General features: G+C 42.2%; 1 long non-coding RNA gene across 3 annotated transcripts; it reads left to right on the forward strand.

The window, feature by feature from the left end:
* The first annotated feature begins 32563 nt into the window (after positions 1-32563).
* LOC118106381 lies at positions 32564-57204 on the forward strand. Of its 3 annotated transcripts, none has more exons than XR_004695199.2 (7): positions 32564-32851; positions 33840-33905; positions 40765-40873; positions 44410-44514; positions 56726-56819; positions 56922-57053; positions 57145-57204. It is a non-coding gene; the product is annotated as an uncharacterized LOC118106381 (long non-coding RNA). The 3 variants fall into 3 exon arrangements; XR_004695198.2 differs by lacking the exon at positions 40765-40873 and adding an exon at positions 43539-43669; XR_007032618.1 differs by lacking the exon at positions 40765-40873.
* The last annotated feature ends 3744 nt before the right edge of the window (positions 57205-60948 follow it).

Below are 60948 nucleotides of genomic sequence, written 5' to 3' on the forward strand. Positions count from 1 at the left end.
TAAGAAGTACTACTCATGCCCAACAATAAGTCACCATGTTTAGATAGATACCTGACAGAATTTTATCAGCATTTCTGGCCCCTTCTTTCAACATTCTTTTTCAAAATGATCTCAGAAATTCTCAAAATCTCTCACTATATGAATACTGCTTTGATTACACTCGTACCTAAACCAAACAAAGAAAAAAATCAAAATCATTGAGAATTAGAATCTAGACTGGAATCTGTAATACCATCTCTTGTGTACCCGGATAGACTGGGTAGACATTCCTAAGAAAACATGGACATTTTGTTCAGTATAATCAATCTATAAAACCAAAACAGGTGCAAAGATGAAAGATCTGGCCATTATTCTAATCCGGGATGCACAAAAGGGTAGGATGGTCCATTTCTTTTCACCTCCTTAAATAATTTGGTTTCAGCACAAACTTGACCTGTAATCACTAATGGACAGATATCTAGAGCATTCAACCTAAATAGAGGTAAATGGTCTGTATTTATATAGCTTTTTTTTAAGTCTTGATGACCGGCATGTCCATACAGGGTGGCACTTTGGCAAGGGCACCAAAATCTGAATTGCTGAGGAACATGTCAATCACGCTGCACCTGCAGCCGCCTCTTTCACCACCTCCAGACCCCAGCTCTCAAGAGTCAGTGGTCGATTCAATTTAATTTGATTTCACACTCATACGTAGGTCCAGAGATTTTCTTTGAGAAAAAAAATCCATTGCGAGGATACTGCAGCATGTCTAAACGACTGAAATTATCTGGCTGCCAATATAGAAAGAGGCAACTATTGAAGGAGCAAGCATTACAAAAACAGAGGGGTGGTAAAATATATTGATCCCGGGGAGCAGTGTTGTTCATGAAAGGTTTCAATGAACACGTTCATATATTTTGTGAACGCTGAGCTGAACGAAATCAGTTTACATATGATGAACGTGAGGAGTGAACGCCGCTCACGTTTTTTTAAGTCATCATTGTATAGGCCATTATGTGAAACACCAGGAGCGACTGAAAATGTCTGTGTGCGTGTACTCCCAGACAGCGCACACGCACACACACACACACACACACACACACACACACACACAGGCCCTGAGGCTCTGCCCCCACTCACTCAGAGCGACACACAGTGAAATGAGAGGAGCGTTACCATGAAGCAGGTAAGTGACTTTGTTGAATAACAGTGGAAACAAAAAACTCTCTGGTCCACAGCTGCTCAATGATCAGAAGGTTGGTTTGTATCGTGCTGGAGTTTCCTGTGTCCTCCCTCCACACTCCTGCTGACCTGCTCTATCTTTAACTAATAAACACTCATCACAAGTTATTAGGACCTGATCAGTACATGAAGTTTACTTAGTGTTTGTTTGATTCGCTCAAAAGTTTATAAGGCTGCATTAAAACATTATGAAAAATGTGACTGGAGGATCTGTATTTATGATCTCACACCATCGATTAATTCATAATAAACAACTAAAGACATGATCGTAAGATTGTCATCGAACTATTACATTTTAAGTGTGAACTAGCACAACACTGATCCCGGGAGTGTTAGCAAGGATCATGAACCACCGTCTGTGACAGTAAAAACTACCTCCGCAGTACAACGAAACAAGACAGTTGCTGGTATGGTGCATTGCAAATAGAGGGGCGGTATAATTATTTGTCGCCTAGAGCGACAGAAGTGCATGCACCGGTCCTGATGACAGTGCATCTATGGGCAGCACTTTTTGTATGAGGCGCCATTTAGTTCAGACACAGTTCAGTATCTTGCCCAAGGACAAAATTCACCCAAGAGTAAACGACTTGTTTTCCATGAGCCCTGTAAATCCACCCCGTTCTCCTCTCTGAACTCAAATTTGAGCACATTTTACTGGAAAGGCAAAAGGCTCAGGATAAAAATAACCATACTCCAAAACCCAAACAATTTGGTGGACTTTATGCACAAACTACCATTACTTCCTCTCTTACCAACTGTAGTATATCCGGCACTGGACAAATAATTCCAATTCCTCATGGCTTGATATAGAACTGATCATCTGTAAGTACCTCCCAATTCAGTCTATTGCACTTATTGATTAATCAGTCAAACCCAAAGCTGCTTCCAATTTAACACCATAAAGACCACACTCACTTCTCGGTGGAAAGTTAACGATTTACTTAACCATAAAGTCCTTCCACTCTTACACCTATCTGGCATAACCCTATGTTCACAATCAACAAGGAACCAATTAACCTCCCTGCATGGAAACAGAGAAAAATAACTAGCCTTGGGAACCTTTTCAGTGACAGCTCTCTGTTGACCTTTGACCATTTCAAGCAAACATATAACTTACCCCTTCACTATCAATAGCAGTACATACAGCTGAAATTGAATGAAAATTGATATCCACAACATCTACAATTTAACTCTTCACTTGCTGCTAAAACTATGTTCACTCCAACCCTAACAACTACTTTCCCAGATTTATAAATTATTCTCTTACCATGACAATACATTTTGAATACCAATAGCCAAATGTAAATCTGACTTGGAAAACAGATCATTCATTCGACTGGCAAACGATATATAATTACACTTTCTCTATGTCATGGCACTCCAAAATTCAAAAAATTAAATACAAGGTTTTACACCAAGTACACATCACCACTCACAAGATGTTCTGCATGGGCTTTAAAGACAGTAACACTTGCACACACTGTCCCATTGCAATAGACCACCATTTCCATGCATTCTATCTCTGCTAGAACAACACTATCAATAAACAATTGGCTCAATCTGTTAACAGTCCATGCAAACCTAGAAAGGCATCAACCCTTAATGACAATCCATACCATTGCACAACACCTGGTACCCATTCCTGCATTTAATTCAGAGCTGATTCCTCTTTACACCTCCCTTACTCATATCTTGCTATGTTTGCCCTAACCCCTTCCTTTTGTAGTCTTTTGTGTAATAGATAAATACAAAAAAAGGGTAGCACCTTATTATAACTTCACACTATGAAGCATTCACTAGTTACTATTCCTTAACTAATTATTTATTGTGTGTAGTTATTATAAATTGCTCCCAAAAATAGTTATTTCAGTTGCAAAAAAGGAAATAAGGCAACAGGCCCGGATAGCATCCTAGGCCAGGTGCTGAAAGTGTGTGCTGAGCAGCTTACAGAGGTGTTTACTAAAATATTAAAGCTGTCACTACAGCACTCTCCTGTCCCAACGTGCCTCAAATCCTCCAGCATTGTTCAAAATTCCTATACAGTCCTCTGTGAAGTCCTTAAATGACTATAACCCTGTTGCGTTAACACCCGTAGGTATGAAAGCGCTTTGAGAAGCTGGTGCTCTCACACATCAAGAGCATTATGCCACCAGACCGCTCCACAGAGGATGCCATCACAACTGCTCTCGACATCGCCTTGACACACTTAGAGGACCCAAACAGTTACGTGATGCTGCTATTTGTGGACTTCACTTCTGCATTTAACACTGTCATCCCCCACAGACTGGTCAACAAACTCGACACACTGGGCCTTGGTTCTTCTCTGTGCACATGAAAAATTGATTTTCTCACAAACTTTCCATAGCATGTGAGAATTGGCAACCACAACTCCTCCACCATCATCACAAATACGGGTACCCCACAGGGCTTTGTGCTGAGCCCTATGCTCTTCACACTGTTCACACATGACTGCACCACCATCAACCACTTCAACTCGATCAAATTCGCAGACGAGCTAGATCACAGGCTTGAGGTTACCCACCTGGCTGAGTGGTGCAGGGACAACAACCTGGCCCACCTCTAAGACAAAGGAGATGATAATTGACTTCAGGAGAACAAAAGGAAAAGACCACCTCCACATACTTGGAGAAGTTGTGGAAAGCGTGGATAACCTTAACTTCCCGGGAGTCAATGTGTCAAAATAGCTGACAAGGATCTCCAACACCTCACAACTGGTCGAATAATCACAAACAAAGACTGGTTTTACTCAGGAAGCTGAGGCAAACACAGCTCCCACAGAAACTAATGGTCAACTTCTACAGGAGCATGATAGAGAGCATCCTCACCAACTGCGCCACCATGTGGTATACAGTCCTGCTCACCATTATTGGCACCCAAGAAGTTTAAGTACATAATGTGGAATATCTCCTGAAAAAAAATAATCAAGTGAATCAACTTAACTTTTTTCTATAGAGAATTTGTGTTTGATACAAAAGAGCAAATGATAAACAACAATTTAAAACAATAAACAATGGGGGATAGAAAAACTTAAAGCTTGCTGTGTCACTGATATTGGCACCCTTTACTGTAAATCAGTATGGAAACACATTATGACTCACCTGTGGTAAATCACAAATGAGAATCACCTGTGATAAATTGTCTGTGCCCATGTGACATTAATTAGCCATGAATGATGACTTCCGTGTTTTAAAAAGCCACCTGTTATTCCCTGTTCCTTTGTCACAATGGTGAAGACAAAGGAGCTGTCTGAGGACATCAGAAGGGCTATTATTAGCATACACAAGACCTCCAAAGGGTATAAGGCCATCTCCAAAGACCTTGGTATCCCTGTTTCAACAGTGCGTAATGTTATTAAAAAGTTTGCCAAGCATGGAACTGTCAAGAACCTCCCTGGACGTGGGGGGGAAGAGAAAAATTGATGAGAGAAGTCTTCGAAGGTTGGTGCGAATGGTGGAAAAAACACCACGTCAAACATCCAAAGACCTGAAGGCCAACCTGGAACAGTCTGGGGTCATGGTTTCAACAAGTACCATATGCCGCACACTAAACCAAACAGGGCTTTATGGGCGGAGGGCCAAGGAAGACACCATTGCTGAGGAAAAGACATAAAAAGGAACGACTGATCTTTGCCAAAGAGTACCTGGACAAACTGCAGTCCTTCTGGGAAAATGTTCTGTGGACAGATGAAACAAAAATAGAGCTTTTTGGCAATGCACACCAACAGTTTGTTTACAGACGGCGCAATGAAGCCTACAAGGAAAAGAACACCCTACCAACAGTTAAGCATGGTGGAGGATCCATAATGCTGTGGGGCTGCTTTGCTGCATCTGGTACTGGAGGCCTTGACCGTATCACAGGAATCATGAAATCAGAGAATTATCAAGAGATTTTAGAGCGAAATGTCCTACCCAGTGTAAGAAAACTTGGTTTGAGTCGAAGATCATGGGTCCTCCAGCAAGACAAAGACCCAAAGCACACATCCAAAAGCACGCAGGAATGGTTGAAAAGGAAAAAATGGACTGTTTTAAAATGGCCAGCAATGAGTCCTGATCTCAATCCGATTGAAAATCTTTGGGGTGAGCTGAAATCTGCTATTGGGGAAAAGAACCGTGCAAACGTTCAAGAGCTTGAACAAATTGCAAAGGCAGAGTGGGAGAAAATACCAGCTGAGAAGTGCAAGAAGCTTATAGATGGCTACAAGAAACGTTTGGAGGCTGTCATCACTGCCAAAGGGTGTGCAACCAAATATTAAAGAGGGGTGCCGTTATTGCTGCACATGATGTTTTTTCTGTTTCTTCTTTGAAATTACAATATGCAATTTGAAAACACAATTTTCTTTGTTAAATTACTTTGGACCTCCAATTAAAAGATCCTGATGATATAAATTTGGTACATTTCCATTTATTTCTGAAGATATTGTACAGGTTATGCAAAAAATGAAGGGGTGCCAATAATGGTGAGCAGGACTGTATGCCCGCTGCACACCCCCCGAGCATAGAGAGCGTGTAGTCAAAGCAGCCCAACACTTTACTGGGATGGAGCCCTCATACGTGGACATAATCTATGCTGGCCAGCAGTATTTTCAAGGACCACATACACCCCTGACACTACCTGTTTGAACAGCTGACAATGGGCAGACGGATCAGGACAATAAAATCCTTTCATCAGCAGACTGAGGAACATTTTTTATCCCAGAGCTTTGACCTCCATCACACCCGTGCCCAAACACAACAAAAACTGTCACACACACTTTCAGAGACTGCTAAGTGCACACACACACTAAGGACTGTGACTTCCATGCAGTCGTTTCAAAGACTGTGATTAACACATACACATTCAGGGCCTGATCTACTAAAGGTTTGGGTGTGTAAAAGCATGTGCAAAATTGATTTCACCTGCAAAAAAATATGCAAGCTGATCTACTAAGAGTGCGCACTGAGGATTGCGAGCAGAATAACATGCGCTCTCCTTTTAGTACGCTTGCCTTAATGAATATGCAATATCGGGCGTTTCTACCCCAATATTGGGAGGATCAGATGCAAATACACACATTTATTTCTCCACTGATTCTTGAGACATGGGACAAAACATGTCCAGCAGTTGAAATTGCTATTGGGTTTGAAAATGAAAATATTTTCAATTAACCCTTGTGTTGTCCCTGCTTCCCCCGGCTGTTGGCCCCCTCACATAGCCCACCCCATATTAGGACGCACACGTAGGGCAATAGAAAAGTGAGCAGCCCTTGCAGATGTATTTGTTACACCCGCGGCACATGGTGTGAGTTTTACAGTCCTTTTTCCTGGGGCATATCTGACACCTCTTCCTCTTACCCTCTTCGTCATCGTCGTCGTCTTCGTTGCCGTCATCGCCGTCGTCACTGTCTTCTTCTCGGTCTGCTTTTCTGTCTTCCTGTCGGTCTGCTTCTCCATCTGCTTGTCCGTCCGCTTCTCGGTCTGGCTCTTTCGCGTCCTCTTCTGGTTCAGAGGATGGTTGCTGGGAGAATAGCTGTTGGAGAACCTGTTCTCTGGTGAAACGCGCCTGACGTGACATCGTGACATGGTCAGGGAGGGTGGCACACGGAGAATGGCACACCGGCTTCTCTGTGGGTCTAATGTACCCCCCTAGATTACAATTGGAATCAGGTGTGGGTCTAAATGACCCCCCAGGAGAATCGAGAATGACAATCCATTGGTCTCAATTACCCCAGGAGAATTGGATAATGACAATCCTTGGGTCACCCTAACCCTAACCCTGACCGGCCAGGGCTTGCGGATGATCACACACACGCATGCACGCACACACGCACACACACACACACACACTCTGGGTCAATCCGACCCAGGAACAACACAAGGGTTAAAGATGTTATGAGTGATTATTAATATAATGTCTTCAACACAATTATCCCCTTTAATTTAATAATTTGTGTCTATTAAATCTATGACACTTAGTGTCTTTCTACTAAATCTAAAACAGCATGTACACAGAGAAGGGTAATTCATGTACAATAAAATGGATAAAAATAATGTAATGATTAAAAATAATTAGTTCGATCAAAAGAAAAACTTAATATCTCATATCAGAGCAAAGTTGATTTTCAATGTCACATGGGAATTTTATAAGGTTTCAAAGTTGTTTCACAACTTTTTGTCAACACCATCAGACATTCGTTAAAATGTATTAAAATCAGTCAATACAAGGGGCAGCAGTCACTTTGAATGATTCATTTTCACATTCCACCTATGCGTGGCAGACAGGGTCAAATACATTTTATAGTTTTAAAGTATTTTAAATCTGAATGTTTTTATTTCCTGTGTCACAACCATGATATGTCAACACCATCATCCATTTTCTGAGGAAATGTTTAGAATGTTTAGATCATTTTATTCTCCTGAGGTAGGTTATGTTAGCATTTAGATAAAAAGAAAATGCTGCTACATCAAGTCTGTTTTATGTCAACGCCTTCAGATTTTCTGTCTGACGGTGGTGACAGGTGAATTACATTTGAGTTGACATCCAATGGGAAAGCATGATTTTTTTTTTGGGAGTAATATGAGACAAATCCAGAAATAGATTATTAGTTATGTATAAAAACTAAATATGTGGCATCAGCATTTTCTGCATTTTTATTGCTTTTGTGAACTGATATAAACTTTATCAGGGTTTAGTTGAGGGAACATAGTGCTTACAATGGTGAAGGTACATAGACACACTCCCTCTCTAGTACAGTTTTTTTTGTTTTATTCCAGCATGACTAGGCAACATCTGTCACTGGAGGAACATAGAAGGAAGAACAGATAGTATCAAAAAAGCGGACAGAGAAAATCAGTACACAGCCTGAATTCAAAGAAGAATTTCTAAGACGGAGAGACAGAGATGGAGACGAAGAGTTAGTGAAGAAAAAATTAAGCAAACAAGGACAAAGTACTTACTGTTTCATGGCGAATCAGTAGGTGGCGCTATGACACTGAGGAAATATTGACACATAGAGCTGTTCAGGCTTGGTCTCTGATCATGAGACAGAAGTTTGGCAGTGATAGGACAATGCACACTGGAGTTATGACAACATCGTCTCCTTTGGCGAAAGATGAACCTTCGCCGCACCTCAATGTTTACACGGTTTGAGGAAATGTCACAATTCTGACCATGATCCAATGACTTGACTGAGCTCTTTTGAGCTGTATATTGTAAAGCAGCCAAGAGCAGTTCATCAAAGTATAAAACATGTCACTTCCTGTAGCCAGCAGGTGGCGCTGTGATTTTAAGTCATGATTTCTGTGTAGATGTCATCAGGCCGGGACTCTTGTCTTACATGTCTAGTTTGGACTCGATTGGATCAAATATGTCCGAGAACCTCATGTTTTGATGGAGTGTAATCAAACTCTGATGCCACGCCACGGTCACACCTTGTGATGAAATCAAATATACTGAGGTAGTTTATATCTCCATCTTGTTGAGATGACATTCCCAGAAGTTGAAGTTGATCTGATGAAAGCCCTACGACAAGTTCATCAGAGTAAAATTGTAGAAAATGGCCAAAATGGCCACCAAAGCCAAAATGGCGGGCTTCCTGTTTGGTCTAGCATATCTATCCAAGAGACTTTTTTGTTTGTCATGAAAAGACACATGTCTCTATCGAGGAATACTTCCAAGTGCAAGACGTTAAAAAAACAAGACATTTCCTGTTGCCACCAGGGGGCGCTGTGATTTTAAGTCATGATTTCTGTGTAGATGTCATCAGGCCGGGACTTTTGTCATACATGTCTAGTTTGGACTCGATTGGACCATGTATGTCCAAGATACAGAACCTCGTGTTTTGATGGCGTGTAATCAAACTTTGACGTCACACCACGGTCACACCGTGTCACGACAAATCGATCTTTGACTTATTTTTTATCTCCATCTTGTTTAGATGACACTCATCTCAATTTGAAGTTGATCTGCTGAAAGCCCTGGGACAAGTTTGTCAAAGTAAAAATGTGGAATATGGCCAAAATGGCCACTAAATGCAAAATGGCGGGCTTCCTGTTGTGTTTTTCATAATGCACTGAGAGACTTTTTTGTGCATCTGGTCATGATACACCACTGTCCTCATTTTCGTTAGGATCGGTGAAAGCTAACTGAGGGGGTTTTCCGTAGGTGGCGCTGTTGAGCCATTTTGCCACGCCCATTTCAAATTACTCCAGAATGCAATTACTTTTTTGGGCTTTGTACTTCCTGCAAACTTTGGTCGGAATTTGAGCATGTCTAGGCCCTGAAAAAGCCCAAAATGGCAAATAATAACTAGGGCTACGTTGTAGCACTAACGGGCCCGAGCACACGCATTTTGAAGCCTGTTGCGGTCGGTGGAGAGAGCGAACAATGACCAAGCGCACGTCTCTGCGTTGCATGCGTTTTGCGCACTGCAGCAAGGATAAACGCTTCACTTCCTGCGTCCGTCACGCGATGTCGATCCTTGCCTGCTAATTGCTCATTACGGTCCACGCTATCAATTGCACATCACACTGTGAAAAATGTATGTAAATCGAATGATAGTTGTAAAACAAAGCTTACTTCCTGTTGCCAGTAGGTGGCGCCATCACTATTATTACATACAGACTCATAGATCTGTTCAAGTAGGCGCTCTGATGTAGCATGAGCAATTTTGTGTCAATTGGACAATGTTACCACAACTTAATTTTCACACTGATCAGTAGGTGGCACTATGACCCTGAACTAATATAGTGTATTCTGACCCATCCACTCATGCATTCAGTTGTACCAAAGCTCATCTGGAGAAGGAATTGGGGAGGTTAATTTTAAATCGTAACTTGTACAGCCACAAGCCACTCTTCTTTGTAGGAAGTAAACAACAATAATGGTATTTTATCCCTTGGTTTCTCGAGGGGTTAGGTGATGTGGTTGAGATGGGAGTGTTCACTTGGTCAAGATGTCGTCCTCCAAGAAAATGTGATTATTATTTGACAAAAACTCTGCATTACCACAACATTTCGAACAATTATCATTACAAACACATACCACACAGGTTGTAGCTTTTAATAAAAAATTAAAAAGCAATATAAATATACTCACTGAATAATGTCCTTTAGTTAAGTTGTGAGTGATCCCAAATTATGACAAAATAACAATGGTAAAACAAGGCTTATAGGTGGATTTCAGCTGTAAATCTCTCACCCATTTTATCTTAAATAATAATTTAAGTAATTAATTACTACTAATTTAAAAAATCCTCAAAATTATTTTAATTGACAGTTGTAGTCTGACCAAACAACGATTTATGTGTATATAAATATCGGTGACCCTACACTCCACACGTGCGGTAATTCATTATTAACAAGAATTCCTCAAAATTATGCCTGGACATATTTTCTCAATGAGGGTTGTAGTCTGACCAGGAGGAGACCATTTGTGTACGAACTGAGATGTGTGCAACACTTCCTGTAACCTACCGTTTCAAAATAATAGCACCTACCACGTTTCTGTTGACTGAATCCATTAATTTGTTTTTAAAAGAGTTTTATCGTGAAATATTAGCAGGACCATTAGTTGCACGGCTTTATACTGTATAGTACTGGTATATGTTTGAGTACACAGGAGTACATTTATGCAAGGAAATACTGTAATTACACCAGAAAACTCATAAAAGGGCTGTAGTTATATTAAAGTTAAGGTAAATGACTTCAGGCGGTAGTCTCTCGCTCTCTCTCTCCCTCTCTCCCACACACACATGCACGCGATCACACACGTACATACGCACGCGATCACACACACACGTATACACACGTACGTACGTACGCACGCGATCACACACGTATACACACGTACGTACGTACGCCCGCCCGCACGCCATCACACACACGCACACACAAACTCACAATTATGGACATTTCACGCAGCCAGTTTCAACAACTGACAAGTCTCTTACCGGCAGATGGTCAAGAGAGAAATGAAAGGTCTGATCCGGCGTCAGACCAGCTCCCACGGTGGACCAGCTCTCCGGAGCCAGGTGTGTCCCTCGGACAAGACACCCCCCTCTTTATCGCTGTTCCTGCCTGTTAACGGTCCTGTCTTCTAACAAAGAAGACCGAGAAATGCAGGTGCAGATGCCGAAGCTGACGCTGTGCAGCGCGGTCAAATCCCCTGACATGTGACGACATGAAAAGCATTGACATGAAAAGCATTGACGTTAGCTTTTCACTATAGTGGCTAACTGCTGAAGCATCGCACTTAAAGCACGTAACATTTTCAAAGATAATGCCAACTTTATTCATTAGCTAAGTTATTACACCATATAACTCTAAATAATAATTCTGACACACTTAATAAAAAGAAAAGTAGGTTAATACATACCTGTGTGGACACCAGCTCCACCGCAATGACACTGGGGTGGGGCATTTGCCGACCTCCAACTTGGAAAGTTGGCTTTCCCGCGTTTCACAACAAAGACACATGAGTTATCAGAACTTTCACTCATTTGTATTAGCTCACAACGTAAAGATATATGTAGCAATAACTCACTTATTTTTGTTGGACCAACTAAATGCCATTTTTTGCTGGACTGACTTAAGTGTTGGCCTTAGATGTTAATAATTTATATTTCAAAGTTATAAAAACTTAAAATACTTCTTTAGGCCAAAAAGTTGGATTTTTAACAGTGTAGCTTCACTACACTGGCTTCAGGTTAAATTTAGAATAGAATTTAAAATTTTCCTCCTCACCTACAAGGCCCTTAATAACATGGCACCATCATACCTTAAAGAGCTCATAGTACCATATCACCCCACTATAGCACTGCGCTCCCAGAATTCAGGTTTACTTGTTTTCCATAAAGTCTCTCAGCTATCAAGCTCCTCTCCTGTGGAATCATCTCCCAGTTTCAGTTTGGGAGGCAGACACCATCTGTACATTTAAGAGTAGACTTAAAACCTTCCTTTTTGATAAAGCTTATAGTTAGAGCTGGCTCAGGTGTGTCTTGGACCTGCTCTTAATTATGCTGCTATAGGTCTAGAATGTCGGGGGACACATGACACACGGAGCTTCTCTTTCCTCCCTCATCACATTAAAGACATTAATGTCTTATCAATGCATCTTACTGACTTGACTTCTTCCCTGGAGTCCTTGTGCTTTATCGTTAGCAGATCCAGGATCGCAGCTGTGGCCACATCGTAGACCATGATGGTGGATCACGAATCAGAGATTATGATTGTATTGGCGGATCCTGTATCGTGTTGGCAGCTGATCGTGAATAGTGGTGGTGGACCATGATCAAGGTGGCAGCTGGTGGTGGCAGCTGGTGGTGGATCCTGATGGCGTCAGAGGATCATGACGATGGATTGTGGACTGTGGTGGCATCTGATTGTGGTGCTGGATCCTGATCGTGGAATATTATTAAGACTACTTGATAGACAATGTGTCTACTCAGATATTTTACCATTACTGATAATAACTCCTCAATTCATTTACTTTCCATTATGTAACAAACTGTTTATATTTTTTGGGGTAGTTTTCCTTACTCTTGTTGAGGGTTAAGGGCAGAGGATGTCACACCTTGTTTTAGCAATCTCAACAATCTTTAACTTTGTTTCACTCTGAGGAATAAATGGATTCATAGGAGTCAAGAACGACTGCAGCCTAAAGAAGAAACACGGACTGGTTTGATCACACTTCAGAGTGAAAGAGTAAAATGTGAGACAACTATGAGACAAATTGGCTATACAAATAAAATTTGATTTGATTTGACTTGAGTACAAAAAAAGACAAGACGACATTCAGGATTGACATGAGAAGGGATGACATACAAAAACTGAATACAGACAAAAAGTAAGGAATACTGGGGAGAAGTGTGTGTGTGTGTGTGTGTGTGTGTGTGTGTGTGTGTGTGTGTCTTGGATTCCTGTGTGTGTAGGTATGAGTGTGTTGGGGAGCAACAAGGGGGATTGGTTAGAATCAGAAATAAAAATAGAGAAGAAATTAAACTCTCTCTCTCTCTCGTAATGACTTGCAGACACACATACCGACACCAACTCAGCTGAGGTCTCTGATCCGTACAGTTTAAACATTGATTTGTTTGAAATGACGCCACAATATCAATACTGATCACCACATAATGAGCATTCATTCAGCTTGTCCTGACTCCGCTTGCTTTCTTCCTCTCTCGCTCACGCTGACACACAGACACACAGACACACATCCACACACACAATCAGTGTCATCAGACACATCTGTAAACTCGTACTGGGTAAAAACAACAGAATTTGTAAACTTAGGCAATGTATGGAGAGCCAGAGGAGATGGCGGGGCGCGCTTGGTTTGGCTCGAACCAGATGGCAGCACAAAGCGTGAATGAAAATAATTGACAGAGCCGTTGAAAGCTGCAAAAATGAACTTTTTTATAGCCATGTATGAAAAGACCAAAAATGAACACTGAAAGCGGATTACCTGATCACTATAACAGATTTATTTAAACAGCATTAACATAGAAACAATTCTGTCCCAAGCTTTTTGATCCATATAAAGCAGGGGTGTCCAAACTTTTTGCAAAGAGGGCCAGATTTGATAAAGTGAAGATGCCCGGGGGCCAATAGTTCCTTCTGATGTTTTTTAACCACAAAAGTTGCATGCAAATATACACTGCTATAGAACAATAAATAAATAAATAAAAATTCATAGTCACAATTATCTTTATTTTTCAAATGGTTATGTTATTCTGTATGCTATACAGACTCACTGTGCTGTACCTTGTGTACTGCAATGACGGGAAGGACACGACAGGTACTGCAGACAATGGCTGCAGCTCGTTTTATTGCCCAAAACATTTATATCTGGAGGGTCAGATAACATTGAACTGTATGGAATACAGTTTTCCACACACACACACACACACACACACACACACACACACACTGAAAACTGAAGTGACTTCAGCAACAGAAAACAGTTTATCGCCTCACAGATCTCCATCTCCAGCAGAACATGTGACCTGCTGCAGCTTCATGGTGAAACTTGAGTCATGAACTCGTTATTTCAATGCTCAAGTCAACACCCCCCCCCCCTTTAGTTTCTCAGACTCACATTCAAACCTGAACCTTAATAAAACCAGGTCCTCACAAACATAGACACTCCAGCAGCAGAACACACACCATTTCCATGAGTTAGATAAAAATATTTGCCTCATGGTCATTTTAAACAGGAATTCAAAACACTCAATTTCAGATTGATCAAGAAACCGATAACTTGCTGACACTAATGTGAAGGGTGATGTTGAGATCTGGATTTCACTAAAGAGGCCAGGTCTGGTTTGAGGGCAGTGGTTGAGATGCGTAAAATGTCACGTAAGTGGGAGTCACTCAGTCTTGACCTCAATCGGTTCTTGTTTAAGTTCATGACAGAGAATGTCTGCTCACACAAATATGTTGAGCCGAATAAGCTCAGCATTTTCTTAGCAAATGTTCGCATTTCTAGAAATCTGCCTTTATCCAGCTGCCCGTAAAAGTCAACAAGAGAAAGCTGCAGGTGTTTGGCGCGCCACTCATCGTCACACTGCAGTTCAATGAGCTCCAGCTGCAGCTGTGGAGGAGCATCATCAGGGTCCACGGAGAAGGGAGAAGAGAAAAGCAACATGTCCTTTTCAATAACTGCAAAATCCTGAAAGCGTTTGTTGAATTCCACAGAAAGAGATGCGATAGCTGTTGCATAACTCTTCATTTGCGCACCAATGTTGTCCTGTGGGAAACTTTCAATTACCTCTTTCAAAGCTGTGAAGTGCGCGGTGCAGGACTCTGTTTGGGACAAGTGTCTTTGGAAAAGTTGCAGTTTTGTTCTAAAGGCCTTGACGTGAGCGTATAGCTGGCTCACCACTGCATCTCGTCCTTGAAGATTAACATTCAGCCCATTCAGATGCTTCGTTATGTCAACCAAAAAAGCCAAATCAGCCAGCCATACAGGATCGGACAATTCTTCCATCGGCTGCCCCTTTTCACCCCAAAAAATTCTAATTTCCTCTCTGAGAGAGAAAAATCTCTGCATTGCGGACCCCTGACTTAGCCACCTCACATCGTTGTGATATATTACATCTCCATATTCAGCTTGGATGTCAAGCAAGAACTGCTGAAACTGTCGGTGGTGTAGAGCTTTAGCGCGAATAGAATTGATTGCCTTTACAACTGGTTTCATAACATGATCACATTTGAGATGTTTGGCACAGAGAGCCTGCTGGTGAATTATACAGTGGAGTTTTATAACGTTACCTCCTTCTTCGCTGACTTTATTGCGGATCAGCGTGGATAATCCACGTCGCTCACCAGCCATGGCAGGCGCACCATCGGTAATGATCCCAGAAACTTTACTCCACGGTAGTTTCATATCATCAACAGCTGAACAAAGAGAAGCAAATAGATCCGTTCCTCTGGTTTGGTCTTTAAGGCTTTGGAGGTCAAGCAGCTCCTCTGTTACGTTCATGTTGTCGTCAACTCCTCTTAAAAAAATCAAGAGCTGCGCAGTGTCGGAAGCATCGGTGCTTTCATCGCAGGCTAATGAGAAATAATCAAAAGTCACTCCCCTGTCCCTCAGTTGTCTCTGAATATCTGACGATATGTCCTCGACTCTCCGTGCCACAGTGTTACGTGCCAGGCAAACATTCATAAATTCTTGCTTCTTCTCGGGGCAAATGTTCTCCACCATTTTCATGACACAGTCCTTGATAAATGTACCTTCAGTAAAATATTTGCCATGTTTAGCTATTAACATGGCCACTTCGTAGCTTGCTTTGGTGATATTTTCCTTTGACTCACAGGCCCGCGTGAAGAATCTCTGTTGTGATGCCAGAGCAGCTTGCAGGTGCTTCACTTTTTCAGCACGGTCACTCCCAGTTAGCTTGTCATATGTTTTAGCATGTTTAGTCTGGTAGTGTCTCTTTACGTTGAAATCTTTAAACAAAGCAACCTTCTCTTCACAAATGAGACAAATACAATTGCCTCGATTTTCTGTGAAAAAGTACTGTAATTCCCATCTCTCTTGAAAGCGGCGGCCCTCAGCGTCAACTTTCCTCTTTTTCTGTGCAGTCGCCATGGTAGAAATGAGCGGAGAAGGGGGCGCAGCAAGGAAGCAGAGCCAGATGGCATTAAAGTGATGCTGCCACAATGTGGTGAAAAGAGGAATTACATTTTAAAAATGTATGATTTATTTATTCCGTTTGACAGTGCTAGCGGGCCACATTCCATTATATTTTTAGAATTATCTCTACTAGCTTTGACCAGCAAGAAAATTGCATCATGCCCAGACACAAAATATAACTATATTTTGTGTCTGGGCATAATGCAATTTTCTTTCTTTTTAAGTTCATGTCAGAGGTCTATGTGGTTATGTTATTGGAATAACATGCATCTCATACTAAGGCAGTGGTTCTCAAACTTTTTCTGTCATGCCCCACTTTGGAGGGAGAATATATTATCATGCCCCACCAGCGCCCCTGGCCCAACAAAATCAAGTCAAGATGGGCCAAGTTTAACTTGTGCATTGACATAACATACAAAGACTCACGACAACACTTTACCTTGTGAGAGCCACCGTGCTTCGCTGTGAAACAGCACTGCTGAATGTTGAGCTCCCATCTCCTCACAAAGAACAGTCACGCTTTCAGTGGTCTTGTTTTGATGAAATTTACCACGTTGACAACATCAGCCAAAACCTTGTTTAGTTCAGGACTAAGCTGTTTTGACGCTAGCGCTTCTCTGTGTATAACAGAGTGGGTCCATTGCGCATTTGGCAAGACCTGCTTGATCAGTGCCTGCAATCCCCTCCTTTTCCCTGCCATGGTCTCTACTCCATCTGTGCAAACACCTTCACAGTTCTCCCACTTCAGTCCATGTTCTGTCAGGTAACAGTCAAGAATCTTAAAGAGCTCTTCAGGTTTGGCTCTACTTTGGACGTACTTGCAAAACAGCAAATCCTCACACAGTGACTCTGATGTGACAAAGCAAACGTAAGCAATACATAAGCAGTCTTTATTGTTATCAGTAGCCTCGTCCACTTGTAGGGCGAAAGGTTTGCCTTTCAGTTTTTCGGTGAGTTCTTCTTCAAGGTCATTTTAAATCTCGCATATAAGTCTTGCAACTGTGTCATTGGAGTGGGGAATAACCTTTAGTTTTGACGTGCTGGTCTCATCAAGCATCATTGACACCATATCTAAAGTTGCGGGGAGTATGGATCTCATACTCCCCGCAGCTTTAGATATGGTGTCAACGATGCTTCGTGTGGGTTTTTTTGCACTGGGCAATTCTGTATGCGACTTTGAATGATGCCATGGTTGCTTTGCAGTTCACCGATGTAGCTTTCACAAAGCTTTCTTCCTGCTGACGTTATTCATCAAGTTTTCTCTGAAAAAACTTGAGTGGCTTATCAATGGGACTGGGGTGTAATGTTTCTAAATGTCTTCTTAATTTGTTGGGTCTCATACTGTCAGCTGCCAGAGTTTTCAGACATAAAATACACACTGGTCTCTCCTCATCTCCTACCGCATTCACTGTGAACCCAAGAGCAAGATAGGCTTCGTCATACTTTGTTTTCAACTTGATTTTTGAACACTGTGTCTTGTTTGTCCCTGTCAAATATCTGTCCATTTCATCCACGTCACTGACCGAACACTATAGCTACGGAGTTTATTGTCCTGCCGTAAAAGAAATTCTGACGTCAAAACATTAGATCCATCACAACTTTAGTTCTGCATCACATTTCCCCCTCCTGGTCACGCGCCCCACTTGTTATGCCTCCACGCCCCACCAGTTTGAGAATCGCTGTACTAAGGTATGTGATTTGGGGTGCCACTTGCTAACAAGGCTAACTAGCACTGTAAGAATATATTAAGTGGGTGAATGGGACCAAAATATACACCAGCCCTTCTCACCTTGCTCAGGATCCGAACCTCTCCATACCAGATGGGAAGGGGGTGTATAAATATGTTTGCAGCATTGCTATGTACTTACATTTTCATGTTTGAAGAAACACAGCATCTTCAGCTCCCGAAATACCCTCTTACAAGATACAAGGTTTTGGAAGACATTGGGCATCTTTTTGAGGGCAACTCGCTTTCCATCTCTGTCACTGACCTGGGTGTAGAAGACAAACACTATACGTAATTAAGATTCAAAATCTCTTAGGATTAAAGCTTTCACATACAATAGATTTCACGGTGAGACGGAGCGTCGGTCAGACACCACAGTGGGGATGGCATGGTCGGTGTAAACAAACTTGAATCGGGCAGCCATGTGCACATAGCGAGGACGGCACAGGAGTTCCAGAGATTTAATGATCAAGAGGCAGTTTGGAGTGAAGTGGCAGACAAGATTCAAGAGTTGCACAGCGAAGAATTTCATTAACACCAACCAATTATCTGCTAGCCAGGGAGGGGGCTGCGGCAGGAAAATATTACCAAACGGGTCAGGAAAACTCAGATGTTGTGGAAGGCGAGGGTCCAGTCGGGGCACAGCCAGAGCAGGAAGCAGAAATCTGCCACTGTTTGGCCGTCAGGTCACCAGCTGCTTAGCCTGAGCAGGTGAAGCGGCTGCTAGCGCTGGCTGCTGGGCCACTGAGCGAGGTCGGGAAAAGACCGGACCAAAACAAGGATGGACAGTCCTGAGTTCATGGCAGATGAGGGTCCAGTCGGATAGGACCTGAGTGGAAAGATACTCAGGTTGATGTGTACACCCACGATGAGGGGAAGCTAACAGCTGATCGGTGGCTAACAGCCAAGAGCTGATCTTCAGAGATGGTGAGTATGCTGACTAGACAGACAGCACAGTTACTAAGAGTAAAGCCAGGAGGAGGAGACGGAGCAAATCTTAACAGTACAATTAGCAGTGGATCTAGTAGCAATGAGAAGAATAGATTGCACGAAAAACACAATTTAGCCATGGACTGCGAAGTGGCCTAAGGTGAACAATGGCAACCAGGCTAAATGTTTAATCGATTGACTAATGGCATATTCATATATTTTCACACTGATAGAAGTCGGGGGTCTTGACGTGCACTGCTTTCCACAGCATTGTGAGTGGTAATATCATTAGTATTACCACTTTGTTGTTTGGCCTTTTAAGGAATTACACTAAATGACACGCATTGACTCATGACACCCCCACACCACTGTTGTACACAGTGCACATATTTATGATATATATTGAGTTATGCTGCTATAGGTCTAGAATGTCAGCAGATGATCATGATAGCTGTGGATGATGGTGGCATATGATTGTGGTGGTGGATCCTGATCGTGGTGGCAGCTTATCCAGCTGCTTGATATACAATATGCCTTCTCACATACTCTACCATTACTGACAATAACTCCTCAATTCATTTACTTTCCATTATGTTACAAACTGTTTCTTCTAATCAATGTTGTAAATATTCTTAATTTGCTGATGTTCTTCATTACACGTGGCATCTTTTGCACTTCTGTCCGTCCTGGGAGGGGATCCCTCACATGTGGCTCTCTCTGAGGTTTCTATGTTTTTGTCCCATTAATAGGGTTTTTTCGTAGTTTTTCCTCACTGTTGTTCAGGGTTAAAGGCAGAGGAGGTTGCATCTTGTTAAGCCCTATGAGACTAATTGTGATCTGTGAATATGGGTTATACAAATACAATTTGATTGATTGATGATTGATTGACTTCAATTTATGAAATGAAACATTTGAGGCATTTGTGTTCAGTAGAAAATTACTTTATTGCAGAAAATAAACAGTAATAGAGCAACTTGCAACAATCACACATAGTGGTATGTAGAAAAGTCTTTGATCTAAATGTAGAAAATTTCATAATAAAAAAACATTATTGCAAAAAGTATTGCACTAAAACAAATAAAGGAGATGAGTTCCTGGGTTTTAGTCAGTAAAGTGCAATAACCTTTATGTGTTCTTATTGTATGATGCACAGTTGCAATCCCTGAAAACAAACTGATAGAACACAAATATAGTTGGAGCACTGGGAAACATTTACACACCTAGCTACAACCACTGTTGGTTTCAGTGGATGTTCTTCATGCATGTGGACATCTTGGAGGTGGTTCACAAGAGATGAGATGTGATGTCCCCTGCAGATATAAAGAAATATAAGGGACCAGGTGAGGATTTATAAACTGTAAAGTCAAAAAAAAGAAGCAGCCTTGTATGTGCATTACTTATTATTATTGTAGGAGGGATTGTTGTTATTCTAACAACCACATTGAACGACTTGATACGTTTATCTCTTGTAAAATAAATGAGAGCCTCAATTCCTGTATCCTTTATGATGTTACCTACATACACTTTTAAACTACCACACCACACACTAAACAAGCACATTCACGGTGTGACACTGGCTGTGTGATTCAAGTCAGAATCAATGTGAACGCTGTGCAGACACAACACAAATGTGAGCCTCATGAACTGTGTTACACCATCAGCTCTCGGTTTCCTTTGTTTAGCGAGGGCAGCTGTTTCTGCAGCGGTGCACATAATGTAAACAAAGCTGGGGACTACAGTAGTCGTACAAACAGCAGTAAAAGTAGAACGTTCAGAAAGAACCACAGTGAGGAACAACAACGTGACGGTACAGAACCTTACGTGTGTTGATTGTAAGGGTCACAGTTAACGTGTTAGCATTAGCATTCAAAAACCACAACAAGAGCAAAGAGTGTATTGTCCACGGCTTCCTTCTTTGTGAAATACAATACATCATTCATTTGTTTACTTATGGGTTGAGGATCTTGAAACAGGGTGTGCAGTTTGGGGAGGCTGTATCCTTGAGGAGTGGTGAAATGAGCTGAGCACACAGACACACTCTTCCTGAAATGATCCAGCACGTCAGAAAAAATAAAGCGCAACCGCTGCTCTCGAATAGTAACATTCTTAGGAGGGATGTGCACAGACACATTCTCTTCCTTGCAACCCTCCACACTGCAGTGTTTCTTCATTGTTGTGGTTAGCCTGTGGTAGCTGCTTGGTGTCTTTTTCGGTGTGGATGGGACGAGGGGTGGTGGTGGGTTTGGAGGCAGGACTGGTACCTGCTGCTTGGGGCTGAGAGAAGAGTGGAACTATTTGACATCATACTGGGGCGGAAGTATGAAACAAGCCGTTTCAATGACATATTTCTTAGAATGGACTGAGTAAAAAAGTATGCGGAGTGACTGTTTTCATACTTTGAGGGTACCTACTGACCCCCTTCAAGTAGTTACGGATTTTAAAAGCCCAGAAAATTTATTTTACACAATATGGGCCCTTTAACTGTTCATTATTGACTTCCAAAAGATGTAAAGTGCTTCTTTTAAACTCAAGTTAATATATAGAACTTGATCTTGAAAATACTGGGATTTGCAGACATGTCAAACTGTTATTAGTTTATACTTTTACTTCTTAGATTCCTCAAATGAGAAAATCCCTGTGGTGCTTCACTTCAGCAGGACTTTGCCTTTCGTCACAAAAGTTTAAATCCAAAGACAGAAAACCTGTTTTCAGCATACATTATTTTGTCTTGAGGTCAGAGAGCAAAGGCTGTGAAACTGAATATTCTTACCTACAATATTAGATCAATAGTTAAATATCACTTGGGGTAACTATTTCATAGTTTGAGACATTCCTTCAATTTGCTTAATTAGATTTTTAAACTAGACACAGAGTCAAAAGATTTATCTTGGAAAAACTAAATGATACAAGTTCCCCTACGTTTTCCGCGTTTGCATGTAGGGGTAGGCTGGCCCAATACTTGTTGAGATGGAGGGGGAGGGCCAAGTTCTGCTACTAGCGTGAAGCTGTATGCTTTTGATTCATACGTGAAATCGTGCCAAGCTTTTCAATTTCAAAAGTCATTGATTCACCTGCATTAGCATAGATATTTTTTCGATATTATAGGTTTGTCACTTTAGTGACTGAAAGCAATACCATTGGTTTATTTAGGTTTTAACAATGTTGTTACAAAGACATCCACAGCAAAACGTTTTGTTGTGTCTGTTTACATCGATGACTACTGATGACGTGTCGGGTTTTCCCGACGATTACTCATGATGTAACAGCTTCTTGAAGCGCCGCCCCAATTCGTAGGAATTTCAACCACTTCCCCTTGTAGCTCTGTTTCAAGGTGCAAGATAACCCTCGAAAACAAGGGGTAGGGGTAGGTAGAAGGGGTGAAATGGGATTGGGCCATAGTGATCCAAACTGATTAATAATTTCATCTTCATAAAATTGTTTTGCTGATGCACAACTTAATGTTCAACAGAAAATGAAACGGCTCTTACTGAATTTGTGAGTTACAGTAAAAGTATTTGGGTTTAATCAACTGAACATCATCTCCTGATGAGCTTCGATTGCTCATGTGACAAAAGGGTAAGGGTTGTGATCCTGGCCCACATTGGAAAATGTGGGCCAGGCTCCAGGGCCAGGGTGTTGATTTGCTGCCCGGGTCCAAAAGAGTGAGTGGAGATTGGGGGCTGTGCTGTTCTCTGAGGGCTAATTGAGATCCTTATCGCTCCTGGATCAGGATGAGATCATGACCTTCAGAGTAAAGGGTGTTTGTTTGGGTCTTTTCACAGGAAAGTGTGGACTGAGTGGGATTAAATCCTGATGTGATATGCATCGAGCTGCAGCAGGGGACCTTAATGCAAACACTTTTTGTCAATGGAGAGGGCATCATCATCACTTAATGTGCTTTGCATATACAGTATGTTCTGCCTTCCCTTAATCAAATATTTCAGTCTACAAACTACAATGGCACCACTACAGCTGTACCAAATTTCACACAATCGTATATATCCGTTCCCTAAATGTGCCTGAGTGATTTTATCAAGATCCAAGAATCGTTCTCTGAGAAAACTGAACATGTCGAAAAAAAATTAACTCACCATGTTAAAGAACATGAAAAAAAATCTTAAATTCAATGGCCCATGACTGCATCCTTCCAAGTTTAATTTATCTGCTCAGATTTTGAATTGTATCATTTGGTGTCTTTGATTCTAAATGAAGTTCAATTTCCATCTGTTCTTTGATTTGTTTGTTTGTTTTTGTCCCCTAATTGTGAGGCACGTTGTAACAACTGTTTTGGAGGTGCTACATATATATAAGTTAATATTATTTTTAAAGTTATCTTTCATTTAATCTTTCATTTTATCCTGAAGATGACTGTGGTCACTGTCGAAAAACTTAACAACTTGTTCACACATAATCAACCACCCAATTCAAAATATTGGAACTGTCAGGTAAATTTGACATGGTGTACTAAATTTCTAAAAGCAGGTAATTAAAAAAAATCTATTAATTTTGGCTAATATACAAACACACTTATACAATGATTTATGCTTCTCTGGTATTTATTTTTCTATTAGAATACATATTTGGATACTTACCCCTCGACTTCCATTACAGATGAGGTCCAAAGGTACTGAAAGCCAAATGCCTGATTGAAACTACTAAATTGACGAGTGACAATTAACCCATTTGTGCCAGCTATGGAAGTTTGGAATCTACTTTGGGTTTGAGTTTTAGAATATATTTCTGGTCTGAGTGTCGGCGCTGGTAATGGCGACATGCAGCAGCAGTTGTGCGGTGCAGTGTGGTCTGAAAGATCACCATCAACTTTCCGACCTGGAAATAGACAGCTTTGGAGTTCCCTTTCGCCTTGACAGAGACACCTCGATGACCTGTAAGTCACTCGGTGGAGGTGTCTGTCTATATGTCAACAAGTCCTGGTGTAACACAGTTGTCATCAGGGAGACTCTGTGCACCCCCGATATCGAACTATTGTCTGTATCCCTAAGACCCTTTCATCTGCCAAGGGAATTTCCCCAATTACTTGTCACACTTGTGTAAATTCACCCGAAGCCTGATGTGGATGTGGCAACTTGGACCATAGCAAGGACCGTGCAGCACTAGACACTAGAGAAAATTGTGAAGGGGGTAATAATGAATGAAGTTCAAGCAGAGTTGGATCCTCTCCAGTTTGCTTACAGGTCATGCAGGGGTGTTGACGATGCACTTAGCACTTTACTAAATATGACTGTGTCACACTTAGAGGGGGCAAAATCTTTAGTATGACTACTTTTCATTGATTTTAGTTCTGCTTTTAATTGTATCCAGCCTCATTTTAGCACAGAGGTTAGAAAGCGCCCACATCGACCTTGGTCTTATACGTTGGCTGTTGAATTTTTTAACTGTAAGGTTGCAACGTGTGAAAGTCAATGGTGTTTTATCAGATGTTCTTTTATCTTCCACTGGATCACCTCAGGGGTGTGTTTTATCTCCGATATTCAGGGCATCATATCATTAAGTTTGCAGACGACTCTGTTATTGTGTCTCTACTGAGTAATGGTAACCCTGACCACGGCCCTGTGGTGGCAGATTTCACAGACTGGTGCAAAAACTCTTTCTTAAGCATCAATGTAGCAAAAACAAAGGAGATTATTGTGGATTTAATCTTCCCTGTTGTCATTGATGACCAGACTGTAGGGTTGTATCTCAGTATAAATATCTTGGCACTTTTATTGACCATCAGCTGACCTTCGAGCCACAGGTGGATGCTGTGTGCAAGAAAGCACATCAGCATATATATTTTTACCAGAAGCTTCGTAGTTTTAACGTTGATAGTACTTTTATGAAAATGTTTTATTCCTGTTTTATCGAATCTGTGCTCACATTCTCACTGGTCTGCTAGTACAGGTCCATCAGCCTAAAAAATAAGAAGAGACTACAGGTTGTAGTCAAAGTGTGCAGCAAGATTGCAGGCATAACTTTGACTGATCTGCCCAGCCTGTATAAAGTCAGGACCTTGAACAAGGCTCGCTCAGTCCTGTCTTTTTTTTCCAGAAAATTGTTGGTATTTATTATAATTTCCTGTACATGAGGGGCTCCTAAATTCCCTCATTGGTTTTAATGGCCTTTGATGGAAGTAGTATATCTTTGCTTGTATTTAACTAAATTCATTATGGCATTACCCTGGCCTTCACCACCATCAGGAATGTGAGTGTTATATTTGGATAGTGGAGGTTTTGTCCTTTTGACAGAGGGTTACTCATAAAGTACACAGTATGAGTACTCCACAGTATTTTTGTACTAAGTCCAACAATATCAGTCTCATGAAGAACTTTTTAGCCAACATCAAAGATAGCAGAAGCAGCTCATTCTCGTTCTGTGGAGGGGACTTTGACAGAGGATTACTCAAAAAGTACACAGTATAAGTATTTCATAGTATTTGTGACAGTAGTCTAACTAGTACTTATTCCAACAATAGTATCATAAAGAACTTATGGCAAAAACACATTTATCACTCATCAAAGATAGCAGAAGAGGCTCGTTCTTTTTCTGTGGAGGGGATTTATTCATAATGAATTATGCTTATATACTGTTACGTAAATTTACCGCCAGGGGTTAGTACGGTATCTTACATTTTGAATAAACTGAGCTCTTTAATTAACGGTTTGATGAAAAAAACAACTCCTCTAAACCTCAGAGCTGCTTCACAGCGATTAACGTAAAAAAGTGCAATCAATTGCGCACTCGAGAACGACAGGCGGCTGGCTTGATCGCAGTGGGAGGACTTGCTGGCTAAAGCATGAAGGAAAGAAAAGCTTGCTATTTTTATTAAGTGGATCATCTGGGAAATGATCCAAAGAAATTATGATTTCGAGTGGTGTTTGTAACAGGGACATAAAATGAGGGGAACATTTTCTCCAGGTGGAGAATGTGACAAAGAGTGATATTAACAACTAATGTTAGCCCTATACTATTAGATAACGTTAGCAGGGAATTTTACATTTCTAGAGTGTCCAGCTCGAGCGTTGCCTTTTACCATCTTTGTTAACATGTTAACATTGTTTGCCAGAATGTTGACTATGACTTGAGAGAGGTTCTGTGAGAGCACAATTATAAGGCTCTGTGCAGCCACAGCCACTGTCTAACGTTAGGGGACTGACTGTTACTTCCTTCTTCGGTTACTTCACGTCCCACTGACCATCACTAAATAAAGTTGTGTGAAAAAAGAAACAAATAAGGTGTCCGTGGCCCTCGCAGGACAGTAATAACCACAAGTAATAATTTTATTTGGTCCGAATTAAATGATTTAATAGTGTACATTTTGTCTGTATATATTTGTCCTGTATATAGTCAGCAGTGAAGGTTATTCTTGTTTGCAAAAGAAATATACTTGTGATGATAAACCACAGTATAAAGATGCCGCACCACAGTGCGCCCTTCCTGCCCGGCTGTACTGGCGCCCTGTTCTTTCCACTAATCTGACGCACCTCCATGGATGTGTGTTTGTCATTAATTGTGGCTGGGTTGGCGCTGTCCGGTACTGAAAGAAGTTTTTTTCATCAAGAGCAACTATGCATTATAATATTTATCATTATTTAATTTCACACCAGGACTGAGGTAGCAAAACAGGCCGTGTGTGGCAGAGAGGGCAGCTTGAAGTGCTTGTTTTGAGAGAGTGCAGTGTTGGGAGAGACTGTTCAGTGGAGTGAATGAGAAACAGGCTTATAGGACAGAGAGCACAAATGCTCATCTTCGTAAAAAAAAACTGACATCACCCTTGACATTGAGAGCAATCCTAAAAAGCTATTGTAACATGTGGCCTACATATTGTGTTTAATATGCTGAAGTTAAGTTTATATCACACTACTTTTTTAGACTTACTGTGGTATGCAAGTGTCGTCTTTGTCTTAATTGTGACAGTTTTTGAAAGGAATTGTTATTTGTTTCTAAATTTGTCTGCCATTGAACTGTTGTTTTATATTGTTACTGTGAAATAAACAGACCAAAGGTATTTTATTTATTTAAACTGTGGATATGCATGTTTTAAATATTTCTGTCTTTAGAAATGGTGGCTGCACTTTAATAACTGTATGTAATTGTTGTGTTTTCCAAGATTAATATATTTGTGTTCGTTTTCAGACACTAAATTTAGATTTAAAAAATAAGGTTTATGTTATTCATTCTCTGTATGTTTTTGTTATTCAAAGGGTTTAACCTGGGCCATTCAACAATTACAAAACAACAGTCAACTGTAAACATCACCAGCAAATTACTGTTGACTGTTGTCAATCAGGCTAAATTAATAATAATAATAATGTATGAATAATAATAATATAAATAATAATCTGTAGACATTATCACTAAGCCAGGCAGCAGTTTTAAGAGTATACTCTGGATTACCATTAAACATTGTTTTACTGTCCAAAGCTAAAACAATATAGCAGACGTCTTCGAACACGATAAAATCTGTGGGATTAACCATCTGCTTTGCTACATGGGAAAAGCAGAGCAGTGCACTTACCAGACCACCCCAAATGCTCCTTAACCGATTGGCCTGTCGGGCTCGATGTCCAACTGCTGCTGCAGCTGGTGAGTGTGCTGCTGTTGTTGTTGGTGCAGGGCTTTGACAGCAGCTGCGGCTTGAACATAGGCAGGAGCAATGGCCGCCGCCGGCCCAGGCGCTTGTCCGGGGGCAGGAGAAGGGAAGTAGGGCTGCTGCTGGCTGCTGTCGAGCATCACCGCCGCTGCGGCAGCCGTGGACGTGCATTGCTGGACCGTGCTGCAGGTGATGATGGTGGTGCATGTGAGGTGTTGGAAGGTGCTGGAGCTGGTGGTGTGGGTGATGGGCAGCCACTGCTGAGGAGCCACTGTTGTAAGCAGCCATCATGTTTGGAAAATTAGTAGCCGCTTTGCCACAAAGAGCCATTCACAGTCTGAAGGCAATGCAAATGGAAACCTGGTTCAACTATGTGACATAGAAAACTTTGTAACAACATAAAGAAAAGGGATCTGAGGTCTAAATGTTCCAATGGCAGCTACTTAATATCGGTTATGTGCTTCTTTATCATAATGTCAACAAGGATGTGACCCACTTGCTCTAAATTATTTTTCTAGGTGGAACAGCATTGGGGTGCTGTAGCCCGGGCTAATGACGGTGAGCCAATCATGAGAACATAGCTTCAGTAAAGAGCAGCTCAATCAGAACGCATTTATTGTATAAAAAAAAAATATATATATATATAAGACTCAATTGAAAATATCCCGCACCCCTATCAGAAAAGTGACTGGCCCTGGATGTTCGTCATGAGGGAGGTGGACGCCCCCTCCTCCTTATAGCACTGTGTAGTTCAAAGCCCGTCACACGGGAGGAGGCAGCAGTGCATTCATCTTTACATCTGTCTATGTCTGACACACGTTGCTCTTCCCACCACCGGAACTGAGGACGGTTCGGAAATCATATATTCTTCCAAAGTAAGACCTCCCCCTGCCAGCTCCTCTATATTAAGGGGTCATTTCCAGGATCTAACTAGCGTTGTTGATCTGGTGCTGGGGGGTAGTTTCTGGGCCCAGGCTACAGTACATCAGGGAGGCAGGCCCAGGCCTCGGACGTCCACTCCACTCACATATTATAACACCGGTCCACCGAACCGTGCAGCAGGTAACAAAGCACAAACACTGTGACAGAGACTTCGCTTTAGAGCAGGGATCGGAACAAAAGATCAAAAAGGCAACTTCTTCACTCCGTGGACATTGGTGTGTTTGCTGACTGTGGCGCACATCTACTTATCCATCCTGGGTGAGAACAAAATTAAATCCTTTTAATGCAGAATTGGCTCGCCTGGTGCCAGGAACTGTAAAGAATATAGTTGTTTTTTTTTGTTGCAGATTAAAGGATGTTTAGGAAATCCCTGTGTTTTCGCACAAAGAAAAAATAAACAACCAAGTAGACTGAGAGCTTTCTTTCAGCTAAGAATTAAACCTGTAGTGTATAGTGACCATGTCAGGAGATGAAAATTCATCACATCATCTTTTGAGATAAGTAGTGACAACTTTTTATTAATCTGCACCTTAGAAATACAAAATAAGTCACACATGGAAGGACTAACCAACAGCCAGTGGTTATATATTAGGTGATATTATATATTCACACAATCATAAGATTATATATTAACATATTCTATGTATAGTTTTAATTCCGAGGTAAGAGGTGTATATTGTTCCTGTGTTGGACATTTGTCAAGTACAAAAAGAGGTTTGGACCTTTAACACCTTACATTTATGGATATACGGAACAGAAAACACATCTGACTACCGAATAAAAAACCGAAGGCTCACTGAAGACTTCAGCCAATCAGAGCAGAGTTTTTACGTCACAGGCGGCCCAATTGTGGTGCGGCTGGAGGAGAGCAACTGCTCAGTCTGAATCAAACTGTGTATAAAAGAGCTTTTACTCAGCAACAGCGCTCTCTACAGCCACATGCGGTGATTTATTCTATTTAAATACATGCATCTCTTGTAGAGAAAAAAGACAAAGGCTGTCTCCAAAATCATCCACTCATTCACTATCCTCTACTTTATAGGGTCTTCTCAATTGAGCACTATATAGTGAGCTTATCAGAAAAAAGAAAAAAACGCTTTCAGACACTAGTTTGCGCATTTTCTCTGCACTGGTAATGACATCATTGTCGCAGGATTATGATAAACAACGTCTGCTGATGGAAAATCCCACAATAGATTTTAAATGTTTTTTTTACATTTTGTATTAAAACCTTTAGGTATAAAATGTGTTGAATGATCATCTTTAAATGTAGGAATAAACTTGTTTGCTGCAGTTTGTGCTGTGATGCTCCAACTGAATATTCGATATAAACTCTGTTTTTTATTTTAACTGATCTACAGTTGGGCATTACTCTTGAACATGCTTGGAAATTGAAGCTGTGACTATCAGTCAGTTCCACACTTCTCACAGGAGATCATACCCACTCACCAAACTTACAAAAGAAAAAAAAGTTGCATAGTGTTGCTGACAGATAAATCCATCAGTAACAGAAACACTATGGAGTTGTATATTTTTTTGAGGAAGTGATATTATATGTGTTACAATCAGTGCTGAGAATGAAACTCAGTGGACTGACCCCTCCTAGAGTGGTGTGAACGCACCATTACAGTCAAACATGGTGGTAATGGCTGGTATCTACACAAGATAAAAACAAGCAAAGGAGCTTTGATTTTTTTGTTAAATTACTAGTCGGTCCATATCTAAGTTCCCATTGCTTGATTTTAAATTGATAATATTATTCAATTTAATTTCACATGCAACAAAGATTATTTTCCTTTTCACAATGAAAAGGCTTTACAGGTGGGAGGGGTGCAGCATTCCAGCTAGCTATCTAGCCAGCACCCACAGTGGTTAACAAAGAAAAAAACTATTTTTTGCTAACCAGTAGTCATCCGTTAAATATTACATTAACATTTCCTTGTGCTGCCTGTCCAGAGTCCTGCATGGGTCCAGTTCTGCATACCCGCACCTGCAAAGCTCAGTACCAGAACCGACCTGTTACCTGCAGTTATCTCCAAGTCAAATCCGGACCCGTGACTCACTCTTGATTAGACAGACAGGCTAAACTGTCACTCACTTCAAGACGTTTATTTTTACTTGTGAAATTTAAAGATACAGAAACACAAGGATTTAAAATGTGTTAAATGTGTCAAATCTTTTGCATTCATTATTCTCATGCCGACATGTCACTGCTCTTGAAACTGAGGTTACTGTGCAGAAGTAGAATAGTCTGTTTGTTTACTTGTGCCAATGGAACATGTAATGAAAAAATATTTTAGCCTCTTAGGCAGAATAAAATACCAATGTTAAAAACAGAAAATCGTCAACACTCCCTGGTTAAAGCTTTGTTCTGCGTTCTTAAATCACAAATCCAGCCGAGGAAAAGTGTCTTTAGTACTTTCATTGTTAGAGTCCTCCATCTCAGCTAAATCATCACCTGTTGATATGGGACGGGGTCTATTCTCTGTTGGTATGCATGGGCCTGTGGTACATTTCAGAAGGCTTCCATGTTTTACATTGAGTTCTTGAGAATAGTAAAAAAATTAAACATAAGATCAATATAGAGAAACCCAACACTTCCCACAATGGCACAATCCTCCTGACTTTCCTCTTAAACTTTTAAGGTCTTGACCTTCTATGTAAAGTGCCTTGAGATAATGTATAATATGATTTGGCGCTATGTAAAGGTCACCTAAGTGCACTTTATGTACAGGAAATGTGTTAGGGAGGACAGATAAATCTGCGCCTCTTACCTACATGTTTTATAAATCTGTGCATATCCAAACTGTCTTAAATTATAAGGATAAGGGAAGGGATCTCCGTATGTATTTGTTTATTGAATGTGTTATTGTGTATGTATTGGTTTCTTTAACATTCAAATGTTATAAATGGGGGGAAGTGACGTCTCGGCAAGGGGGTTGTTTTGTTTGTGCGGGCCGGCAGAGCGACCAACCACGTTAAAGTTAACTGCGGTCCTGAAGACCTACATGGGATTATTTCCAAAGAAACGGGATTATTGCCTGGGTGACACTTTCAAGGATTACCGCGAGGACTGAACTCTTTTTCTGGGCGCTCAGAGGTGGTGAGGATAGCGTGGACCACAGTTTGCGGCATCTCACCACGCCACACCTGCATACATTTTGCTTTGGGACGTTGTTTGGGGATTCGGGGAATGTATGAACCTGGGGTTTGGGAAATATTGATGGATGGGATTTGTTTAAATTGTGTGGTTATGTTCACGTTTCCGTCATTGTTTGCGGGCACACGTCCAGGTGGTACGTGTGTATGATTGGGTTTAGTGTCAATACAGATAATTGTATGCAACATATCTGGGTTTATTTCGTTATTATATATATTATTTCATATGTGGTGGGGCCGATGACAAGGTTATCGGTCTTATAAAATATTATTCGTTTATTGTAAATTGGTCAGGCGGCGGCGCCCGTACACAGCGGGACAGGTCCACCCGTGCTCCTTTAAAATAGCGTAGTAATTTTCCCCTTTTTCCTAAACAAGGCGAATTGTTACAGCTATACAAATAAAATTGAATTGAATTGAATTGCACTACAGTTAAAATAACAGGTCACAGGTCAGACAGTGACATCAGTAAACAATGCATAATTCGGGCCCCCTGGAACAGGGCCACTGGTGGCTGTGGAGCCTTAGCTGCTTAAGTCATTCATAGGGAGGACCACCTATGTTTATTATGGGTGTTTTCATGGTCATTTTATATCTACTATATATGTTAACAAATTAATGAATACATCATTCATAAATTTCAAAGTTGTTCTCACGAATGGCTTAAAACTGAGCCGTAAAATATAAATTATTAATCAGCCATTCCCTATAGCTTGTCCTAAACTACATCTTACAGCTTAATTATTATCATTATTGTTGTTGTTGATGTGGTGCAGAGTTGGGCTGCAGAGACGTTATGGTTGGTTTTATTTTGAAGGGGACTGCCGGAAGTGTCTGTTTTGTGATGTTATAGTAGACTTGTCAGTGGTTTTCCAGCAACTCGTCCCCTGCCACGTAGAGCTACGAAGGACCAGCGGGTTTCTAAGTAACTTGATCCTTGATTTGATAGGACCTTTTTGGGAGACCAGTTGGTTGAAACTAACTCCGTGTCCCTCTGACTCCAACTGTAAGAGAACTTTCCATACCTTTCTCACTTATTGAACCGTCAGCAGTGCTTTGTCTTTGCTGCAGCTCATCTTCACAAACTTATACTACCTATCACGAAGAGCCACTGGAATCAGCAGCTTAATGTTCACATACATCCGGAGCAGGTTAGTGTAAGGCTTGAGGAGAAGTTGCAGCTCAGAATTACTGTGTACTGAATATGTAGCAGCGGCTGGTAAAGTCACGTGTGTGTGTGTGTGTGTGTGTGTGTGTGTGTGTGTGTGTGTGTGTGTGTGTGTGTGTGTGTGTGTGTGTGTGTGTGTGTGTGTGTGTGTGTGTGTGTGTGTGTGTGTGTGTGTGTGTGTGTGTGTGTGTGTGTGTGTGTGTGTGTGTGTGTGTGAGCGGTGGGGGGGTAAAGTTACAGCTCACTTCAAGCTGTTGTTGACGAGACCAGGCGAGTGGCTATATAGATTTCAGTTGCTATTAGTAAAATATCATTTTATTTAAACACGTAGGATCCTGCTGACTAAATGTGTTCAGATTGTGTCATGTGTTGCTGCTGGTAGCTTAGCTGCTATTGGTTTCTCACTCTGTAGGATTCACAAACTATTTATGATGTTACTCTGGGGACACTTAAACTAATCCTCATTTCAAGTTGTCTACATGTTATTTGACATTGTGTTTGACATTTCTAAACAGATTTAGCTGGTTGTGGATTTGAAATCACTGTAGCATATCATTGATAACCTTTACTATTCGACTGTACAGGTTTTCACTGTGTGTGTATGTGGTTTCTAGAGAAAGAGAAAATAGTGGAAAAGCAGCCAAACTTAATAGTAACATTACATATTCAATTTAGAATACTGAAAGTCAAATGATAGTTTTACCATTTGATACACGATGTACTTAATTTAACCATCTCATAGCAGCAAGGCTACTGAACTTAACTGCTCCTCTAATAACAATGCATCCTGGCAGGGTTGCATACAGACCACTGCTAGTGTGCTTTTGATTTATGAATGAAATAATGCAGAGCATCCGAGCTTTTCAAATTTAAATGTCATTGATTCATCTGCATTAGCATAGATGTTATTTGGCATCTATGCTAATGCAGATTTTTTTGACGACTACTTATGATGTGTTGGGTTTTCGCAGCGACTACTGATGATGTAACAGCTTCTTGAAGTGCTGTCCCAATTCATAGGGGAAGATTTGAAGGGGGTAAGTAGAATGGGACGGGCAGGATACTCTGCGATATATGATGGTGGTCGCTGGTGCAATGTTGTTTCTAATATCATGGATTTTTTGCTTCAAGAAAGATACTAAATGTACAACAAAGGTCCCGCACTGAACAGCTCCATATGATAATATTTGATAATAGTCATAGCGCCCCCTAGCTGTAACAGGAAATGTCATGTTTTACTTTTAAGTGTCCTGCAGCTAGCCCTTTCACCCGATTCATGTGAAATTTAGTCAGGAGAGCCTGAAGGAGTTGGTGATGCCATAGAATCAAACTTGTGAGTTTTCAGCAGGGGGTGTGTCCTTGGCATGGCGGCGAATCTTGATGTCTCACCAAGAACCTTGAAGTAGCTGTAACTTCCATGTTTTTGCTCCAATTAATGTCAAACTGTATATGTGTGATAAGGAATCCGCCCTGAAGAGTTCAAATATACTGAAATAGTCACAGCGCCCCCTATCTGTGACGGGAAGGACCATGTTTTATACTTTGACATTCTACACCTACATTTTTCATTTGATCCACCTCAAAATAGGTCAGGGAAACCTTGAGGGGCTTGTGACGCCATGTTGTGATACTTAAGCCTTTATTTTGAACTGCAATGGCGTGCATTTGGAAGGGAACGCCAAACAAACAGGAAGTGGCTGTAACGTCACTGCACATGCTCCAATCTGCAAAATGGACATGTACAATAAAAGTCACTATGTGAACACAAGGACAATATACGTCAGCTGAGGCAGAATGGCTCAACAGCCCCACCTACTGGAAACTGCAAGTAGTCCCTCTGGTTCACACTTCATTGGAATAACCAAATTTTTTCCCAGCCGACTCAAGACCTCAGCTGAATCGTGAGACTTGATCAGCAAGCATTCTCCGGCGCTACCCGACGGACACGGTCAGACATCCTTCCCGTTAAGTCCAGAGCGAATGCCTCTTCCTGGGGGGGATCAGGGGGACACGGCAGCCTCGGCGCGGTAGCTCACTTCCCCGCTGTGGCGCATTGTACTTCTTCTTAGAAAAGAAGTGCCTTTTTGAGGGCTTTATCATACTCGAAAACCACATGTGCATTAACATCAGGTCTGGTGAAAATTTACGTATTTTAATGTGCTCGGGAACGTGCGTCCACAAATGTTTCGATAGCGCCCCCTACAATTTTTCAAAGAGGGTCATCCTAATCCTTTACTTTCACCTAGAGTAAAGAAAATTGGCACACAGTGTATCATGCCCAGATGCAAATAATATCCTCTTGACACTCTTAGCCACACCAAACAGGAAGTCAGCCATTTTGGTTTAAAAATAAAAATGTTCACACGTGCTACAAAATCGTACTCCTCCTAGAGCTTTCATCAGATCAACAAAATCAGTGAGTTTCATCTTAACAACAGGGGGATTCAAAGTTGTTAAAAGTTTGAGTTTTCGTCACAAGGTGTGAAGGTGGCATGGCGCCAAATTCTGATGACTCACCATCCAAAGACGATGTTGTTGTATCTCGGACATACATGGTCCAATCTGCTCCAAACTGGACATGTAAGACAAGAGTCCCGGCCTGATGACATCTACACAGAATACATGACTTAAAATTACAGCGCCCCCTGGTGGCATCAGGAAATGTCTTGTTTTTTGCACGTCTTACACTTTGATTAATTCCTCTTCGTCCATTGACCACAACCATGTCACAGCCCAGCCCTGCGTGCCCTGGCGCAAACTCTTAAAAGATAAGTGACTAATGTATCAGAGCTTGGCAAAGCTCTAAAGAGTTACCCAAATCCTTGTTTTGTAATTATTTAATCACTGGGTCGGTCCAAAGCTTTTCTGGCTGGTTTAAGTGTTCTGGCAAAAGTATCCTATGTATGTAAATCTCGAAATATACAACCTTCATCCATCAAAGCTTCTGTAGTAGGTATTCAGTTCATTTAAGATGCAAAGATCCTTCAGTATGTAGCCTGCTCGGTAAATGGTTTGTATTTATATAGCGCTTTTCTAGTCTTGATGACCACTCAAAGCACTTTACAGTGCGGTTTGCCATTCACCCATTCACACACACACACACATATTCATACAGTGCATCTATTAGCAGCACTTTTTTGTTCTATGAGGGGGCTTCTATAACCCGACTTCTCCAATGAGGCCTTCGAGCAAAGCAAGATGAACCCTCATTCCCGACTGACAAAGGAAAGGCCATGTCAGGATCTTGGTTCATGTCTCGCCTTCGCCTACTCTGCAAATGATGCAGACTCCCGTAAAGGCCATGGGTCGTTGGTCTTCTGCAGCCTTTGAGCGTCGAGTTCGCCTGGGGAGGATTAGTCTCAGCTCAAAGACCATGAGTGCAAATTCCTGAACAGCAAACCTTTCAGTCATATAAACGCTGCATTCAGATGGTAGTTGATGGCTGGGTGCATTGATCTGCTAGTAAATAATTTGAGGCCAGCAGAATGCTTGCTGCCACACACGGATATTTCACATGACCGTAGTACAACCTCTTGCAGAACACATGCCTGCATTCTTTAGTTATAATTTTAGATGTCTGCAGCATGCTTGCTGGTATAGTTTGGTGCACATGGATATTTCACTTAACAGTAGTATGACCTCTTGCAGAATGCATGCTGCATTCTTTAGATTATTTAGAGGTCTGCAGCATGCATGCTGCTACACATAGATATTTCCCTAAACAGTAGTATGACCTCTTGCAGAATGCATGCTGCATTCTTTATATCATTTTAGAGGTCTGCAGCATGCCTGCTGCTACACATAGATATTTCACATAACTGTAGTATGACCCTTTGCAGAACACATGCAGGATGCACACTTGCATCTTTGGACAAGTTTTGGAGGTGTGCAGCATGCTGCTGCTACACTACTAATGTTACACGATAACGGTGTGCCCTTTCGCGGGATGCATGGTTGCATTCCTTAGCCAACAATTCAAGACTGCAGCATGCTTGCTGCTGCATATAGATATTATTCTAGCTGGGGTAGGTTTCCATTGTTTTGGGGGGTTTTGCACGTGTTCCCTGTTTTATCTTAGCATGCTGCTTGGCTAATCCAGGGAACATCCAAAGAATGGAGCCATCCGCGCCAAGCATAACTGTATTTCCATTTGTGCAATAAATGGGTTAATCATGACTAAGTGTTCCTGACTGAAATGAAGCATCGCGTTAGTTCATGGAGGACACGGAGTCAGTGTGGTGTTTACTTCAGCCAGTTTTTACACTGAAAACGGAGTCATTCATTGACCTACTCTAAACAACAGCCAGGAGTTTCTTGTTTGAGGTAGACCAGGGGTTCTCAAACTTTTGCAAGCTGGGCCCCCCCAAAGCTGGTTAGGGGTAGTTGGGGCCCCCCCCGCAGCCCGCCACCGCCGCCCTCAACTACACCACCATATATAGATAGATAGATAGATAGATAGATAGCATCTTGTTATTCATAGGCCCGACATGTCAAGGTTAGGCTATTGTTATTGTTAGGCCCATACAGACAATTACTATTACTATTTTACTATTTATTATTATTATTATTATTATTATTATTATGATCAGTAGTAGTAAGCCTATTAGTAGGCTATTAATATTAGCAGCTATGTGAGCCTGCATGCTTTCTTATTATAATAATCATCATTATTATCACCATCATTATATTATTATTATTATAATTAATGATAATCAACCTATTATTATATTATTATTATTATTATTATCATAATAATAATAAGTGTTATTATTGCTATCATTAGGATAGCATGAGCCTGCTTTGCCTTGCAAAGGTCCTCAAGTCTTGGGGCAATGTTTGACAAACTTATCCTCAGGTCATCCTCGATCTGTGCGCGGTTGCGATATTTAAAAGATATCGAAAAGCCTGCCTCGCACAAATAAGTCGACGCGAAAAGGAGGATCATTTTTAAGGCTATGTCGCAAAGCTGAGGGTATTCCGGCATCATTGCTACCCAGAATGACGAAAGAGGGGAGGTGGTAAACAGATGCTTTAGTCTACTGTCACTCTTCAGCTCAATAAGCTGCTCTTGCATGTCTATTGACAGCTCGTCTGCTGAGCAGAGAAATGGATCCCGAACCCAGGCGAATGAACGGTAGTCCTCTTTGAAATAGGACCCAAACTGATTCTTCAGCGCTGAAAGGTGATCAGCAGCTGATTGGAGGAGAGAGGAGAAATCAGTGCCACGTGCATCGGCAATGACGTGCATCCAGAACTGATGCGACCATGCCAGAGAGCAATTTTTTTGTCAGCGAGGAGCAGAACGTTAGATTCGCGGCCTTGCAAAGACAGGTTAAGGCCATTCAGCCGGTCAAAAATATCCACCAAATAGGAGAGAGAGGCAAGCCACATGGCATCATCCAGGTGCTTCGCCAGATCTGTTTGACTTTCAGTCAAAAACAACTTTACCTCCTCTCGCAGCTCATACAGCCGTTGTAACACCCGCCCCCTGGAGAGCCAGCGAACTTCAGTGTGCAGCAACAGCTGTTCGTGCCCTGACCCCATCTCCTGGCAGAGGACCCCAAACAAACGGGAGTTAAGTGGACGAGCTTTAATATGGTTAATTATTTTCACGGCCTGGTGAAGCACTGACTCGAAGAGCGGTGGCATTTTCTTGGCAGCAAGTGCCTCGCGATGGACCATGCAGTGTGTCCATTGCACAAGTGGAGCAACTTGCTGGACGCGAGCTACGAGGCCACGCTCACGCCCTGTCATCGACCGCGCTCCATCTGTGCAGAGGCCAATACACTTTCCCCAGCCCAAACCACTGTCTTGGATGAACGAGTCAAGGACATTAAAGATTGCCTCCCCTGTTGTACGGGTCTGAAGAGGCCGGCAAAACAGGATGTCCTCCTCAATTTCCTTTTCCCGCACATACCTGATGTAAGTGAGAAGCTGGGCCTGTCCAGCGATGTCAGTGGATTCATCCAGCTGCAGTGCATAGTAAGGACTGATTTGAATGTAGTGTATTAGTTGCTCTTTGATATCACTAGACATTTCTGATATTCGGCGTGACACATGATGTCTTGCGCGGCCGGCAAAATCAGTGTTTCGGCAATTGTATGGGGTTTGCCAAGCTTAGCAATTCTATGAGCAACTACATACGATGCCTCCAGACACTGCTTGGAGACAGTGCTATGCTTGGAGATGGTGGTTTGTTGTTGCTGGAGGCCATCACGTTTAAAGAAGTCCACAGGCTTCTCTTTCAAGTCAGGGTGTTTGGTGTCGAGGTGCCTTTTTAATTTGCATGGCTTCATGCTGTCATTTGCCAGCACCTCGGCACACAAAACACACTGAGGACGTTGCTCAGTCGTGCCAGTGACGGTGAAACCAAACTGCAAATAGCTCTCATCATATTTGCGAAGCTTTGGCTTCTTCGCAACTGGCGCATCTGTTGCCTGACTTTTACGAATCAGAAACTTGTCCATAGTTGTGTTTGTTTGCTGATACAGTGTGTGTGTGAAGTTAATAAAGTTCTAATTGCAACGTCGTGGTCTTGTGAGTGTGTTTGTATGTGTGGCTGTGAGCGACTTGCACACGAATAATGAATAAGGCTGTGCTAGGCAATGGTTCCTAACAAAACGAACAGTACACAATGTAGACAGGGACAGCACAGAATAGTATTCAAGTGCTGGTGTTTTATTTGTTGCAACACGGTGGATGATTGAAGATGTAAAGGTAGGTGTTAAGGAGAAAAGGGCTAGCTGCGGTTGGAAGAAGTTAGCTAGCTAGAAGGCTAGCTCTTGGGGCTAGGAGCTTTCTAAAAAGACTGGAGCAAATTACTCCTTAGATTAGGCTACGAATAGGCCTACTGCAAGTGCAGGAAGGTATTACTAAGGAAGGAGTGAGTCTTTAAAAAGACTGTTTATAAAGCAATGAATATCTGAATGATAGAGGAAACAAGAGCAATCGCACAAACTGCAGGGTGTCGTCTCAGTGAGGGTGAGCGCTGACCATGCCTGCGGTTACTTTTATACTCGGAAGCGTACGTGCAACTCGCGTTCAAATGATAACACTCCTCTTTTGATTGGTGGATCAGGAACGAAACAGTATTTGATTTGTTTGTGTCAGTCCAGCCCTTTGCATTTCGCCACTGAGGGAGCTTTCACTAACCAGTGACAGGTCGGCGGTCGTTTTTTTATTTTTTTTTTCTCCGTCTGTGACATCGCGCCCCCCCACTTTGAGAACCACTGAGGTAGACAGACACTTCATTCATGAGGCTGTGATTGGATGAGCCTTCCAACGTGATTACGTTTACGACTGACGTGGCATCTTCAGGAATAGGTATTCACGTGCTGAGTGTGATCTTTTCAGAGTAAAACTTCACACATGACCTTTTCACTTTTGAAGCAGCGGTTATAGCAGTTTTTAAATTGAACACATGTCATTCTTAAACAGCAGATCATACCTGTTGTTTAATGACAGTTTCAGTGGTGGAGTGAGGGTTGAAGCACTTCTCTTAGTGCGTTTGCTCCTGTGGTGGACAACCTCAAACTTAGCCCTGGCTGGAGTTGATGTTTTGGGCCTTGCCCTGATGCATTGCCAGTCTGACGTGTCGCCGGTGAAGGCAGGTGCAGCAGCCTCTAATGCTGATCTTAGCTTTTCGGGCAATGTCACAGTAAGTCCTGGGATCCTGTTTCGCTGGTCCAGTTGCATTGGGACACATCCATTGAAGCGTGTCAGCCGAGTCCATGGCAGGATTTTCAACATTTGAAGCCCCGTCTATAAAAATCTGTGTCTAGTAATATTTAAAATATATTTGCTGCTACAGAGTCAATAAATTGCCTACTCTCTTGTATTTGTTGTAATGTTTCAATCATTTTCTCAAGCTGTGTTATCATCATGCCCCTCTCACAGCAGACAGCTCACTCCCCTGCCCATCTAGAAATCTCTCCTGCGCACATGCATATTTTTTGGGATTGAAGAGGAAAGAGAGCATGGAGAGCGAAAGAAAGTGAAGAGACAAGTGAGTTTAGAGAATTCAGAGATGTTTTTTGACAGTGTTGTTCATATTCTTTGTGAATGCTGAACCAAACAACTGCTCAGCAGGGGGCACTGACATCTACTACTAATGACATCAGTCTGACCTAGTGACATATGGCTGACATACTGACATACGTTCGTACTACATACACTCAGGGGTCGGCTCAACTGGGGGCACTGACACACACTCAGGAGTCGGCTCTACCAGAGGCGCTGACATACCCTCGGGAGTCTTCTCAAACAGGGGCACTGACATACATCCGGGAATCTGCTCAACTGGGGGCCCTGACATACACTCAGGATTCGGCTCAACACGGGGCACTGACACAAACTCGGGAGTCGGCTCAATCTGGGGCAATGAGGCTTGTCCAGGGAAATTGCTGGTGGAAGACTCGGGTGGGTGCATTGCAACTCTTCTCATGTTAATTTTTTGAATGTAGAAGTCAAGAGTGCCCTGATCCATGCGGTTGAGGATTTTTTGGCATTCCTGCTTTAGTAAATAGTGACAGTAGAGAACTCCGGATTTGTAGTACAGGGCCCAGTTGTCACATTAGGAGGCAGCTTTGCACCGCTATCTTCAGCCTGGTGACGCTTCACTCTCAGCAGTGGTGGACTCTTCCTTCCCCATTCACCATAGTTCCTCCGCAGTGTATTCGGGTTCATTTAATACACTTTTAAAATTGTTTTCTTCCATATCCATCAGATTATTGTCTTCTAGTCGTTGTTGTGATGTTTTGATTGCGCTGAAAGTCTTTGAAGTACCCGTTTAAGATACGATGGAACTTGGTCATTAAGGACTTTGTGTGTAAGGAGGAGAATTTTGAATTATATTCTGGAATTTACTGAGAGCCAGTTCAGAGAGGCTAATATGGGAGAAATATGATCTCTTTTCCGAGTTCCTGTCAGTACTGCAGCATTTGGACCAACAACTGGAGGCTTTTTACAGACATCCTAATGGTAAAGAATTAATACGAATGAACTACAGTACTCCTATTCCTGTAGAGGACTTCTGAAAGTCTATCAGAGTGACTGTTGAGTTTGGTCACTTCCTGGAACAAGTAACTCAGCCAACTAAAGTAAGAATGGTGGTTCAAAACGTCTTCTATCAACTGGAGCCAGGCTGACAGAGAGTCATAGCTCTACCGATCCATCTATTCCTTTAACTCTGAGGAGCAATGATTTCATTAGATTCTATATAAATAAAATTGTAACCATGAGGCTGTTAACCCCTGAACCTCCAGTGTCTTGTGGACTCAAACACTTCAGCCACCCCTCCATCGGCATAGTGGTAAGTGGATAAAGAGTGAGTCTGAGGGTTATTGTAGTTCATTTGTTTTGTCTTTAGTAAGTGTACTGGTGTGTTTAAGAATCACGCTGGCTCATTATAACACAGACAACCCAGAGCGTCAATCTCGTACACTTCCAGCATCTAGGTCTCCAATATTCATCATTAAGATTATGAAACAAGATTTCTTGCGCAATATTATGAAAATTAGGAGCATCCTGTTTCAGAAGGATGCTGAGAAACGAGTCCATGCATTTGTCATTATTGCTGTAATTCTTTATTATCAGTAAGTCTGTGAAAAGTCTCCAGTTCGTCTAAAGTGCTGCAGCACGATTGCTGACAGGAGAGATAATATATAATTTTATTCTGCTCCTTTTGTACAAAGCCCTTAACAATCAATGCCCTTCATATATCAAAGAGCTCATAAAACCATAGAGCGACCCTGGATTACCCGATAGAAAAAGTGCTGCCCATAGATCCACTGTATGAATGTGTGATTTGGTGTACGTCATTGTACTGTAAAGCACTTTGAGTGGTCATCAAGACTAGAAAAGCACAATATAAATACAGACCATTTACTCCAGATCTGCAGGATTCAGACAACAATTATTATTATTATTAAATGTTGCTATCATTAATGACATCTTTACATCTTTTATACTGTCCTTGCAATGAGTTGCTTATCTTCAACGCTTGAGAGCTAGCTAACAGTGTGCAGTCCTCCAAAAAACCACAAAGCGTAACTTTTCTTGTTTGTTTACTGAAGAACCTTTACTGTAAAACTGTAACAAAGCATAAATCCAAAAAACTAATTAGAATACAAAAAAGGCACAATGTAAGAGCATAATCAAAAGATACAAAACAAGCTGAGTCACTGTGCTAACCACCACTAGCATGCTAGCTTTAACTCGTTTTTACATGTTATTAAACAAAAGTACAGCAATTGTGATTCACCAGTTAAAGGGTTAGGGTTAGGGTTAGGTTTACTACCACTCTTTTCAGAATTACGTAGATTGTTTTTACATAACAGCAAGTGGCCAGAGGAATTCTTATGAACACGATATCTCAAGGACGTCTTGAGGGAATTTCTTCAAACATTTAGTTGAACTCAAGAATGAAGATTTTGGTGGTTATGTGATCTCACAGCAATTATTTTGCCTTGCAAACGCAACATCTCAGGATCAGCTTGAGGGATTTTCTTCAAATTTGGTACAAATTTCCACTTGGACTCTAGGATGATCTGATAAATATTTGGTTAAAGATCAAGGTCACTCTGACCTCATAAAACCCTGTTTTGTCTGTAACCACGTTATATTAAGATGCTTCAGGAGAATCCTGTTTGTTTGGGCTCTGTTTTCTCCAGGCTTTGGCACTACCCCTCCATCCACTTCAAATGTAGAGATGCCATTCAGATGTTTAAACCTCATCAGGAACTGGAGCTGAAAAACTCAGGAGAAACTGCTCCTTTTCTGGCCATTTGACAGCTGGTCTGCTGTGTGTGCTTCTTTTTGACTTGAGTGCTTAAGTGTGATACCGATAAGCTGAATGGGAGGGAGGAGGGGTTCTGTTTATACTAAACTTATTAATAGAGTTGTTTGTGTGTTCTAGGTTTGTGATTGTTTTGAAGCTTGTTTTAAGCAACAGTTCATTTATTTCTTTAATTGTGAATAAAATCGAAATCTTTTTATATCAGCTTCCCTCTTTTCTTTTTGCCCAGTTTTACTTTTAACATGTTACTTCCCCAATCCCCTGCACTTCACAGGAACGTAACATATTTTGGGACTCTTCCTGCAATTTAATATGGAATGAAACTGGTTGGCGGAGGCAGTACAGAAATCTGTCTGTCTCTGGCTCCCATATCTAGAGAACCGTTCATCTTATCAGCTTCACACTTCTGTATTATTAATGGCCCAATTTCATGTCCCATGTTATCGCTACACAGACAGCCACATCTGTTTCTGGCATCACAACTAGAGACAGCATTGTGAATGAAACACAGTTTGGGATAGTTGATTTTGCAAATGGTTTAACACACACTTCCTCATAAACAAGGCTTTAATGGGTAATTTGTGTAGTTAAGTGACTGTTTTGTGAATCTGACTTAAAACACTAGTAAGAAAAATGTAACAAAAGTCTGAGTTCAAGAGAAGAATATGAAGATGTGTACCTATGCTGCTCAGCTGCTTATAACATGGCTTGAAAGCTGACTCATTATAAGTTTCTTTCTCTTTCAGGTTCTGTAAGTACAGTGAAGACGTGGAGCAAGCTGTTTTGCGGAAACATCATGAGGCAGCTTAAAGGCAAACCCAAGAAAGAAACATCCAAGGATAAGAAGGAGCGTAAGTTGGCCATGCAGGAAGCGCGACAGCAAGTGGCCACTGTAGTCCTCCCTACATTGGCTGTGGTGGTGCTGATCATCGTGGTCTTTGTCTATGTGGCCACTAGGCCTGGTGCTATTGAGTAGACATTTAAGTTCCATTAAAGAGACATAAACTCCTAAAGTAACTGGGCTTTGACAAACCGACAGGCTATACCCAAAGGACCCATAGTATGGCCCTGTTGTGACTGGCTTACCATTTGTCTTCATTAAAGCCCCCTCCAAAGTGTTTTTTGCTTTAAGTGCAATTCAACAGAAGAAGTCCAGCTGAGTGCAGTTGCATTTTCACCTTGGTGCCTCAAGACAAATGAAGATGACCCAATCATTTACAGCAACAGATGGATTCATGTTGATCTCTTACATAACTATGCAATATCAGGCATACCAAAGGACTTGCATGCAACCTGTCAGGTGTGTCAAGAAGTGTTTTTTTAAAAAAGAGTCTGGTCTCATGTTGCATTCTGGCCAGCACTCTCCTGCAGTATCTGCATGAATAATGTTTGGAAAAAGAACTGAAGAAGGATTCGGTTTGTCCATTGTAGAGTGTTTTCTCTGAAGCCCAGTATGTTCATACATCAAAAAAATGTCATGTATAATGTCAGAATTGCCTTATGTTATTGAGTCATTCTTGACATCTGTGCAGAAATAACAAGGTGCCTTAACAGAGCTGCAACTTTTACTACACTACTTTTGTTCTGTGTTTTAAAGTTCTTGATTTCTGCACATTTATCTGTTTCTCTGTCACGCAACAAAAAAAAGTGTACGTCTAAGCATAAAGTATTTGTCTTGGTCATAAAGAGTAATTAGGTAGTATCTGACTTGACTTGTCTCTGTTGTGCCAGTCTGTCCAGTAGCCTAGTAAACATTTTGAAACCAAGTGTACAAATCCTGTGCTATGGGCTCTGTTTTAATAACCTTAGCACATGGTTTACGACTACATCCACACTGATGTTTTATTTTTAAACCACATCACTTTTGCTAGATTTATGCCTGGCATTCCCACTATTCCAAAATTTTTAGCCCAGAAACAAGAGTTTTGCTAACTCAGGTGACCATGTTTTAGGTTGGAAACTCTGGGGAGTTTACTCTGGACATGCAATAATATATACTTTTGGAAACGATGATGCAGGCACCCACATTTGCTTCCTAGCTTGGTCTTATCAGTCATGGTGTGTCCTTCCCTTATTTGTCATCATTAGACTTCTAGAAGAATACAAATGGCATCCGCCTTGACTATTAGTGGTGAATGCAACACCTTATACCACTTTATATAGGAGTGGGAATTATGGAGATTTTCTTTCAAGCAGGATCACAATCCACAATCATGTATACTTTTTCAGGAATCATTGACTGTAAAACATATGGGACACCACTGTATATGAATATGATTCCTTATGAATACTATATAGGGATAGAATCTTACAGGAATATTTTGAAATACAACGCTGTTATTGTTTTAGATAAAGAACATTACAGCTTAAAACCCCTAATCACTGCCATTATTCAATTCAAATCAGTTTTATTTGTATAGCGCCAAATCATAATATACTTTATCTTAAGTATCTCAAGGCACTTTACTTATTTAGGTTGAGACCTTAACAATGATATAGAAACAATACAGTTCCCCTTAATGAGCAAGCACAGACTCAGTGTGGGCTGCCATCTGCTTAAACCGATTGGGGTTAACGGAGAAAAAATGGGAAAAAGAGGAGAGTTGGTTGGAAAAGGCAGGGGGAGCATCATATTTGAGCTCTGAGTGGTTGTTATATTGAAAATGGTAAGACAGATATTTACAGATGTAATGCTATGATTGATGATAGCAGCACCTGTGAATTTAGCACTGATAATAATAATTAAAGCAGCAAACAGCGATAGTCAGGCCCTCGCAGTCCATGCGCGTCGGGGGGTGCTGCGACTACTGTGTAGTTGCTGGAGGTTGGTTGACACAGCTTGGTATTGCGTTATGCATTTGCACAGTGCATGAAGTAGTTAAATGTCACAGCGTGCATCCTGTTGGTAGTAGGTGATGCTACGATTATGTTGAATCATAGCAGATTGGAATAACTACAGTATAGTAAAATTAGGAGACTTCCTGTTTTATTTCGGGGCATGCTGTTGAAGAAAAAATTAGGATGAGCACAACTGTTAATAATGAAACATTGATGTTATGAAGTCAACCACATACAACATTTGAAGTTTGGTCAATATAAGCATGTACAATAAAATGACAACAACTTCCTATTTCACAGCAAATCTTCAAATTTGAAGTTGATATGATCATACTGTAGGTGTCAATTAAAGTAGAATGTCTGCGAATAGCAAAAACTAAGCAAAAATTTTACATTTCAATCAAAATCACCAACTTCCTGTTAATTTTGGTGTATGCGTCAAAGACGTCGTATGGCCCTGATACATATACCTACCGATTTTCATACATGTCGGTGAAACATGCTGCCAGGGCTCCTTCATTGAAATTTTGAAGGGGCGCTTTTGTGCCATTTTGCCACATACCACATACCAAGAGTTTTGTGACTTTTCTAACATTTTAGCTCCTCAAAAATTTGATCAATTGTAAAAACTAAACACTCATATTCGGCACTTTGCCACGGCAACTGCATAAAAAATAAAAAAAAAGATTCATAACCTATCATTGACCATGTCAAAAGGTTCTTCTGACCAAATTTCAGCTGGATGTGGTCAACCTGCTTGTTGCCAATAGGGGGCGCTATTACTATGACTGAATATTTGCATGTAGATGTGTTCAGGCCCAGGGCCAGCCCTGTACATCTGCGGGCCCTAAGCAGGATAAGTTGATTGGCTCTGCCTCTCAGTGAATAGACAGTGACATGTTTATAAAATAAGCTACCATATGTAATTATAACCCTTGTGCATAATTTGTTGTTTATCTATAAATTAAGATGGCAATATAATAGTATTAAAAATGACCGTTCAAAGAAACTTCAAGACAACACAAAGCACTGCAGATGTTAAAGGACCTCACATTCTTGGACCCCATGTGTTGTGATCAAGACTATAACAGGCAGCCAATTGAGCGTAGGCACATGTAAGCTGAGTGTCACAGTGAAAGGAATCACCTGCTCTTCTCTGTTGTGAAAGAAGGATGTGAATCACTTCTGGGTGACAAATCCTGTGAAGAATTAGAGCTGGTGAAAAGAGTGTATTGCATCAACACAGCCGTAGATACACCTAATGACCCTGTGGAATTAATAGTTCAAAGTTATGCAGATGTTTTCAAGGGTTTTGGTGTACTGCCCTTCACATACAAAATCCAGTTGAAAATAGGCGCACAGCCAGCTGTGCATGCTACACGCAGAATTCCAGCACCACTGAAAGACTGCCTAAAGAAAGAACTGGATAGAATGACCATGTTAGGTGTGATTAAAAAGGTCGAGAAGCCTACAGACTGGGTCAACTCCATGGTAGTCACAAAGAAAATGAATGGAGAGTTGAGAATCTGTATGGATCCAAAAGATCTGAATGAGAACATAAATCGTGAACACTATCAAATACCCATACATGAAGAAATCATCAGTGAAATGGCAGGAGTCAGTTACTTCTCAAAGCTTGATGCATCACAAGGCCTTTGGCAGCTTAAACTGGATGAAAGTAGCATCAAGTATTGCATCTTTAACACACCCTCTGGAAGATACTGCTTCCTCAGACTGCCTCTGTGCCCAATAAAGTCAGCGCCTTGAAATATAGTCAGCGCCTGAAATATTTTATCGAGCAATGGAACAGATCCTCGAGGGCTTGTATGGAGTTCGAGTCTATTTTGATGACATCAAATCATCGTATGGGACTCCACAGCCCAAGAGCACAATGAGAGGCTAAACAGAGTGAGGAGCACATACAAAAGAATGGACTGAAACTCAACAGGAGTAAATGTGAGTTTGGAGTGCAGGAAATACTCTTCCTCAGAGATGAGCTCTCAGCACAAGGTGTCCAGCCAGATGAAAATGCAGAGGTATGACTTTGAACTGATTTACACTGATTTACACTTTGGAAAATCCCTCCACACTTCAGTGTTTCTTCAGTGTTGTTTGTTGTGGTTAGCTTGTGGTAGCTAAAAAGCTGCTGGCTCAGAACCATGTCTGCCTGGTGGTGGGTTCGGAGGCTGGACTGGTACCGGGTGGGGCCGAGAGAAGAGTGCTGGAGTAGCTGATGTCATCCTAAACCCCCGAGGTTTGAAACGAGCCGTTTCAAAGACATATTTCTTAGAATGGACTGAGTGAAAATGTCCGCGAACTGACTGTTTTCATACTTTGAGGATACCTACTGACCCCCTTCAAGTAATTACCGATAGTAAAAGCCCAGAAAAGGTTTTTTACACAATATGGGCCCTTTAATATTTATGCAAGTTAATTCATGCTACATATACTTCATATGTGCTGGAAGCTTATGTTAAATGAGATAGTTGACTAGTAATTACATTGTTTACCTATACTGCATTTAGCCTTAAAGAAAGGGGGATGTTGTGATCAGATGCTATTGCATGTTTTTCCCACTAGGTGGTAATCGTTAACTAGGAGTAAATAAAGATGCAGAAAAGATAGAGTAAGAAGACACTAAGGGCCTGCTCTACTAAAGGTTTGTGTGTGTAAAAACGTGTGCAAACCTGATTTGAGATATGAGAGCCTCCTCACGGTTGAGTGTGCTATCAACCACTTCTTTGAGCCGCTTCTCCAAGGTATCCATTTGGCCTGAAGGTCCTGAAGCTTATCCGAAAATTAGGCTGCGTCCGTGTCCTCATACTCATCAGCCTGCTGTTGTTCCTCGTCAGAAGGCTCTAGATCAGTGGTTCTTAACCTTATTGGAGGTACTGAACCCTGCAAGCTTCATCAGTGCATTCACCGAAACCTTCGTAATTGGAAAAATAAAGAAAGAGGAATTTGGGATAACTTATCTTCAGCAGCTTTTCCCAGCATGATATTCGCCATCTTCAACGCAGCTGGTTTTACGAGTGTTTCACCAATGTTGTGTGGTTTGCCCCGCTTTGCGATCAGGTACGCAACTTCGTACGATGCTGTGAGGATCGGTTTGTCGATGGGTACAAAGCCGAGAACAGGCAGAGTAGCCTTTTCATCGAATCTGGCTCTCTTCACCTTGAATTCAGCGAGCGTTGTGTTCTTGTATTTCCCATCTCCATGCAGCTTTAGGAAGTGTTCCTTTAGTTTTGCCGGTGCTAGACTAGAATTGCTCAACTTGGCATTGCAAATCATGCATTGAGGACGCTGACTCCCATCACGTTCCTTTATACACGTGAATCCATATTGTACGTATTCGTCCAACCACTTTCTTTTTTTGCTCAACATAGTTAGTATGAAGGGATTGAAAGATTAAAAGAAAATCACAAATAACGTACAATCACAACAGCCACAAGTCGACTACTGAGCGCACCAAGTTCCTGATCACGCAATGTGGCGTGATCAGCTGCAGCCAATGATGGCCAAGCGGAGCGTGACGTCACGAATAATATGAGTGGGCTGAATTTATCTCATGCCGGGTTTACACCGGACGCTGAACCGCCGCGCCAAGGAAAACCAGGCGCCTCCTATCCGCCCCCCTGTTACACAAATATGCTGTTCACATCGGCTGCGATGCGCCGCGCCGCGCCAAGGGGCCTCGCACCCTGCACCGATGGTTTCGGCGTTGAGTCTATTTTTTCCGCTTGCCGCGAGCGTATCGCGCCAGGAAACACACTGAAAAATGATTTAAACGATATAAATGGCATATTTTATATTATAAAAATGATCAAATATGCATCCCATACTTTGTATTCCCCTTCTGTTGTCCTGGAGTTTCAATCTCCCCGATATTTCCCCTCTCATTATTAACTTTCCCCATCTGCCCATCCACTACAAACAGACAGACAGAGAGAGAAAGAGAGGGTTGGGGGGCTATGAAGACCATCATCATTTACCCCCGAACCCCTACATTGAACGGGTTACATACAACAACAAGCAGAGAAAGCAGAATCGCGGGCTGACCGGCGCGGAGAAATGCGCGTCCCATGTGAACAGCCAGGCGCCTGCGTGCTTGACAATGGCGCTGCGCGGCGCTTCAGCATCCGGTGTAAACCCGGCATAACACGGCGAAGAAAAATTGTGTGTTGCCAATTTTTTGACGGCCCGACATTGCTAGTGCGAACCGGGCTATACTGTGTGTGTCTTGACCCCTGCCGAACCCCGGAGAGTGACTCCCCTGGGATCGATCGAACCCAGCTTAAGAACCACTCCTCGGGCGGCTGTGGCTGAGGGGTAGAGCGGTCGTCCTCCAACCTGAAGGTCGGCAGTTCGATCCCCAGTCTTCCCCATCTGCATGCTGAAGTGTCCTTGGGCAAGATGCTGAACCCTGAATTGCCCCTCATAGAACAACAAAGTGCTGCTAATAGATGCATTGTATGAATGTGTGTGTGAATGGGTGAATGTAAAACTGTACTGTAAAGAGCTTTGAGTGGTCATCAAGACTAGAAAAGCGCTATATAAATACAAAACCATTTACCATTCCTCTAGATACATGGTTTCCAACAGGCTGGTTATCTCAGTGACGCCACTTCGATTGTGTCTAGCGGTGACATGACGACCAGGGTCAGCATTTACATTGGGGTCCATATTTTGATCCAAATCAATGAGGGAAGGTGCATCTTCTTCCCGAGCACTAATTCCCACTGCTGACCCCTGCTAGCTTGAGGTAGACATTATTGGTTGGTGGAACTGCAGCGCAAATAGGGGGTTTATGAAAAGCACTGATGTGTTATGCACTGAATGCAGTAAGGGAATGTATTACGTGAATTAAATGTTTTGTGCTATGTATGAATACAGTGCGTGAATGAGTGTGTGTTAAACAATGTAATTTTCTATATCTAATAATCACTATTTGCCTCCTGAATGCTCAAATACTACTCAAACATACTTATACAGTGACAAAAATGTGATTAAACACGTTTTTAGTGAAGATCAACTCACAGAAAAGCTATATATACATTAATCATTCAGCAAAAATTTAATTCAGCAAGAAAAAAATTATTAATATATATTTTTTTAACACAATATCAAACCAGGAAGGAGTACATGACAGCAACATCAGAATCTACGAAATAATCCACACGCGTGCCCGTACGGGCCACCACTCTAACAATTCACCTTATTAAAAAAGCTCATGTACATACACTAAATTTAAAGGAGTGGGCAAGGTGGCGATATATTTCATACAACACAAAACACAATAGTTGAAAAGTAACAAATAGAGAACAATAGTCCATGTTACACATAAATCCTTTTTGTACATTCTTCAAATGTAAAAAACAATAAAACAAACAATATGATTATTGTAACATTCGGTGTACATTAGGGAAGGCAAGTGACTGTACCATTACTGACAATAATTCTTCAATTCATTTACCTTCCATTATACTACAAACTGTTTATTCTAACCAATGCTATAAATACCCTTATCTTTCTGATGATCTCCATTACACATGGCATCTATTGTACTTGTGTCCATCCTGGGAGAGGGATCCCTCACATGTGGCTCTCTCTGAGGCTTCTATATTCCTTTTCCCCTGTTTTTTTTTCAGTAGTTTTTCCTTACTTGTTGAGGGTTAAGGGCAGAGGATGTCACACCTTGTTAAAGCCCTATGAGACAAATTGTATTTTGTGAATATGGGCTATACAAATAAAATTTGATTGATTATTGATTATCTTGGCCAGCTGCCTTACAGGGATGGTGCCTTCTCTAATCTCCTCTGCCCTGGTCTACAGTGATGGTGGGGCGTATTGTTTTGTCCATGATGGCAGCTTGGAGGAGGGGAAGATCTGTGTCTGATGAGGGAGGTGAGGGAAGGAGGACAGGACAGGGATCAGCAGGAGGAGCCGCAGGGCTATCAAACCAGTTAAAGAAATGGTTGAACTGGTTTGCTCTCACCTCATCTCCAGCTACTGTGCCGCTGTTTTACTTTTTGCACCCCGTGACGGTTTTTATACCCTCACCAGCAGTTTCTTTTCCACTTCTCTCCTGACTCCTTTGCCTCTCTCAGTTGGACCTGTTTCAGCTTTGCCCTGTCACCGTCTTTAAATGCCATGTTTTTCTTGTTAAGGTCTTTGATGTTATTTGTTATCCAGGACTTGTTGTTGGGGAAGCAACACATAGTTTTGATGGCAACAACAACATCCATGCAAAAGTTCAGGTAGTCAGTAATGCATTGTGTGACCCCCTCTATGTCCTCTCTGTGTGGTTCTGCAGCACACTCCAGTCAGCAGACTCAAAGCAGTCCCTCAGAGCCCCTTCTGCTTCTGGAGACTGTGTGCTTGTGGGTTGCTTTTGTATCTGTGGCTTGTACTCAGGCAGTAGAAGGACCAGATTATGATCCCCAGTGATATGGTTTTCCCAGTGGGGGCAGGGGTTGGAACTGTATGAATACATCACATTAGCATACAGGAGGTCTATTGTCCTGTTCTTTCTGGTGGGGCAGCTGACCAACTGATTAAAGTCAGAGAGTGAAGAGTCCAGTGTAGCATGGTTGAAGTCTCCAGAAATTGCCATAAAGGCTTCAGGATGTTGTGTTTTTTGCTTAGCGATTGTGGGTGTTTGCACGTGGAGGGATGTACACACAAACAACAATAGAACTTTCTGGGTTTGTAATATGGTCGGAGACTCACCACCAGCAGCTTGATGTCCTGACAGCAGATAGTCTCCTTTACCGTTATATGTCCAGAATTGCACCACCTGATGTTAATAAAGAGAATGAGTCCCCCTCCTTTGTGCTTGCTGCTCAACTTTGTGTCCCTGTCCACTCTCACAGTGGTGAATCCCAGTAGATTCACATTAGCGTCCGGAGTGTTGCAGCCGAGCCATGTCTCAGTGAAGCACAGTAAACCACACACTGTCAATCTTGTCGAGTTTCAATGCATTCCATCACCACAGATGGAATAGAGGACTAATTTTTCCCACAGCTTATCTATTAACTTAGACTTGAATTTAGCGGCAGCTCAGCAGCCCTGGTACCTGTGCCTCAGTACCTAAGGTATAGAGTGGATTTGCCGGTGTTCGCCTTTGTTCAGAGTGAGATCAGTTGTTCCCTTGAATAAATAAGGCTTCCCTGACTGTCTTGCAAAGACATAAGAGCCATATACATAGGATATAATGTGATCTGCTCAATGCGTGCAGTAAAAAAAATGTTAAAGTGAAAACTAAGTAGGAAAACAACAAATCAACACACTACACAGACAGAGCTACTGGAAATGCTGCCACTCACGTCACCACCATCTTACTTAGGCATTCTTGTGCCATCTTTGGTAAGTTTTGTCAGTCTGAGCTTGGAAAAACTCCTCTCTGCTGATGCCACAGTCACAGGTAGTGTACAAGCTATTCTCAGGGCGACCCAAAAGTTTGAATAAGACCCAGTCAACTTACCAGCAACATTATCTGGTGTGGTATTCTGCATCTACATTTGGTGCCTAGTGGTGTCTAACACTAGGAACCAAATGCTTATACTATTCTGTATACTTATGCTTATTATGTATGCCTAGTGGTGGCATTTAATGCATATCAGTGCATTACATATTACTCTTCTGTATACTTATTATGTGTGCAAGCACCACTAATGCATTGCAGTGCTGGGAGTAAAGGTCTCTCTAACAAAAGAAGGAGATTGAGAAAAAACTTTTTTTGTGTTTAAACTGCTCTCAAAACCACAAATGGAGGTTGTCATACATGATTTTTAGATCAGAACATAGGAAAATGTGTTAGCTACGCAGACATTTTTTTACTTTAGTTCTCCGGCTACACTCTCCATTGTGTCTAATGTTAATTTTTGAGAGGAAATTTCTGGAAGGAGCAAAAAGTCAAAATTTTCCACGGCCACATTTCTTAACTCTAACCAATACAAATATATATCCGTGTGTTCTGAAAAGTCTTGGGACTTATAGTTTTTGAATAAATCGCAAGTTGACTAAGTGGTCACAGGTTCAAGACCAAGTGAGGGCAGAAGTTTTATTTTGCTTTTTACTGCTGCTGCTTAATAGAAACATACAGAGTCCTCTCTCTCTCTCTCTGTCAGTCTCTCTCTGTCAATCTCTCTCTGTGTCTCTCTGTCTGTCTCTCTCTTTGTCTGTCTGTCTCTCTCCGTGTCTCTGCCTGTCTGTCTGTCTATCTGTCTCTCTCTCTCTCTCTCAGAGTGCATGCTAGGAGATTGTGGCATGTGATTGAGTGACTGAGCAAGTGATTTTCATTCTTTATTTTGTTTTTATGTTTGTAATGATATTATTTTCACACAGTTTGTGGGTTAAAGGTTCACAGTACTGTATAGTTTGGTGTTTTTCTTTTATCTTTCCTCCCCGGCGTCTTGCCGCTGGCGTGGCATACACCACGGGAACTTTAAATCTCTAAACCGCAAACATGGCATTGATATCTCTGCCACATTCCCCTGCAGCATGGAGGACGTCGGCTTTGCTGTGGGGGAGAAGGTCAGCCACAGCAGCGTTGTGTCGGCCGTTCAGATGAACAGCGCGTTCTCCTGGATCAGGTGGAAAAGGTGAACGCAGTAGTCGAGACAGGAATCATCGTGAATGATTATTTTGTACAGGTGCTGCCTCTGTCCCAACCTGCCACCCAGGTGGTCTTGTCCAATGTCCCTCCCTTCATCACTGATGAGTTCCTCAGTAGAGAGCTGTCCAGACATGGGAAGGTCCCTGATCCGAAAGATGCTGTCTGAATGTAAGTCTCCATTACTGAAGCACGTAGTGTCTCACCGCAGGCAGCTCTACATGATACTGAACAACTGGAATGAGGAGCTCTACCTCCGCTTTCACGTTAAAGTAGATGACTACGACTATGTGATTTTCACCACTTCATCGGTGATGAAGTGTTTCATTTGTGGAGAGGAGGGATACATGGTGAGATCTTGTCCGAGACAGAGTGACCTGGCCCCGCCCGGTCCAGGGACGATGGGGAAGAGTGATTTTAGCAGTCTGAGGCAGTGGTGGGACCATGGTAAGACTCTAATAAGACTCTTGTGTCAACAGCACACCCTCAATGTCACAGGAGATATCACCAGATCTATGAAAGATCTAGAGACCGAGATAGTGGAACTAAAACATTTAAGTGAGTCCACAGGAAATCAAGGTTATATTGAGAGCCTCAAAGAAAAAAAAATGGCTTTAGCCAACCTGCTGGACAGTAAAGTACAGGGCGCATAGGTCAGGTCCCGGTCCCGCAAGGAGGTGAACTGTCATGACGGAGTGAGCGTGGAGCTAAGAGCAGTGTGTGAGTGTGGAAGCGATAGTGGGTTTGGTACAGACTTTACTTAGCTTCATATTTTGGGTTTATGTTTATTTGTTTTGTTAATAAACTGGTCCTCAGTCACCTACTCATCCTATATAAATGTAAAGTACAATTTAAAAACTGTTATAACCGCTGCTTCAAGAGTGAAAAGGTCATTTGTGAAGTTTTACTCTGAAAACGTCACTCAGCTCGTGAATACTTTCATTCCTGAAGATGCCACGTCAGTCGTTAACATCATCACGTTAGAGGGCTCGACCAATCACAGCCTCGTGAATGAAGCGTCTGTCTCCCGCAAACAAGAAACTACCGGCTTGTGTTTTTACGTGGTTCGATGAGTGACTCTGTTTTCGGTGTAAAAAACTTGCTGAAGTCAACACCACACTGTTTCCCTGGAGGAGAGGATGACTGCGTTGGAAAGTAAAGCCGCAGGCCCAGTTTGGAGGAGTCGAAGCGGAAAAGACAGGCGCACAATCCCAAAATTACGGTAAGAGCTAAGCTACAGAGAGAAGCCATTGCTAACTGCTAAGCTCAGTAACAAGATCTGAATAGCGTGTAAACAACTGTGGGATTAGCGAGAAAGTTGCTAAAAGAAGAAGAGAGCATCGAGTGCTTGAGCAGAACTAGTGCATGTTTAAATATGTACTAACTGCTTAAACTTAAGAGTTTGTTCTCGTTAAGTTTTTTCATAAACGTGACTTTTTGTCCTGTTGTATTTTATAGGAAACTGTCCGTCGTCTTCACACCTCTGATGCAAATGGCCGGAGCCACGAACCGGAGCAAGGGGAAGATTAAAGAAGAGCCAGGCTGTGCTGTATAAAATACACTGTCTAAATTCACTTAATCTGATCTATTTCATCATTGTGTTTTCACAGCCTGAGCCCCCCCACACGAGGCAGTCACTGCACATTTGGCCGAAACTCTCGCTGCAAGTCCGGATTTGCAGTGTGGAAAATGACGCCATTGTCTGTAAGTAACTGTTTAGTAATTGTGTTTTTTACCGTGGATCTTCCAACGGTGAATTAGCGAGGCTATTTCCGTTTATAATAATTTACTCATGTTGTTTTCCAGCTGCCTGTAAGACGTACTATGACGTACTAAGACGTACTATGAGCCAGTAAGGAACTTCCGGTACATCCAACCGGACCTCGCAGCTCTTGCAGCAGCATTGAAAAGTTCAGGAGTCGACAGAGAAGAAAGAGGGTAAGATTAGATTCATTAGATAATTTTTCAGTTACATGTGTAGGTGTATATTGTCATTGAACTGTGCTAATTGTACTGATTGTGTTTACAGCTGATTGAAGCGGGACAGATGACATGGATCCATCCTTCCACAGCCAGGAGCTCACCGACCTGTGTGCCACACTTCAAATAAGACTAGACGCTACAATGAATCTCACAGCTACACACCACAGACGTCTACACACTGGAGCAGATTTGGACAGAGTCCCACAAAGAACTTATTACCCAGAGGCGGCAAAGAGACATTTCAAGCTTCACCTGATTAGTTTTTCACTGGCTAGGCCAGTTGTGTTTTTAAAATATTTGTGCTGAATGTAAATAAAGCTTTGACTCAACATGTACCTGGTAATTGTTTTTTCCCTCTACAATATGTTCAACATATAACAACAAGCATCACATGAATAAATGTTTTGTCTTCAGTAACTGTAGTGCTTTTGGTAAAGGCTTACTAATAATTAATATTAATAAATATGTTATTAGTAATAATAACTATATATTAATTATTATCATTATTATCGTGTGGGAGGGGTTTACCCACGTGTGTATTATAATGACCCAGGGTGACCAATAGCAACAGATCTACCAGCCAATCATGAGTGACTTTCGTCTCGTCTCGTTTCAAAGGTCTGTGATTTCATCCAATGGTGAAGTGAAATAAGTTCTCACCAGCGGTTTCACTGCGATTAATATGCTAATTAGATCACACCTTCGCTCCGCGACTCCCCGGCGGCATTCCACCCCTCCCCAGCCCCCCCACTGCGCTACCAGGAGTACGTTTCCGTCAATTTGTGTCACAGGCGAGCGCGGACTTCACATCCTGTAAACAGGCACTAACTGCCACTTGAGCAGTCTCTTGATGACACTCTACGCCTGCCTTCCACCAAGTGATGAAAATTGATGGTTACATGGTGCGCCCTGACGCTGCGCAAACGTTCCCATATTTTCCGTTGATCAGGGACAAGCTGTACAGAGTGAGTAGTGACACTCAAACAGAGGGAGAAATCACCCAGCTGCTGGTCCCTAAAAGTCGCCGGGAAATGGTTTTCCAGGCGGCTCATTACAACCCAATGGCTGGTCACATGAGGCATACGCGGGGATGAGCGCCACTGGTGCGCATCTTGCCGTGAATGTCAACTAGAGAACCAACTAGCCTTTCCAAGAGCACCATTGCGCTCGTTACCATTAATGGAGGTTCCATTTGAGCGCATTGGTATGGTCCCCATCGGGCTGCGCACCATCTCTGCAAAGAGTGTTGCGCAGGCACTGCTTCAGGTCATCTCCCGAGTTGGGATCCCGAAAGAGATACTGACTGACCAAGGCATCTCGTCCATGTCACGAACACTAAGGGAACTGTACGGATTACTGGGAAATTAAATCTATTCGGACCAGCGTATACCATCCACAGACTGATGGTCTCGTTGAAAGGCAGATTAAGACTTTAAAGTCCATGATCCGTAAGGTCATTCACAAGGATGAACGTAATTGGCATAAATGGCTTGACCCTCTGTTGTTTGCAGTGTGGGAGGTGCCCCAGGCCTCCATGGGATTTTCTCCCTTTGAGCTGCTATTTAGCAGAAAAACACGAGGCGTGCTGGACCTACTTAGAGAAAACTGTGAGGAAGGTCCAAGCCCCAGTAAAAACAAAATTCAGTATGTCCTGGACCGGCAAGCAAAACTCCACACACTTGGGCAGTTATCACATGAGAATTTTCTCCAGGCCCAGGCACGTGAACAGCACCTGTACAATAGAGGGACTAGGCTGAGGCGATTTAAACCATGAGAAAAATTACTTGTATTGCTTCCCTCTTCTAGCTTTAAATTACTCACCAGGTGACAAGGGCCCTTCGTGTTTACACGGCAAGTGGGGGTGCCTGGAACAGTATAGACCCAAGAAGAGTCCAACAGTGCCTGGAACCGTATAGACCCATCCTTCTGTCTATACATTTCTGTGTGGACTACCGCAAGGTGAATGATGTTTCACGTTTTGACGCGTATCCAATGCCCCAGGTCGACGAGCTCCTGGATCGGCTAGGCACTTAGTACAACAGCACGGAGTGGCTTCTCCACTCCGTGCTGTTGTACTAATTTGTCATGCTTCCTTTCGGCTTGTTTGGTGCCTCCGCCACTTTCCAGCACCTAATGGACCATGTGCTGCGTCGACATGCTGCATATGCTGCCGCCTACCTGGATGATGTCATCATCCACAGTGACACCAGGGCGGAGCATATGCAGCTGGTGGCCGCGGTGCTGGAGTCATTGAGGCAGGCAGGGCTCACGGCCAACCCAAAAGAAGTGTGCAGTTGGATGGAGGGAGGTACGGTATCTGGGGTACCACTTGGGCGGTGGCCAAAGTCCAAAAAAGAGGTGAGGCGGTTCTTGGGACTGGTGGTTTTTACAGGCGGTTTATCCCCACGTTTGCTGACCTGACCAGTCCACTGACCGATCTGACCAGAAAAGGTGCCTCAGATCTGGTACAGTGGTCGGAGCAGTGCCCGCAGTCATTTGAGAGGGTGAAACAGGTCCTCTGTGGGGAAACAGTGCTCCACACACCTAACTTTTCTCTCCCTTTTATCTTGCAGACTGATGTGTCGAACAGAGGGCTGGGTGCTGTTTTGTCCCAGCAGATAAGAGGCTGGAAAAGTCTGGATAAGACGTAAGAATAAAGTCACAAACTAACCTGTACCAGAGAGTCTGGTGCTTCATTGATGGGGAACCCTTGGTATACAGTAGCTACTGTTACAGATGAGTTTAAAAAAGTTGCTATACTTCTCTCTTTTACTGACCTGTTTTTTTTTTACTGCTTTTCTTTTGCTTTTATCCATGTGTCTTTTGCAAAGTTTAACTGGGGAAGAGCAATCCTCTGATGGTTGGAGAGAGACTGGGGGATCAGCTCAGGCTGCCTGGAGGCCTGGTCTGGAAAAGGTGAGGACTCAAATACCTTGGAGTCTTCTTGGGAGTTGAGACACACATGAAAAAAAATGGGACAAAGTCCTGGAAAAGGTAAAAGGTCTGTTAAATGGAAGTGGTTGTTGCCAAAGATGTGCTACAGAGGCCGACCACTTATGACAAATAATCTAGTCTCATCTACCCTGTGGCACCGGCTGGCCTGTGTTGATCCTCCACCTTCTCTCCTGACAGAGGTACAACGGGTTTTAATAGATTTCTTTTGGCACAGGATGCACTGGATCCAACAGTGTCCTTTTTCTTCCTACGGAGGAGGGGGGGCAGGGCCTGGACCATCTGGCCAGCAGGGGCACTGGCTTCCACCTCCAGGTCCTTCAGAGGTCCACCACCACTATCCATGATCGGCTGCCAACACGATTTAGGATTCGCAAATATGATCACGACCAGCCAACAGGATACAATCACAGCCTTTGATTCGCGATCCACCATCGTGATCCACGATGTGGCCACAGCTGCGGCCCTGGATCTACTAACGATAAAGCACAAGGACTTCGGGGTAGAAGTCAAGTCAGTGGGATTCATTGATGAGACCTCAAGGTCTTTAATGTGATAATGAGGGAGAAGAGGAAAGAGAAACTCTATGTGTCGTGTGTCCCCCGAACATTCTAGACCTATAGCAGCATAACTAAGAGCAGGTCTAAGACAAGCCTGTACCAGCTCTAACGATAATCTTTATCATAAAGGAAGGTTTTAAGCCTACTTTTAAACGTACAGATGGTGTCTGCCTCCCGAACTGAAAGTGGGAGATGATTCCACATGAGAGGAACCTGATAGCTGAAAGCTCTGGCTCCTACTCTACTTTTAGAGACTTTAGGGACGACAAGTAAGCCTGAATTCTGGGAGCGCAGTGCTCTAGTGGGGTGATATGGTGATATGAGCTCTTTGAGGTATA

The sequence above is a fragment of the Hippoglossus stenolepis genome, chromosome 4 (genome assembly GCF_022539355.2).
Source record: "Hippoglossus stenolepis isolate QCI-W04-F060 chromosome 4, HSTE1.2, whole genome shotgun sequence".
NCBI lineage: Eukaryota > Metazoa > Chordata > Actinopteri > Pleuronectiformes > Pleuronectidae > Hippoglossus > Hippoglossus stenolepis.